Source organism: Humulus lupulus, chromosome 1 (genome assembly GCF_963169125.1).
Source record: "Humulus lupulus chromosome 1, drHumLupu1.1, whole genome shotgun sequence".
Lineage (NCBI taxonomy): Eukaryota > Viridiplantae > Streptophyta > Magnoliopsida > Rosales > Cannabaceae > Humulus > Humulus lupulus.
Window position 1 is genome coordinate 124,979,535 of NC_084793.1, and position 72,089 is coordinate 125,051,623.

General features: G+C 37.3%; 1 protein-coding gene across 2 annotated transcripts; it reads right to left on the reverse strand.

The window, feature by feature from the left end:
* Nucleotides 1-45,790: 45,790 nt before the first annotated feature.
* On the reverse strand, nt 45,791-47,368 carry LOC133797563 (probable carboxylesterase 12). Of its 2 annotated transcripts, none has more exons than XM_062235516.1 (2): nt 46,324-47,368; nt 45,791-46,087 (listed from the first exon to the last, which is right to left on the reverse strand). In XM_062235516.1, the coding sequence occupies exon 1, from the start codon at nt 47,297-47,299 to the stop codon at nt 46,325-46,327; it is 975 nt and encodes a 324-aa protein (XP_062091500.1). In that variant the 5' UTR covers nt 47,300-47,368; the 3' UTR covers nt 45,791-46,087; nt 46,324. The 2 variants fall into 2 exon arrangements, with proteins under 2 accessions (XP_062091500.1, XP_062091492.1); XM_062235508.1 differs by having other exon boundaries at nt 45,791-46,040; nt 46,324-47,364.
* Between the last annotated feature and the right edge of the window lie 24,721 nt (nt 47,369-72,089).

Genomic DNA, 72,089 nt, shown 5'->3' on the forward strand with positions numbered 1-72,089 from the left:
TTATGCTATGTTTTCGAAGTGCAAATTCTGGCTAGAGAAAGTTAGTTTTCTGGGGCACATAGTGTCGGGAGATGGAATTTTGGTAGATCACGCAAAGATAGAAGTTGTTAAGTAGTGGAAACCTCTGAAAAATGCTCATAAGGTTAGAAATTTTCTTGGGTTAGGGGGATATTATCGGCGATTTGTGGAAGGATTTTCCAAAATAGCTGCACCAATGACTGCCCTCACCCGCAAAAATATCAAGTATGAATGGAGTGATAAGTGTGAGAAGAGTTTTCAGGAGTTGAAAACAAGATTGATGACTGCCCCATTGCTGACAATCCCTAATGGCATAGAGGGATATACTATTTATAGTGATGCCTTAGGCCAAGGGTTGGGTGCAGTGTTGATGCAGCACAGAAAAGTAATTTCTTATGCTTCTCGATAGCTAAAGAATTATGAGAAGAACTATCCCACTCATGATCTAGAGATGGCAGTAGTGGTTTTTGCATTGAAAATTTGGAGGCACTACCTTTATGGGATACACTGCGACATCTACACTGATCACAAGAGCCTAAAGTATTTCTTCACTCAGAAGGAATTGAATATTTTCCAATGTCGATGGTTGGAGTTGTTCAACGACTACGACTGCGACATTCTGTACCACCCAGGAAAAGCAAACAAGGTAGCAGATCCATTGAATCGACAACCAAGTGCTTATGTGATGATAGTGAAAGAGATTTCGCCGCAGTTATGAGCCGACCTTGCTACCTTGGATTTAGAGATAGTATTCGGTTAATTGGCTAACCTCTCTATCGAGCCTACCATTGTGGAAGCTATTAGAGGCTGGTAGTTAGTCGATCCTTAGGTTCAAGGATTGATGTATGAAGTGAGGAACGAGGGGCGACCAGGATTCCATATCTTCGAAGATGGAGTATTGGGGTTCAAGGGCAGAATATGTGTTCCAGACGATGACGAGATCAAGAAGCAGATCTTTTTCGAGGGACATAATGCTCCTTATGCCATGCATCCGGGTACCACGAAAATGTACCAAGACTTGAAGAAGTACTTTTGGTGGCCTGGGATGAAAAAGGAGACAGCAGAATATGTGGCACACTGCTTGACTTGTCAGCAGACAAAGGCCGAGCATCAACGGCCAGCCGGATTGTTACAGCCCTTAGAAATTCTGGAATGGAAGTGGGAGATGGTCACTATGGAATTTGTCAAAGGTCTACCAACCACTCCCAAGGGGCACGATCCTATTTGGGATATCATAGATAAATTGATTAAGTCTACTCATTTCTTTCCGATCAAGGTAACTTATGGTACACATAAGTTAGCAGATATTTACATTGCAGAAATAGTGAGACTTCATGGTGTACCCAACTCCATCGTATCAGATCACGACGGACGTTTTACCTCAACATTCTGGAATAGAATCCAAATGAGGTTGGGTACTAAACTGAAGTTCAGCACTTCTTTCCACCTGCAAACAGACGGTCGAAGAAAATGAACAATTCAAACCCTGGAAGATATGCTAAGAGCCTGCGTGTTCGACTTTCAAAGGTCATGGCATGAAAAGCTTCCACTAATAGAGTTCGCTTACAATAATAGCTATCATGATTCAATCAAGATGGCTCCGTATGAGGCTTTGTACAGAAGGAAATGTCGATCACCTATTCATTGGCACGAGACCGGTGAAAGAAAGTTTCTTGGATCGGATGAGGTTGATCAGATTACCGAGGACATCCAACAGATAAGGCAATGCTTGCAAACTTCGGTTGATCGACAACGCAAATATGTCGACCAGTACTGGAGTCCCCTGGTGTTTGAGGTTGGCGATAATTTGCTGCTGAAGGTAGCTCTGCTACGGGGGCTATGCGGTTCGGGAAGAAAAGAAACCTTAGCCCAAGGTTCGTTGGAACTTTAGAAATCATAGAGAGGATCAGGGAAGTAGCTTATCGTTTAGCTCTTCCACCCACCCTGTCTAAGGTGCATGACGTGTTTCATGTATCCTTGTTGAGAAAATACATGTGCGATCCCTCACATGTACTCAGCTATGAGCAGCTAAGTATTGATCCTTAACTCGTCTATGAGGAGAAGCTGGTGATGATTCTAGAATGAAAGGAAAAAGTGTTGAGGAACAAGACGGTGCCATTGGTAAAGGTGCAGTGGTGTAACCATGGCATTGAAGAAGCAACCTAGGAAACAGAATACAAGATGAGGGAGTTGTATCCTCATTTGTTTTAAGTTTCGAGGACGAAACCTCTATAAATTGTAGGTATTGTAACGTCCTGCGTTTTGGGTACCTTGAAACGACTCGGGTTAGGATTTTTTTCCCCGAGTTAAGAATATTATTTTAAATAATATTATATTTGTTTGGAATTTATTTCCATGAGTTATTGCTAGCCAAATTATGAATTTCTTGTTTAAAAGTCAAGATAAGACTTTCGGTCTTGGACCGACACAAAAACCCTGATCGAGTAAAAATCTCGAAAAATAAAATGAAAAACTCTGGCAAATATATTTTGGGCATAAAATACATTCATAAAAATTAATGTTTGGTCAAAAATAATAAACCTAAGGGAAAATGGAAATTTTAGGGCATTTTGTGTTAAATGCATAATTTTACCGTATTGGGGAATTTTATTCCATAAATGGGCCTTAGGTTAAATTTTATTGTGTGATTAATTAAATTAAATGTGAGAGACATTTAATTTAATTATTATGTGTTAAGTTTTGTTTTTAAAACTTAATAAGAGTGAAATGGGTTATAGGAAGTCAAATTGGATTTTTCTTCTTAGGAAATATTTATTAACCTTTATAAATATATATAATTACATGCATAAACAGAAAGAGGTGGCTAGCCATGTGAGGTTTTAAATGGTGTGAACAAAATTAATTAAGTTTTAAATCTCATTTTAAATATTAGTGTTAATGGCAAGTGGATAGTAAAACACTCAAGTGTTTTAGGATATTTTATAGTAGTGCAAACCCTTCTAACCCCCCCCCCCCCCCCCCCCCAAATCCGACCCCCTCTCTCTCACAATCAGTTTAATCCTTTTTTAAAACTCTCTCTCAAGTTTTCTCTCCATCTTCAACCTCAAGAACACTAAGAAGGCCTGGAAGCTTAAGCTTTGGTCTAGGAAGGGTTTCCCTAAGGTAAAGTTTCAAAAAACTTGACTTTGTAAAGTTTTTAACCATAGGTCTTTCAATAGCTAACTATCTATGTTGTTGAGGGGAGTTGGTTAAGGTATTTAAATAGTTTTGAAGGACTCAAAGCTAGTTGGAACATCAAAACCTAGAGCAAGAACAACAAGAGGTAAAAGTTTACTTTATATGGTTGTTATTGTATGTTTTTTATTTTAAACATTATTTTGTATATTTAATGCTTAAAGCTTCTTATTGGTGATGTAATAAGGCTATAGTAGTTTCTCTATAATTTTTATGATGCTTGTGTGTTGATTTTTGAAAATAGGGACCAAAATCCCTAAGGTTTTGGTGAGAACCCTAAAACAAAATATATGTTTTGAGCTGTGACTTACAAGGGGTCAAGCATCCACTGTATATTGATTTTGTAAAATTTAATTGTAATGTGATGTTTTTGAGATTGAGTACATAAAATTGAGCTTTTGAAACACTCAAAAATGTTTAAAAATGAGTGAGTTATGCTATTTCAAAGTTTAGGTAAAAAAACTGTTTTTTTGTATTCTTAATTTCGGGACAAAGTTTGGACAGCCACTGTATAAGGAAAATGAACCCTTTTTTCTCTAAAGTTTGGTGGACATATTCTTGGCATAACATAGTATTTCACTGTAAAATTTGGTAACAAAATACTGAACGGTTTGAAAGTTATCAAGTGCCAAAGTTTGGAAAAATTAAGGACTTGAAAATAAGGTCATTTTTACCTCATTGTTTGAAAATAATTTCACCAATCAAAAATGCTCCTTTTGACCTAAGATTTTTCAAAGACCTAAATGGCATACCAAAAATGGAATTGGGAAATTTTGGTAACAATTGGGTAAGAAAATTTCAAGTTATGACCTAACAAAGTTTAAAATATGAAAAATAGGGTTTTCACACTTATTGTAAAAATGAGATTTTGGAACTTAAAGTAAAAAGTAAAATTTTGCTTATTGCAAGATAAAAACATGATAAGTGTAACGCCCTAAACTCCAGTGACCGTTACGGTGTGCCTTATAAACAATGCTAAACTCTCTAATCGAGTCATTTGGCCAAAATCGTGTAACTAAGTATGATTAGTGGTTTAGGGGTTAAAAATTTTGGTTAAGATGTAATGTTTCGTTAGAACGTTTACTGTATACATTGGGATCCCAAAAATATAATTTAAAAGTCTATTACAAGAAAATATTTACAACAGGCCGATCTAAGCGGCAAAACAGGGTTTAACCCTAGTTCCTCTTTCAACCCTCGGCCGTGGCGGTCGAGCAGCCGCATATGTACACATCGTCACCTAAGCTCTCCAGCTCAAGGATGGTCCAGCTTTCTTTTGCCTTTACCTGCACCACATAGCACCCATGAGCCGAAGCCCAGCAAGAAAACTTAATATGCTCATGATCAGTAATAAGATGTCATCAAATCATAAGGCACACGCCTAGCAAAGATAGCCCTATTCAAACAGGCAAATGAGCTCACGTAATGTTGAGTGTAACACATCAACCGATGATCATAATAATCATCCAAGGCTTTTAGCCCCAAATAGAAGAGTGAAAGTTGTAATAGTCACTGAGGTGGGTTCCGTTCCCAATAGCCATGTGACGATAGGGTCACCGGGGCTTTATAAATAAGTGATCATTTCACTAGCTTAAACAAGATAGGTGCTTGATGAACTAGTCACCAATATAACCTATCACATGACCATAGAGTCACAACCGTGGGAATTTCGCTCCCTAGCCATGTGACAAGCCGTCACCTAGGCCTTTGGCCCTGGCTCTAAGTAACTAGCTTAGACTAGACAAGCGCTTATAATTTTCATCGACCTTTGAGTCGGTCCAGCATTAATACCCTAGAGTCATTCAATGTTGATATCGATTAGATCTAATCTTTTATCGGCCCTGCGTTCATGATGCTTATGTCGTTCTTGGCTCTTAGGTCAGTAGTACGCGACCAGTGCCGACCTTGACTAGTCAATGCCATACACAAGTAAGCAATGCCACCAAACATATATCATATGTAAAATATCCAAATACAGGGCATTCAGCATGCTTACTTAACATTTACTAGCACAATTACGATCATGCATAAACACTGAGGCTCAAGCTCTGACAATCTCATATTCAATATTTATAGCATGCCCTAATCACATGTTTCTCATGCATTACATGCATCACATTTAGACATCCAGCATGCATCAAGAATAACAATGCATGTCACATATACACAGAGTGCAGTTTTCTTACCTCTGGTTCGAGCGAGAATTAGAACAAGAACGACCCTTGAGAACGATCGATCCTTTAATCCTTTAGCGGTCACCTAGTCATAACCAAATATAACCTCCATTAATGAGAATCAACAAAGATAGTGTCTTGACCTAAGCCCCATTCTCAGGACCCCGAAACGTACCCACACGGTGAGTAGATTCGATCCCGGGCCTTAAGGATTGAAACCCCGAGCCAAAAACCCTTAAAAACACTCAAAATGGGGTTATGAAGAAATAGGGTAGCGCTACCCTCCTAGCGCCCCAGCGCTCTTCACAGAGCCAAACCGCCCTAACACCCCCTTCAGGTAGCGCTGTAGCACCCCATACTGGGCGCTGTAGCACTACCTCCAGCCAGACACTGCCCAGAAAATTCTTCCTTCGATTCCACCATTTCTAACCCAAACAAAAAACTTCCAAACATCAAATTAAGTCCCAAAAGAACCCAAATACCACCTCCACATGTCCAAGGCACCACAACCCCAAGAACCCTAGCCAAAACTCCAATTAATTCCCAACTTTCCAACTCAAAAACCAACTGAAACTTAACTAAGAAAATAGAGCAAAAACAAGAGTTAAAAACCCACCTTAATCTCAGCAACACACCCTCTTCAATGGTGGAGCATAACCCTAGCTTATCACAGCTTGGTTCCTTGGCTTGGTTCCTCAAGAATAGCTTGAAAATCCAAAGGGAAATGGGGAAGAGAAACCATCAGGAGAGAAGAAGAAAAAAGACTTTGTTTTTGGTAAACTTCTACAGCCTTAATGGTTGATATAAATCCTTAAGGGTGAAAAGACCTAAATGCCCTTAATTCCAAAATAAACCTTAGCAGTCACCAAGGGCAAAATCGTCATTTCACACCTATTTTGTTAATCATAATTAACACCCTCCAATTCTCGCTATTCTCAATATTCTCGCATACCAATAAATCATATCTCATTACCCTTTAATTCCTGGTAATGTTCTAATCATTAAAATCACCCTGAGACTCACCCCGAGTCCCGAACTTAATCTCGTTATGACCAGACCGAACACTTGCATTTCATGATTGTCTCATGCCGAAAGGCTCGAACAAATCCACATATAATGTGGTACCATTCATAAATCACCCACATGCACGAAAATACACAATCACGCCCTCAACGGGCCAAATTACCAAAATGCCCTTATAATTAAAATAAACCCATATGCATGCATTTATTATCATATAATAATATAATTCACATAAACATGCATATAACCATTTAATATCGTAATAAATCAATTATGGCCCTCCCGGCCTCCTACTCAAGGTCCTAAACCTTATTAGGAAATTTGGGACATTACAACTATCCCGACCAACCTTTTGGGAATGTACATATGGACCGACGTTTTAGGAAGCTGTTTTATTTTTGGAAATGTTGTGTTATTTTCCTAAACTAGGCTCACTCTACTCTTTATAAAATATGTTTGTATTAAATGTTAAGTATGGTCATACAACTTTTAAAAATATTTTTTATACGCGTTTTTGAGACGTTTGGTTAAATGAAAACATTTATATTTCCGCATTATCGAGTCTTAAAAATCCAGGTCGTTACAATAATCCTGACCCTTAGCAACGATTTGGCTAGTACTAACTTTGTCTTTTGGTTCATTCTGCAAAACAAACCAATGATTGATTAAATTAGTAACTGATAACAACACTTACTTTACTTTACTTTAAAGCCCTTACAATTTTTTCTACTCCTAGTTCTTTTTCTAAGACATCCAACATAATAGAAGTTTAATTATTAAATTTTCCTAAGTCTAAAAAAATTTGGGTAGCATAACAATTGCTTTTAACATATCCCAAAATTTCAAAACCTGTAAATAACACATAGAATATCCCAACATGATGTGTAAATCTAAAAAGGAAAACAATTCATAAAATCCAAAAAAAAAATGGCATAGTTTCCTTTGTTTTTATAGAATATCCCAATTTCATAATTACCTATAAATTCAATACAAACAAACACAAAAATCAACACACATAATTCTATCCTTATATCACCGCCAACACACAAATTTCTCATAACCTACTTTACTAAATTCAATATGCATGATTTAACTCTAATTTTATAAATAAATGTTGCAATAGTAATAAATAAAATTTAAAGATTACTCATCTCCAATATTACCCTTGAAGTCACCTGAAATCAACATCAATTGGCCACTAAATCAACAACCCTACTAAAAAAAATTAAACAAATAAAAATTAGTTACGTAATTAATCAAACTAGTTACATAATCATCAAACAATAGATCAAGCTAGCTAGTTATAGAAAATAAGATCAAATGTCACTAATAATCCAAACATTCTAAGTTCTAACATTGGCAACAACACTACCTATTGAAGCTATATTTAAAGATTGAAATAACAAGTCATATGCCTTCAAATTAAACACCTCTTTCTTAAAACAATCATATCCCTCAAACCAAGCTCACCACTAAATCAATGACTATTAAAAAGATTAAACAAAAAAAATAGTTACACAATTATCAAACAACATGTCAACTAGTTAAAGAAAACAAAAATAAGTCACTAATAATCTAAGCATTTTATGTTCTCTAAGTTCTAACATTAACAACAACATTATCTAATTAAAATCAAAATAATATAAAAAAAATTAATGCAGACAACTCATTCAACACATTATATATAAAAAGCTACAACAAAAAATATATTATATATAAAAACAAAAAGTCTGATAATAATATAGAAAATTAAAAACAAAATCATACAACCAAATATTGAATGACTCATACCTATTTTGAAGCTCAAGAACATATTTGAACCCTAAAAATCCAATCAAAATCATGTAGAAAACCCCATTTTCAAACTCCAAATAGACTCATTGTCAAAGCCTTTCTTTTTTCCTAAAAAATAAAAATAAATCAATTGTTAGCCATTACTTAAGTTTTTTAGCAAGAAAACTAGTCAAGAATGGTGGGAAAACAAAAAAAAAGGTTAGAAAACCAAACCCTCGTCAGTCGTATGACCAGAAACAACGTTTTTTGCTTCTGGGTTTCTTCTTTAGAGAGAGAAGAGGGAAATGATGTCAAAGTGAAAGGGAATAGGGTTATAAAACCCTTTTACTTCAGTTTATATATAAAAAGCAAAGCGGAAAGTCCACTTTTCACTTCGCTTTTCATATATAAACCAAAGTAAAATAGTTTCACAATAAGTAAGGGTCTTGTGATAACTCTACAAAATAGAGTTATTTTACCACTTTTTATGTGCTAATTATTGCTTAAATCTTGAGTTTTTAATTGATTTATTAAGTTTTTAAGTAATTTTGAATTTATTAGTCTTATTTTGATTTTATATATTTTTATGTGTTTTTATAGTTATTTTGTTGTAAAATGTTGTAGTTAATTATTTGAATTATTGTAGTTGAATTTGAGGTAAAAAAATGTTGTATTATTGAACTTAAATGTAAAATATAAATTAAGTTGTAATTAATATTTTCAAAGAATTAAATTGATTTATTTTATAGTTGAAAATATTGTATTATGATTTATTTTATATTTATTTTGTAGGAAAATTATGGCAATTTTGGACTTTGAAAGTAAGAAAAAGAATGAAGAAAATGTGGCATTTTCAAGAGTTAAAGCTGAAAGAAATGAGGACATTTTGGTATTTCTGAAAAGCTAAAAGCCCAAAATTCAGGCCCATGGCCCAAGCCCATTTCTCCTTTGCCTCCTTCTCCCCAACGTATGATGCTCCTTCAACAATCACATATAATGCTCCCTAGCTCTCTTCCAATTGCTCCAAACCCCACGGTTTCCCTTCAGCATCTCAATTCGGGCCAGCTCAATGCCCCAAGGCCCAAGCCTTCCAGGCCCACTGCCACCTCCAAGCAGCCTGCGCCAGCTGCACTCTAGCAGCCAACGCCAGCCCCATCTCGGCAGCACCAGCAGCTTGCCAGCCAACAAACCCCAAACCAGCATTTTATTTATCTTGAGCCCATAAATTGTCCAAAAGCAATATTGTCCCCTATGACAAAAATACCATTTTTTACCCCACTTTCTACATATTTTATCCCAAAACATCATTATTACACTCTATATTTTACCCCTATTTGCCATATTATAATTAATTAAATTAATTTAATCAATTTAATTAATTTAAATTGATTATTTTAATTATCATTTTTTGGCTATAAATAAGGGAGTTTGGGTGTCCATGGAAGGAGGATGTTACTATACCATAATTTCTACACATTCAAAACCTCTCAATTTTCTTCTTCTTCTTCTTCTTTTTATTATTTTCTATGTATTTTTAGAGGAAATTTTGGAGGTTTCTCCTCCAAATTTTCCTATTTATGTTTGTAATTTTTAGTGTGTATTTGTTATTCTAGTTATGTGTTTCTAATCTTTTTAAGATTATTAAGGTGATGATGAAACATTTTGTAACTAGATAGTGTTTATTTTGTATGTTGATTTCCCATTTTGTGCAACAAAGTTTATGGAATTTTCTTCTTCAAATATCTTCTTTCATCTTAAATATCATGTATTTTGGATTGTTAGCACATATTTACACTTTGTTCTTCATTAGTGCAAAACATAATATTCTTTGTGTAAGATGTGTCATTAAATTGTACACATCCATGCTTAGAACAAAAATATTATGTTTTGCCTTATAAATAATGTTCATTGATTTATTTGTTATTTCATAGATTGATTTACACTAAATGCTTTGAAATTATAATTTTGAAGAGTGAAGAAAAACCCTATCTTTTTAGAAATAAGTTGTGCTTAAAATTATAAATCTATTTAGAAAATGATAGTTTGATTTATTTTAACTATCACTAAAACTTGGGAATCAATGTACTTATAAATATTATTAAACTTATATTTTGTGGATTCTAATCCTTAATAATCTTATTTTACCATCTTCATTTCTATTATTAATTTATGTTATATATATTGTCTTTAATTTCTTTATTATTATATTTTATTTTATTTTTATTGTTACAAATTCTCATCAATCTTTGGAACTAAGTTAGAATTTATTAATTTTGGTTTAAAATAGTTTCTCTTTTCGATTTTAGACAACTCCTTTGGGTTCGATCTCGTGCTTACACGAACACTATTCTATAAATACGATTCGTGTGCTTGCGAGTATAAATTTTTAAAACATACCCGTTTTGGGTCCATCATCTTGTTTGGTACGTATACTTTTCTACTTTGGTTCTTTCATAAAAACTGAAGTGGAAACCCCCCCCCCCCCCCCCCCCCCATGGTGTGCCAACCAAACACGGCCCTTGTCTTATTGCTCTTTTTACTTCATTTTTTTATAAAAGCGAAGTAGTAGCCTATTTTTTTCAAGCACCATTTGTTGGGTTTTATGCCCGTAATAAAACCATATTTCTTATGTAACACGTTATTATTATCAATAAAAGAAGTAGAAATCATTTTGTTTATTCAATTGCATTGTTCGCTTGTTTTATTACATGTTTATTCAATTAATACAAACATTCATAAAATCTTGAACATATGGATAGTTACAATTATAGTAACTAGGTCACAGTAGATTATAGTTGTAATTATATGTTCAAAAGAACAAGTCCTCAATTAGATCAGTGCATTGGATTTTCACTGATTAGGAAATCTACGATATGATCTACTTACACATTAGGAGTATGATGTCTTGTCCAAGGCATTGACCAAGTAGATATGATCAGATCTATTTGGTTACATCAGACTAGGACCGATATTGATTATTGATTGATAAATAAGTATCGTTGTTATCGAATCTAATCAATGTCACAACGTTGACCATAGGTTAAGTCGATATTAATTCTGATTGATAATATTCTGCTAATTATATTATTTAAATCTTTTGACTTGTTCGTTACCAGCTTACCCTACGGTCTAACCCATACTTACATCTTGGAGATTTAGTAATGTAATTGAGTGGGAGTATTATTCATAGATATGAAATCTATAACTTCTGTATAAGAAGTGAAAAGATGATTTCCTTAATTGCTTTGTTCAAAAGGTTAAATGATTGAGATCTCATTTCTGTGATTAAGTTCACGGAAATATCATTTATAAGGAACTTAGTGGGAGTTAAGGATAAAATACTGATGAGGGGTAAAACGGTAATTTTCACCCAGCTTGTTAGTAAGTCATCGATAGAGGATTGACTAACTGTAATGGTTATAACAATGGATAACGTATTTATGGTTTGGAAAATACGTTCTATGAATTCAAGAGTTCAATTCCAAGTCTATAGTGGAGTCACGAGGAATTAATAAAGTAGTTAAATTATTCGTAAATAAATTCATGGTAACTTATTAGAGCTTGATTTCATGGATCCATGGTCCCCGCATCACCTTTGAGTAAATCATCTAGAATGTCTCAATTAATTGATTTAATTATCAATTGGGATTTTTTAAAGTTGACTAGGTAATTTTGGAAAATTTATAGAGATGTGAGATTTAGAAAATAAAAGAGAATCTTTGGGTAAATTTATTAATATTGATAAATTTGTGTTAATATAAATAAATAAAATTAAATCAAGTTTCAAATTATAATTAGTTAATTTGAATAAGGATTTAATTAATTAATTAAAATAAATAAAATGTTTTGAATTTAGGCCCAATTGGGATTTAAAGTCAAATAAAGGTATTAGGCCCAAGTCCATTTGTGGGAGCCCAAGGCTTTTATCTTTTTGTTTATTATTTTAATTAATTCAAAATTTAAATTTAAATTAAAATAAAGCTCATTAAGTTGTCTATGTAAGGAATATGATATCTAGGGTTTTCATAAGTCAGTCTCAGTTAATTCATTAGGTAAGTGAAAACCTAGACACTCTAATCCTTTCTTAGCCACTATCTCTTCTTCTTTTCTAGATCTCTGTCTCATGTGTTGAGAACCAGCTCACACTAGTTCTAGGTTGATCAAAGGCTTGGTGAGGAAGACTATGTTGCTGATCTAGTTCAATGTCTTGATAATACTCTACTACATAAAGGAATCAAGGGTTAGAGAGATTGAAGGAAGGAGTTGTTACAGTTCCGCTACGTATTCGTAAGTTTCTACATCATTGTGTTTATGTTAATTTACGAATCTAATGTTCATATGTATGTCATGTTATTCTATGTTTTTATTATGTGTTTGGAAAAATAATAGGAAGCATGCATCTAGATTTAAATTCAAAGATCGTACAATTGGTATTAGAGCCTAGGTTGCCTAGATCTAGATGTTAAGAATGCATGATTATATATGTTTGTTGACATGTTTAATTTTAAAAGTTTAATTGGATGGTACATTAAATTTGATATGAATGTTTTGAATGTTTATGTGTCATATTGCTAATGTAAGTTGTCATATTTTTTATACATTTTGATATCTTAATTGGTGCTTGATAAAATGCTCATTGAAAAATTACACAATTTTTTTTTTGTTTTTTGGTAGTTGGCAGCCCCAATTAAAAAAAATTAAACTTTTCATATATGTACGGTTTGATTTATATATATATATATATATTATTAAAAAAAACCCGTATATATATATATATTTTTGAAAAAAAAAATCTTAACCTTATATTTATATATATATGTATAATATAAAAGTTTGTTAAGATATTTTTTTTGTTTTTGTTGTGCTAAAGAAATATCTAAGTATCCAATTTTAAAAATTTGAGATATTTTCTTTAATGACAATTAAATTAATTTTATGTTTAATTAATTATGTGGTAAGTTTTCAATTGGGAGAAACTTTATGGTAATTAATTAATTTTGATAACTCAATTAATTGTTTTAGATATTAATTGATTTATTTATTTTAGCAATTAATTTATTTATTTTGGTGATAAATGTAATGATACATAAAGATGTGTAACATGTCATATAGGTTTTCATGTTAGACCTATCCAATTAATAAGAAAATTAACATATCTAGCATCAATATTAAGTTATTTTTTGCATTTGGGCTTTAAATATAAGTATAATGATGGCTCATTTTTTGTTTTGAAAAATGTGAGAAAAATCAAATAAAACTTTCATAAAATGTTAGGTTTTATTTGAGCCCAATTGAACATGTAAAGTTTAAATTCTTCTCTTGTGGGTGGTTCCACTTGTGAAGGCCCATTTGTTTTGCATTACTAGATTGGGCATAATCAATTGAATAACAATTAATAAAACAAAGGTTCAAATTCTTTTCTTTTGGGCTTTGTGTGGAAGTTAAGGAGCCTTAGTAGTGGATCCGACATACTGAACCCAGCTCTCCTCCATGCAAGCTCGAATTGTTAAGGCCCATTTACCTAAGTTGGACTTAATTGTATTAGGTTATTCCTTTTAGTTGGACCTAATAATTGATTATAAACAAATTAATTCTAATTTTTGGATTAATTTTCAATGGGTATTTTTAGAATTAATAGGAAAATTATAAACTATGGTTTATTGATTATTTTAATGATTTGGCAAACCTAAGTTGGTATTTTTCAAAAGAATAAAATACTAAATCAAAAAAAATTAAATAATGAGTTTTTTTAATTTTGAATTCGATCTCCACCGTTGATTTAATGAGGTTAGGGTTTAGTGGGGCCTAATGACGCTTTGATTTCGTCTCCCTACGGAAGGTGTTCACTAGACTCTTAACATGGTTAAATTTCTTAGGATAGATGGTTATAGATGGACCTTCTATAGACTCATCCCTACGGTGACTATAGGAATTAAGTCTATAATAATCAAAATCGTGGGTCAAACTCATAAAGTAAGAAATATTTGTGACTCTCGCCTACCGAGACACATGTGTTTTCGTTACTTTGATCGAATGGATAGGTTATTAATAAAAGTCTAGGACGTTTTATTAATTGAGTTGTTTCTCTATTTGACTAAGTGAATATTTGTGACTCTCGCCTACCGGGACACATAGGTTCATGGCTAGTTGAAAAACCTAAGAAATAGAAAGATAAGCTTTTAGTATTACTTATCTTTAAACATTGTTTATATGTTATGCTATTTTTGAAACTTGTATGAATGAATGTTTGTCGAACAATGTGTTGATTTCTCCTTTATTGATAATTGTAGCTCTATGGCCTCCAACCCCATTATCTCTCTTTTGTCCAAGGAGTTGTTAACTGGTGAGAATTCATGAAATGGAAGTCTAATATCAACATAGTGTTGATCGGCAACAACTCAAAATTCGTGATGACTGAAACTGAACCTGGCTTTCCTAAAGAGAACGCCTCGAAGGAAATGAGGGAGAAGTATGATCGTTGGACTGTTGCCAACAACAAGGCCAAGGCCTACATGCTCGCCAGCATGTCAGAAACGCTAAGGACTAAGATGGAAGATATTGAAACTGCTTACGACATCATGGAGCAACTCCAAGATATGTTTGGGCACAAGTCAGCGCGAGCTAGTTTCGAGGCTACCAAGAAGTATGTGAACTGGATGGCACCTGGGCAACATGTTCGTGATCATTTTATTAAGATGACGAACTACTTCCAAGAAACTGAGTTGCATGGAGCAACAGTAGATGAGAAGACTCAAGTTGGAATCATTCTCAACAGCCTTGCACCTAGTTTCCTTACGTTCACCATGAACTATTCTCTTAACAAGTTGGACTATGGGATGACTCAGTTATTGAATGAGCTCCAGATGTATGAAGGAATAAATGGTGGACCGAGTAAAGGACCTGAGAAGAAGGCTGCTACTACTGGGGGTGCTCAGGGTGAGGCTAACCTAGCCTCTTCCTCGAAAAGCAAGAATAGAAAGGTAAGGAAGGACAAAAAGAAGGCTAAGAAGCAAGCAGCTGGAAAGGCACCGGCAGCTGAAAAGCCTGCTGGAGCAAAGCCAACTAGCAAGAAGGATAAAGGACAATGTTTCCACTGCAAGGAGGAGGGGCATTGGAAGTGTAATTGCCCCGCCCTCAAGGCAACTAGAACCCAAGGTAATTATAATTTATTAGTCTTGGATGCATGTGTGTTTAGAGGATGATTCTTCTGTTTGGATAGTTGATTCAGGATCCACTAATCATGTGTGTATTTCTTTGCAGCTACTTAGCAACTGGAAAACGGTGAAGGAGGGCGAGTTAAAACTTAGAGTTGGAAATGGTGAATTCGTAGAGGTCAAAGCGAAAGGACAAGCCTGTATAAATTTTGGAAATAAATTTATGTTGTTGGATGATGTTTATTTTATTCCAAACTTTAGTAGGAATTTAGTTTCAGTTTCTTTATTACATCAACAACGATTTTCTGTTACTTTCACAAGTTTTAATATATCTATTTTATTTAATGGATGTGAATTGTGTGTTGGATGTATGGAAAATGGCTTGTATATTTTGTGACCTAGTGAATCACTCGCGCTTAACAATGAATTGTTTAAGGTAGCTAATCCTAGGACTGCCAAATGACAGAAGATCGATAATGATCACATGACATACCTTTGGCATCTTCGCCTTGGTCATATTAACTATGATAGGATTAAAAGACTTACAAAGGCTGGGCCTTTGAAGGAACTCACAATGGGTGACTTACCTGTCTGCGAATCTTGTCTGGAAGGTAAAATGACCAAGAGTCCATTCTCTGCAAAAGGAGAAAGGGCCAAAGTAGCCCTAGGGCTCGTTCATACTGACGTCTGTGGACCGATTAATGTTCAGGCAAGAGGTGGTAATAAATATTTCGTCACTTTCATTTACAATTATTCTCGATATTCATGTCTTTACCTAATGCAAAGAAAATCTAAAACTTTTGACAAGTTTAAAGAATTTTTAGCAATGGCCCCAAACTAGTTAGGTAAACTTTAAAGATCTGATAGGGGTGGAGAATATTTGGATAATTAGTTCCAAGATCATCTTACTGAATGTGGGATTCTATCTCAACTCACTACCCGAGGAACACCGCAACAAAATGGTGTTGCTGAGCGTCGGAACCGAACGTTGTTAGAAATGGTGAGGTCAATGATTAGTTATTCAACTCTATCACTGTCTTTCTGGGGGGGTATGCCATTCAGACCGCTAATGACATTTTAAATGTTGTACCATCTAAGGCTATCTCCAAAACGCCTCTAGAACTATGGAATGGACGTGAACCTAGTCTACACCATTATAGAATTTGGGGTGTCCTGCTCATGTCCTGAGGAAAAAGGAAGGAAAGCTATAATCGCGAACTGAGGTTTACTTGTTTATAGGCTATCCTAAAGGTACTCGGGGTGGTCTGTTTTATAGTCCAGTTGACAAGAAAATGTTTGTTTCCACAAACGCTACTTTTCTAGAAAATGACTACATGAAAAACTTCAAACCTCAGAGTAAAATACCGTTGGAAGAAATGCAATCAGCAGGAAATGTTCAACCCATACCAATGCAAATCAACAAGAACGTTGAAGAAGAATAGATAGCTGGTCCAAGTGAGACAGTTACGGTGCCTCGTCGTAGTGGGAGGGTTTCTCAGAACCCGGAACGCTACGAGATGGATGGTGAAACCAATATGGTAGTAACTGACACTCGTGACGATGATCCATTATCCTTTAAACAGACAATGGTTAGTTCTAAAAAGGATTTGTGGCTCGAAGCCATGAACCAGGAAACGGAGTCCATGTACTCCAATTCCGTCTGGGATCTTGTAGAAGCGCGGATAGACTTTAGGCCCATTGGATGCAAGTGGATCTACAAGAAGAAAAAAGGAGCAGATGGAAATGTTGAGACATATAAGGCTCGACTTGTGGCAAAGGGTTATACCCAAAGAGAGGGAGTTGACTATGAGTAAACTTTCTCTCCGGTGGCCATGTTAAAATCCATTCGCATACTTTTATCCATAGCTGCAGCTCTTGATTATGAGATTTGGAAAATGGATGTCAAGACAACATTTCTAAATGGCTTTCTTGATGAGACCATTTATATGGACCAACCAGAAGGATTTGTAGTAGCTGGACAGGAAAAGAAAGTATGCAAGTGATAGACCCAAAACGGGTATGTTTAAAAATTTATAAATTGCAAGCGCACGAATCGTTCATATAGAATAGTGATCGTGTAAGCAAGGATGTCGAACCTAAAGGAGTTATCTAAAAATCGAAAAGGAAACTATTTTAAACCAAAATTAATAAATTCTAACCTAGCTCCAAAGATTGATGAGAATTTGTAACAATAAAAATAAAACAAAAGATAATAATAAAGAAATTAAAGACAATATATATAACATAAGTTAAAAGTAGAAATCAAGATAGTAAAATAAGATTATTAAGGATTAGAATCCACAAAATATAAGTTTAATAATATTTATAAGTACATTGATTCCTAAGTTTTAGTGATAGTTAAAATAAATCAAACTATCATTTTCCAAATAGGTTTATAATTTTAAGCACAAATTATTTCTAAAAAGATAAGATTTTTCTTCACTTTTCAAAATTATAATTTCAAAGCATTTAGTGTAAATCAATCTAATGAAATAACAAATAAATCAATGAACATTATTTATAAGGCAAAACATAATATTTTTGTTCTAAGCATGGATGTGTACAATTTAATGACACATCTTACACAAAGAATATTATGTTTTAGCACTAATGAAGAACAAAGTGTAAATATGTGCTAACAATCCAAAATACATGATATTTAAGATGAAAGAAGATATTTGAAGAAGAAAATTCCATAAACTTTGTTGCACAAAATGGGAAATCAACATACAAAATAAACACTATCTAGTTACATATTGTTTCATCATCACCTTAATAATCTTAAAAAGATTAGAAACTCATAACTAGAATAGAAAATACAAACAAAAAAATTACAAACATAAATAGGAAAATTTGAAGGAGAAACCCCCAAAATTTCCTCTAAAAATACATAGAAAATAACCAAAAAGAAGAAGAAGAAGAAGAAGAGAATAGAGAGGTTTTAAATTGTGTAGAGTTTTTTTGTATGGTAACCTCCTCTCTCAAAATGGACACCCCAAATCCCTTATTTATAGCAAAAAATGATGATTAAAATAATCAATTTAAATTGATTAAATTAATTTAATTAATTATAATATGGCAAATAGGGGTAAAATATAGGGTGTAATAATTATGTTTTGGGGTAAAATGTATAGAAAGTTGGGTAAAAAAATGGCATTTTTGTCATAGGGGACAAATGGTACAAAAGCAATTTTTTGTTGGGCTCAAGGAAAAGAATGGGGAAGTGGCAGCTTTGGGTGGCTGGTGTGGGCAGGCCCATGGTGGGCTGGCTGGAGGATGGTAGGCGTGATGTTTGGAGGGCTGGCTTTGGTGCTGCTGAGTTGTGGCATTTGATGGGGTCTTCGGCTGGGAGGAGGCGTGATGGTTGGGGTATGCTGCTGAAGAGGCTTGCTGCTGGTCACGTGGAGGTGAGCTGGGGCAGATTTGGGCCAGGCGGGCTGCTGGCTACAGGGAGGCGCAGGCCCAACGGGCTGTGGAGGTGATGTTGGGCTTTGGCTGGCAGCTGGGCATTTAGAAAAATGCCACTTTTATTTCTTCTTTTCCTCACTTTTCAAAGCTCAAAAATACCATAAATTCCCTACAAAATAAATATAAAATAAATCATAATACAATATTTTCAACTATAAAATAAATCAATTTAATTCTTTGAAAGTATTAATTATAACTTAATTTATATTTTACATTTAAGTTCAATAATACAACATTTTTTTACCTTAAATTCAAATAATTAACTACAACATTTTACAACAAAATAACTATAAAAACACATCAAAAATATATAAAATCAAAATAAGACTAATAAATTCAAAATTACTTAAAAACTTAATAAATCAATTAAAAACTCAAGATTTAAGCAACAATTAGTACATAAAAAGTGGTAAAATAACTCTATTTTGTAGAGTTATCAACAAGCTCAATGGGTCCATTTATGGTCTTAAACAAGCTTTGCGCTCCTGGAACTTAAGGTTTAATGAAATAATTAAGACCTATGGTTTTGAGCAGAACGTCGATGAACTCTGTGTTTACCAACTGAGGGAACATGATGTGAAAGTGTTCTTGGTACTTTATGTAAATGATATTTTGCTCATTGGCAACAATGTCAAGAAATTATCAGACATAAAGAACTGGCTCGGGACCAAATTTCAGATGAAAGATTTGGGTGAAGCTAGTTACGTTCTCGGTATCCAGATCATTCGGAATAGGAAGAACAAGATGTTGGCGCTATCTCAAGCAGCGTACATAGATAAGGTACTTGAATGTTTCTCTATGAAAAACTTGAAGAAGGGACTGTTGCCATCCCGACATGGAGTTCATCTTTCTAAGAAGCAGTCTCCATAGACTCCTCAAGAGGAAGAAGAGATGAAACAGATTCCCTATCCATCCGCAGTTCTAAAAGGGCAAGTGGGAGTTTGTTGGGTTTTATGCCCTTAATAAAACTATATTTCTTATGTAACACGTTATTATTATCAATAAAAGAAGTAGAAATCGTTTTGTTTATTCAATTGCATTGTTCGCTTGTTTTATTATATGTTTATTCAATTAATACAAACATTCATAAAATCCTGAACATATGGATAGTTACAATTATAGTGACTAGGTCACAGTGGATTATAGTTGTAATTATATGTTCAAAAGAACAAGTCCTCGATTAGATCAGTGCATTGGATTTTCACTGATTAGGAAATCTACGATATGATCTACTTACACATTAGGAGTATGATGTCTTGTCCAAGGCATTGACCAAGTAGATATGATCAGATCTATTTGGTTACATCAGACTAGGACCGATATTGATTATTGATTGATAAATAAGTATCGTTGTTATTGAATCTAATCAATGTCACAACGTTGACCATAGGTTAAGTCGATCTTAATTCTGATTAATAATATTCTGCTAATTATATTATTTAAATCTTTTGACTTGTTCGTTACCAGCTTACCCTACGGTCTAACCCATACTTACATCTTGGAGATTTAGTAATGTAATTGAGTGGGAGTATTATTCATAGATATGAAATCTATAACTTCTGTATGAGAAGTGAAAAGATGATTTCCTTAATTGCTTTGTTCAAAAGGTTAAATGATTGAGATCTCATTTCTGTGATTAAGTTCACGGAAATATCATTTATAAGGAACTTAGTGGGAGTTAAGGATAAAATACTGATGAGGGGTAAAACGGTAATTTTCACTCAGCTTGTTAGTAAGTCATCGATAGAGGATTGACTAACTGTAATGGTTATAACAATGGATAACGTATTTATGGTTTGGAAAATACGTTCTATGAATTCAAGAGTTCAAATCCAAGTCTATAGTGGAGTCATGAGGAATTAATAAAGTAGTTAAATTATTCGTAAATAAATTAATGGTAACTTATTAGAGCTTGATTTCATGGATCCATGGTCCCCGCATCACCTTTGAGTAAATCATCTAGAATGTCTCAATTAATTGATTTAATTATCAATTAGGATTTTTTAAAGTTGACTAGGTAATTTTGGAAAATTTATAGAGATGTGAGATTTAGAAAATAAAAGAGAATCTTTGGGTAAATTTATTAAAATTGATAAATTGGTGTCAATATAAATAAATAAAATTAAATCAAGTTTCAAATTATAATTAGTTCATTTGAATAAGGATTTAATTAATTAATTAAAATAAATAAAATGTTTTGAATTTAGGCCCAATTGGGATTTAAATTCAAATAAAGGTATTGGGTCCAAGTCCATTTGTGGGAGCCCAAGGCTTTTATCTTTTTGTTTATTATTTTAATTAATTCAAAATTTAAATTTAAATTTAAATAAAGCTCATTAAGTTGTCTATATAAGGAATATGATATCTAGGGTTTTCATAAGTCAGTCTCAGTTGATTCATTGGGTAAGTGAAAACCTAGACACTCTAATCCTTTCTTAGCCACTATCTCTTCTTCTTTTCTAGATCTCTGTCTCATTTGTTGAGAACCAACCCACACTAGTTCTAGGTTGATCAAAGGCTTAGTGAGGAAGGCTGTATTGCTGATCTAGTTCAATCTCTTGATAATACTTTGCTACAGAAAGAAATCAAGGGTTAGAGAGATTGAAGGAAGGAGTTGTTCCAGTTTCGCTGCATATTCATAAGTTTCTACATCATTGTGTTTATGTTAATTTACGAATCTAATGCTCATATGTATGTCATGTTATTCTATGTTTCTATTATGTGTTTGAAAAAATAATAGGAAGCATGCATCTAGATTTAAATTCAAAGAACCTACATCATTCCCATAAGCGAAGTAAAAACCTATTTAGAAGCTTTTACTTCGGTTTTTAATTATTGTTTGTTTAAAAAACGAAGTAGAAACCTATATTTCTAGTAGTATATTTAAAATTCCATGATGTCATGTCTTCCTTTGTATTTGAATAGAATGTCATGGATCAATGTATATACCAGAAGGTCAGTGGAAGTAATATTTGTTTTCTTTTTTTATATGTGGGTGATATTCTTCTTGCAACCAATGATAAGGTTTTCTCCATGAAGTTAAATAATTCCTCTTGAAGAACTTTTAGATGAAGGATGTAGGGGATGCATCTTATGTCACTGTCATTAAGATCCATTGAGATAGACATCAAGGTATCTTAGGTCTATCTCAAGAAGTCTACATCAACAAAGTTTAAGAGAGATTTGAAATGAAGGATTGTTCACCAAGTGTTGCTCCTATTGTTAAGGGTGATAAATTAAATTTGAGCCAGTGTCCGAAGAATGATTTTGAAATGGAAGAAATGAAGAAAATCCCCTATGTTCTCGCTGTTGGAAGCTTAATGTATGCCCAGGTGTGCACAAGACCTAACATTGCTTTTGCTGTCGGAATGTTAGGAAGATACCAAAGTAACCTGGGATTAGACCACTAAAGAGCTGTGAAGAAAGTGATGAGGTACCTCCAAGGTACTAAGGATTACAAAATGATGTTTAAACAAATTGACAATTTGGAAGTAGTTGGCTACTCAGATTCAGACTTTGATGGTTGTGTTGACTCACAGAAATCAACCTCTGCTTACGTGTTTATGTTTGTCGATGGAGCTGTCATGGAGGAATACCAAACAGACATGGACTGCTACTTCTACTATGGAGACCGAGTTCATATCCTGTTTTGAGGCTACATCGCATGGTGTATGGCTAAAAAGTTTCATTTCAGGCCTTAGAGTGATTTAGATTCTATTTCTAGGCCATTGAAAATGTTTTGTAACAATTCATCTGCTGTATTCATGGCTAAGAACAACAAAAGTGGTAGTTGAAGCAAGCACATCGACATTAAGTACTTAGCTATTAGAGAACATGTTAAAGATAATAAAGTGGTCATTAAGCACATAAGCACTGAATTGATGATAGTTGATCCTTTGAAGAAATGCTTGCTACCTCATAAGTTCAAGGATCATGTAGTGAACATGGGACTTGGTTCCCTTATGTAGTTTTTATTGTACAACTGAAGTTATTATCAATGAAACTCTTATTTTAATGTTTTGTCATATTTATACGCATCTTAATTTTATTTGAGAAAATTTTATCTTCATAGGACCTAAATAAACATAGAGTTTATTCATTTATTTGCATCGCCACATAAAGTATATTTTTTTAGTAATAAAAACATTGTAATACATGGAAGATAATACTCGTCATAAAAGATGATTTATCGCTTTGATTCATGTGTTTGTTACTTAATAAGAAAAATCGTTGGGCTTAAGTGGTACTTTAGTTTAAATGCAAACCAAGTGAGAGAATGTTAGTATATTATTTAGTTAGTTAGAGTTACCAAAAATCATAATTATGATTAATGTCAATATTGAGATTAATTCAGTTACTCAATTCCATATAAGTTACCCAATATTTCATATCCTATTAATTGTCAAATATTATGACATCAATTGTGAGAGAGACATTGATGGAAGGTCTCACCTATATAAATATAAGGTTCTAGTCTCCATACCTACTACGCTCATTATCATACTCCATCTAAAAAGTTAATGAGAGCTTGGAAGTCATTTACCCTCACTAATACTCTTTTCTTTTCTTTTTGCTGATCTAAAGCTCTTAGATTAAAATTATCAAAAACAATGGTTGGAGGTATACTCTAAGCATTTTAAGATTGTTATGCATTTAGAAATAAATTTCTTATAGAATGGAATTGAATGAACAAAGGTTAAAGATACCTAGTTATACTGTAACCTAAACTCAATGATTCTTGTCATTCTTTAACAAGGTCTGCGGCTGAAAAACATAATTTATATATCACATGACAACACTTTATAAATTTGGTTGGTAGTCATGCAACAGACATTTATTGTAAAATGTTGTTTGTTCATAATATTTATTAGTTGCGTGCGTTACCTAAAAATTTATCGAATAAATTATTTAATTAAATTACTGATTTCAAATAATTATAATGAAATATTTAATTAAATTAAAATATTTTTAATTAGCTATAAAATAAAAATATTTAAACTAATTTAATTTTAATAAGTGAAAATTATATAAAAAAATTATAACAATATTTATACAACTCCATTCTTATACTAACCAAACATAATAATTTATTAGTAATACTAATTCTAATATTCAACTAAATAATTATATTTTTACAGGCACATCAGAATTTAAACATTTATACGATACTAATTTTTTTTATTAGAAAAATACATGCTAGTCGTGAATATGGAACTTCTCCTTCGCTAATCACCCATGACAAAGAAACTCAAGCAATGAAAAATCTCCACAGATGCCGACAATCAAGCTTTGCAAAGTAACAATACCTAAAACCGTATTATGATCTCAATGCAACAACCGAAATAAAGCATTCAATTTTGCAAAATTGAAACAAAAAAATTAGTTAGAAATGAAACCCAAACATTCAGTTTCGCAATAATTGAATCATCAAAATCTTCTAAACAGCTTCAAACTGACCATTTTAAATTTGTAGAACCATTCACATCAAGTGAAAAATTGTTGATAGTCAAATTTATTCATCAAATTTTGTTGATGTCTGGTTGATTCGCATAGTTTAGCAATATTTATTCTTATACTTTTGTTGCTTTCTTGTTATTTTTGAAAATCTAGAAGGAAAAACACTGAATTAAAATTATGAGTAGTATAATGAGAATAGTGAGAATATTTTAAAATTTCAATTTAAAACACTGTTGTTGTATGGTTGTTGGCTTTTTGCGTTGGTGTTGTTGTCAATGATCCTGACATACAAACTGTATAAATACTACAGTTAACATTCTAAGCAAAGAAACATACCTTTAGGGGAATGGAATCGATACCAATTTCGATACAAAGCAATGGATACTAGGATGACAAAAAGACTTATGTTGATTTTGAAGCTAGTTAAGAATTATTACCAAAATATTGCAAATATGAAGACCTTTTCGAGAAACTCTATTAGCATCTATTCCGCAACCCAGAATCAAAGACTATTGAACTATAATATCAAGTGAAAGAATGTTATCTTCTACTATAAGTAGTAAATGATGACAATCTCTTTTTTACAGCTGAAATTCAAAGAAACAGTTTTCACAAGGTGTCCCTTATGTGTTAACACAATGGAAAATAAGACAACATAATCAACCATTCCTTTTTTCCTCTTTAGAGAGTCAACAATGCACCAGAACATGGCACACATAATGAATTAATTCATGAATATGAGAAACAACACAATATTGATCTTGCATAAACACCACAACTATGTCCTAATCCAAAAAAATGTATAGTCAACACAAAATCAACAACAAGCCAACATTGTCGTAGGAATTTGAAGAAGAAGAAGAATAAGAAGAATAAGAAGAAGAATGAATGAATGAATGGAAGAAAGAAAGAGATGGGAGAGAGAGGTGTTGAAAAGAGAGAGAGACTAGATAGTGTATCATCAATATCTTGACACATCCCATCTAAAAAGGAATAAATTGTTGCTTGAACAGTAGGATCACCATTTTTATCATTTGCAACCTTAAAAAAGAAACAAAACAAACTTAAAAATTGAAAGCAACTAAACAATAAGTACAAAACATCTAAAAAGAAAGATATATTTATAATATAAAAATAATATGGATATGGAGAAGATGAATAAAAACTTAAATAGGTATGAGGTATTGGGCAACGTGCAAGAAAATAAAAGAAAAGAAAATGATTAAATGATGTAGGATGAAGAAGTAGGTCGTGTGTCCTTATCACTGGCTAGTTGTTGAACAACTGTCTTTTTTTACAATCTCACATTATTTTATTAAATTACATTCTACACATCATATCTCTTTCTATATAATAAGTGTGTAGATAATGAAATTTTTTTGTTTTAACAGTTTTTTATTTTTTTTAATGTTAACTTTAACGGAATATTCTTATATTTAACAGAATATTTTTATATTTAAGGGTAGTTTGTAAACACTTAAACTTAAATAAAATAAAATAAATAATTAAAAAAAATAAAATAGAATATTTTTTAGATATTTTATAATAGTAATTATTTAAAAATATAAATAATTAAACAAATTAAAATATGATATTTTTGAGATATTTTACAATGATAATTATTTAAAAATAATAAAATTTAATTAAACTTAAACTCACTTATTAGAATAATATCATATTAAACATATAATATAATATACTGTGAATTAGCAACAAATTATTTTTTAGAAAAAACCAGCAAGAAACTTAAATTTACAATCCATATAAAATATTTAATATTACATTAAACATATAATATATAATCTATTGTTGTCACTCCCAAATTCGAAAACTATAACAAACATAAACTTAAACAAAAAATAAATAAATTATTTAATTAAAATAAGATATTTATTTCAAAATTTATATAACATTAATATAAATTTAATAAAATTAATTAATAAATTCTATAAATAAAACTATGCAAATGTGCATATTGTACATTACTTGTAACTAGTAATAATAATAATTGTGTGGTGCTCCAACCTTCAAGTTTCTCAAACATACAAATAATAATAATAATAATAACTTATTATTATTATTATTATTATGGAGGAGAGAAACGTGTGAAATCGAAAAAAGAAACAAATGGAGAGAAAAAGTGTGGTAGAAAAATATGTGGAGAGAGAATGTAAAAAAATAAGAAATAAATAAAAAATTGGAATAGAAATAAAGATAGAGATAAAAACATCTTAGTATTGAACATCAATATCATTGCAACCTCACTACAACATTAAAACAACTAATTAACAAAAAAAAAAAAAATTTGAACAACAATGAACCTAAAACTAAACAGCAATTGTTCAACAACAAATTCATCATCTTCTTCAACTAAAAAAAAAATTCGCCACTACTATCAACAATATCTTAAAAATGTAACACACATAAATATTAAAACAATAAAAAAAAAAATTTAAATCAAACATAATTACATTTCTCATCTTCAAATAAAAAAAAACTTAAAAACATTAATCAAATAAAATGCATCAACAAATGAAAAGTTCTTTATTAAACTTTGATGGTTTTCTAGTATTTTTTGCAACAGGGGAAGGTGATGATGAAGAAGAACCTGTAATGGCCATTAGGTTTGAAAAATGAAATATATAGTGTGAGCTATATAAGTGGACGGTGTAGAACAATTATTGAATTTTATTTTATTTTCATTTTTTTAAAAAAAGAAAAGCGAAAACATGGAAAGTTTTTAACAATAAATGATAAGTGAAGAGTGGAGAAGAAGAATAGTAGAAGAAAAAGTATTTGTGGAAAGAGTGTAAAAAATAATTAAAAAAAAAACTATAATATTAAAAGCTATAAAAACATGATGGAAAAAAATAGATGTGGAGAGAGAGAGGGGGGAGAAAGTGTCAGAAATAAAATAAGAAAAGAGAATTTACTAATTTTGTATCTTGGATCTTACAAAATATTATTTTAGTATCTCTTTTTTAATAATGTTGATATATTATTTTATATTTTAAAAAGATACATATTTTGTATCTGGATACAAATTTGATAAATAAAATTTTATCAATATAACTAGAATGTCATCAGTTATATGATTAAGTAATTAAATTTGAAGTTGGAACTCATATAATTGAGAGCAGTTTGATTAATTAGCAAAATTTTATCAATTAAATTTTAGTTTAAGTTACGAAATATGTACGATTTCAAAATACAGGATATCAAATATGTACGATTTCAAAATACAATGTACTAAATAAGTATTATTATAAACACAGATATCAAAACGATACTTTAGAAAAATACAGGTACCAAATAATAACCTACCGATAAAATAACTATAATAATAAAGCTATAAAAACATAATGATGTAAGGGAAGTTGTATTTGTGTAAATATTAAACTTATACAATAGTACAAAAGTTCATTTCAATCAGTAAAAAAAAACTCTTGTGGCTAGAAAAATAGTAATATATGTGTTAATTTTTTTACTTTGTACAAAAATCTCTTAATATTACTATTCTATTCTAATTCTTATATCAATTAAATTAATTCCAAACACCCATTTGTCCCGGTCTCGATAAACTTCTAGCTCTGCTGCCATATAGCTTGTCACATAACTAAACACTCTCCAAAACTTATCACATTATAATAAGAATAACTTAGAGAAAAGAATACCCGTCAATGAAGCAAAAGTAATTGAAGTAAAGAAGTTTAGTTTGTGCTTGTGAACTCATGATGTGAGGCAGGACATGATAATATGACCATATTCACTTGTATAAAATGGGAAATTTTATGTTTTATGCATGATAATACACATTAATTTTAAAATATGAGCATAAATCCATAAATCAGATTCAAATCAATATAGCATGCTCATACAACAATCCAGGAACGCATTTTATTTAGAGCATTGAATTGAATACATATAAATGAAACATACCTGACATTGAGTCTCCAATGTTCATCTTTGAATCTCTCACGATCTACACAAAACAATATTAGAAAAACAATACAAGAGATATCTTATGGAGAGCAACCCTTACCAAACCATATGACACTGTCAATTTTCTCAACAACATATATGTTCAATATATATGTCTCATATGCCTTCTTACCCTAAGGGGTATATTGGGCCTATTGGGCTTATATTATCAGATATGGTAGACTATGATTTAATGGGTCAGCCTATAGTCTTTAGGGTGCTACTATGTGCCTCAATTGCAATTAGATTAATATTAACCATCCCATTATGGTCTTTAACTATTCGTAGGCACTCTATAAAATGATTGTGATAATGGAATTATGTTTGTAATTATATTAGTCCATATAAAATTCTAACATTCTCCCACTTTGACAATATAATCAAACCACCATAATATTGTCCATCACAAAAGACAGTCTAATAAATCATATATAATATCATATCGATAGGATACATATATTATTTATGATTCGGTCTTGAAGACATTAAAAAACAATAACAATCATTAAACCAAACATGCATGTGGTACATTAATCTGAGACTATGCGCATTCATCTCCTTTTGTACCTGTCACTTCGGTGAACAATAGTATATACTTATATAAACATATATACGTAACAGCAACAATAAGAAGTGACTTCAATTATCATTATGCATGTTCCTAACAAAACACAAGCTATAAGCAATCCATACAAAATACTAGCATGTTTGATACATAATAACAAAACTCCCACTGAGCTCAACAAGCTAGGCTCCTAACAATCCCATTCGAGCAACATGCTCCAGAAATACACATATGGGTAAGCCTTTCGTTAGTGGGTTTGCCAACATGCTAGTGGTAGGCGTATACTCAATAGAAATGAGGGACTCAGCGACTTTCTCTTTAACAAAATAGTACTTTATATCAATATGCTTTGAGCGAGAAGTACTCCTAGTGCTCTTAGAGAAAGCTACTGCTGCGGAGTTGTCACAATACAATTTCAGCGGCCTCGAAATAGAGTCTACAACATTCAAAGCTGAAATGAAATTTCGCAGCCATATTGCTTGACAAGTAGCCTCATAACACGCCATATATTCTGCCTCCATCGTAGAAGAAGTTGTGAGTGTCTGCTTGACACTTTTCCATGAAACAGCTCCTCCGGCCATCATATAAATGTAGCCTGAAGTGGACTTTTTATCATCCACGCATCCTGCATAATCAGCATCACTGAACCCAACTATATCAAGAGTGTCAGCTCGCCGATAAGTCAACATATGATCCTTTGTACCCTGAAGATACCTCATGACTATCTTAACCGCTTTCCAATGGCTAAGACCAGGATCACTCAGGTATCTACCCAACACGCCAACAACAAAAGCAATATCAGGGCGTGTGCATACTTGAGCATACATCAAGCTACCAACCAATGACGCATAAGGAATGACTTTCATTTCATCTCTCTCTTTATCATTTTGTGGACATTGGGCCTTTGAGAACTTATCACCCTTCACTATCGGTGCCTTCCCAGGAGAACATGCATGCATATTGAATCTTTTCAAGATCCGATCAATGTAAGTCTTCTGAGACAAACGAAGAATACCATTAGCCCTATCCCGAAGAATCTGAATCCCAAGCACATAGGAAGCCTCACCAAGATCCTTCATATCAAAATGGCTAAACAAAAGTTGTTTTGTCTCAGACAACAGATCAGAATTATTAGATGCAAGCAGGATGTCGTCAACATACAATACTAGAAAAATGAAACTGCTCCCACTGACCTTCATGTATATACATTGATCTACAACATTCTCCTTGAAGCCATTTGCAGTGACAATCATATCGAACTTGAGATACCACTGCCTTGATGCTTGTTTAAGCCCATAGATAGACTTTTTGAGCTTGCAAACCATGTGTTCTTTGCCAGACTTCTCAAAACCAATAGGTTGAGTCATGTAAACATCTTCAAATAAATCTCCATTCAAGAAGGCAGTCCTCACATCCATTTGATTGAGTTCTAGATCAAAATGAGCAACTATAGCCATAATGATTCGCAACGAATCTTTGGTGGAAACAGGTGAAAAGGTTTCTTTGAAATCAATACCTTCTCTCTGGCTATAGCCCTTAGCCACAAGCCTAGCCTTATACCTTTCCACTTGCCCATTCGAGTCACGTTTGATCTTATACACCCATTTGCATCCAATGGGTCTGCAACCTTTGGGTAATTCAACCAACTCCCAAACTTCATTTTGTGACATAGAATTCAACTCATCTTTCATTGCATCCATCCACAACACAAATTGATGACTATTCATAGCTTCTTGATAGGTAACTGGCTAAAAAGTGTTTCCGACATCAAACTCATGTTCTTGTAAATAGACAAGGTAGTCATTAGGAATAGCAGACCTGCGGGTTCTCTGTGATCTTCTCACCATAGCTTCATCATCCCCAATATCAAGATTTTCACCTTGGTCTTGATTTTGAGGTTCATCATGAGTTTCTACCGGAATCTGTTCAATCACAGGGTCATCAACAGGAGCGGAAGCGGAAGCAACAGGTACAGGGACATAAACACGTTCTTCCCTTAATACAATTTCTCTTGACCCTTGACTTGAACCAAATTCTTCTTCAAAATAGACAGCTCTATCTGATTCTATCACTCTGGTGGTGTGAGAAGGACAATAGAACCTGGAACCCCTCGATCCAATAGTGTAACCTACAAAATAGCCACTAATAGTTTTCGGATCAAGTTTCTTAGATTGTGGGTTATAGGGCCTTACTTCAGCTTTACATCCCCAAACATGAAAATGACGCAAACTCGGTTTCTTACCCGACCACAACTCATATGGTGTCTTTGGGACAGACTTACTAGGTACTTGATTCAAGATATAAGCAGCAGTTCTTAATGCCTCACCCCATAAAAATTCTGGCAAGCTAGAATGAATCAACATACAGCGCACCATGTCAAGAAGTGTGCGATTTCTCCTTTCAGCGATTCCATTCTGTTGGGGCGTCCCTGGCATTGTATATCTTGCATCAATACCACATTCCTGCAAGTATTTGGCAAAAGGCCCGGGGTTCCTTCCAGTTTCATCATAACGTCCATAATACTCTCCACCTCTATCAGAGTTGACAGTTTTAATCTTCTTTCCCTTTTGAAGCTCAACATTCGTCTTGAAAATCTTAAAAGCATCCAAAGATTCACATTTTTCACGAATGAGCTCAACATGACCATACCGGGAAAAATCATCAATAAAGGTGATAAAGTATCTATAACCACCCATAGCAGGTGGAACAAAAGGCCCACAAATATCAGTATGAATAGTGTCCAATACATCTGTGCACCTGTCTGACTTGCTCTTTCTAACCTTGGTAGTCAACTTTCCTTTTATACAATCAACACAGGCAGTGAAATCAGAGAAATCAAGATCCTGAAGTACACCATCCTTCACCAATCTCTCCATTCTATCTCTAGAAATATGGCCTAAACGTTTATGCCAAAGCATAGAAGATTTCAAATCTGATCTTGCACGTTTTGACCCAACAATAGCATTAAGAGAAGAAGAACAAGAAGAAGTAGAAGTAACAGGAAAAACATCATGTAAATCAAGCTTATATAAGTTTCCACATAAAGTTCCATTTCCAACCAACATAGAGTCACGATACAAAGTCAGTTTTCCAGTTCCAAAATGAAGACTATAACCTAGTCTATCCAAAATAGATACAGAAATCAAATTCCTCCTAATAGAGGGTAAATAAGCAACATCATGCAACTCCAAAAAATGCCCAGTATTTAGCTGCAGTCTAACAGTCCCAAAAAATTCAACTCTGACTTTAGTATCGTCTCCCATGTATACATGCTCCTCCAACCTACTCGGTCTTCTTCGGTTTGTCACTGCCTGCAAGGAATTAGTAACATGAATTGTAGCTCCAGTATCTAACCACCAAGTGTTTGAGGGCACATCAATAATATTGGACTCTAAACAAACCATCACAAGACAATTACCTTTCTTCTCTAAGTGAGCTTTGAGCTTTCGACAATCAGCTTTCTTATGCCCAAAGCATTGACAAAAGTTGCACTTCCCTTTGAAAAACTCATTCTTATGACCAGTTGAAGATGAGCTAGCTTTCCCATTTCCTTTAGGATGGTTGGCTTTCTTCTTAGGATGCTTTTGGTCACAAGAGTTGTTGGAAGTGAACTTTCTCTTGTGAGGATTGTTTGGGTTCGTCACCATGGAGATACTTCTTGCCCTACCTTTTCTCATGTCCTCCTCTTCCTTGGCAAGAATAGCAGACATCTCCCCAACAGTCCATTGCTCCTTCCGAGCATTATAGCTTGATCTGATTGAATCAAACTGAGATGGAATGTTCTCCATCACTAACCACACCATGTAATCCTCACCAAGGTCCATATCCATGGCCTTAAGTTTATGATAGTGGCCCATGAGCTTGTCAATGTGAGCCCTAATGTCACCTGAACCATCGAAAACAGTGTGATGCAGCATGTTCAAGTGTTCATTCTTCTCATTCTTTGAGAATTTCTTATACTTTTTGTAACGCCCTACTTCCTTAGAGCCGTTACTAAGTGAGTTTTTAAGACAAAACAGTGTGCAATGGACTCACTAACCGAGGTTTTGAAACAAAAGTGTGACTAATTAAAAGTTAAGGCTGTAATCTTTGAAAATGCGTCATTTCATTAAAACTTCTATTATTAAACATTTGGGATCCCAAAATAAGGATTGAAAACTATTTACATCTTGAAATAAGTTTACAGTTGATAAATCATAAAATCATAGATTATTACAGCCATTTTCAAATAAACCCCCAACCAAAGCAGTCGGGCAGGCCAAACATGTACGCGCCGCTTCACGCTCTCCGTACTCATGGTTGGTTGATTCAGTCATTGCCCTTACCTGCAACACAGAGCACCCGTGAGCCGAAGCCCAGCAAGAAAACTCATGCAGAACATAACATATGCAATGTATACAGTTATCATAATAGATAATCCACAAATAAACAAGTCAATCATTAGACTAAGCAAACACAGCCAAGCCGCCCCAGAGCCTTACCGAAGCCTGGGGTATCGGTTCTCACCGCGAGGATAACTCATGTATCCCTTGGGTCCCACCCTGAATATAGCATAACACATGTATCCACCGGGCCCCGCCCTGACTATAGCATCCCATGTGCTAGGTGTTACTTTCGGCCCACGGCCGCCCCGGCTTACGCCGTACTCGGCCCACGGCCGCCCCGGCCTACGCCGTAATCGGCCCTTGCCGCTCATTTCATCATAATCACACATATAGTACATTCGAACTAATCATTCACACACATCATGATTCATTTAAGGTTTAAACACTTGCACATAATACAATCTGGGGCCATGCCCTACAATCACACAGTGGGGCCATGCCCTATTCTCGGGTGTTATAGTTTTCTTACCTGAATTCCGAGCCTCCTGATGCACTAAAGCCGCGAGCACGGTCCTCTAGCACGAGCCTCACCAACAACCTAGTCACAACACACAAGAAACATCCCTCAATACTAATCAACCCAAAACCACTTCCCGGGACCAATCCCGCACTCTCGGGACCTCTAAAACCTTAAAACAACACCCCGGAGACATCCTCCGAACCCCCAGAGCAAAGGCCTAAAATTGCCGAAAATGTCAACCTTAAATTTGCCTTGTGCCGCGGCACCCATCAGACAGGGGCTCCCTTGCCGTGGCACGAAAAACCTGTGTCGCGGCACGCCATCGCAGACCCAGAATTCTGGGTTTTCTCCTGCGTTTTCTCCGAGCTAAAACCTTCCCAAATCATACCAAACCAATACCCAAACCCCAAAACCAATTTCAAGCTTCATATGAACAACTTAACAACCTATAGGCACTAGATACAAGACCAAAACATCAACACACTCAAGAATCCACCCCTTGATTCCTAATTTCAGTATCTCAAACCAAAAACTCAAACACACTAACTCAAGCTCTAGATTTCACAATTCAAAACAGAAATCAAACTTAAATGCTCATAAAATCCATACCTCAAGTGGAGAATCCACCCAACAAGCTCCCTTGATTCACCTCCTAAGCTCCCACTTCAGCCCATTTTCCTCTTCTTCTTCTTCTCTTCCTTGCCCTAACTCTCCTCCTCTTCATTTTAGCAAAGCCAACATATATCCCAAATGCCCAAACCGTGACCCACTAAAAACCCAGCTGAGAATTGCCTATAACCCTTGCCAAATGACCATTTTACCCTTTCCTACTAATCCTCCTTAGCTAAACCTCAAAGGACACTTAAGTCTTTTCATTTCTACCACTTTTTACCTTAAAACTTGTTACCCACAGCAGTAACTAATGGTTACCCAGGTTACTAAATCTCCAATAACCATTACCCGCTAAATCTCAACTTAGCCATAAAATTCCCGAGATACCCCTAGGCTCCTCCCGAGCCGGGTATAGAAATCCCGTTGTGACTCTTAAGTTAACTAGCTCTCTAGGACCGTCTCGGCACATGCATCACAATAATACAACCACACCCACGTGGTACAATTCACAGAATACAATTATCACATATCAGTACAGTTATGCCCAACATGGCCAAATTACAATTACGCCCTTCTAACACGATCTGGGCCTACATGCATACTAGTAAACATAGCCATGCATCTCAGTTAAACAAATAGCCAAATAACATGCTTTAAATCATAACCATGCATTTAACTCATAAAATCACACATAAATCCCAACCTGCCCTCCTGGCACACTAATCAAGGCCCTTAAGCCTTATTAGCGAAATTGGGTCGTTACAACTATCCCTTCCTCATAAAAATTTCGTCCTCGAAATTTTTCCAAACACATCAGTCAGCAAACCCGCAACTCTGTCCCTGAATCCCAAGGTCCAGCGCCTTTACTTTAGTTTCCAACAACTCTCTTCTAGGCGCAACAATCTTGCCCCACAAGATCTTGTCTAACGGCCATACACTCGATAGCCTCTCGTTTACACCGCAACCCTGCTGAAGCCTCAGGGTCTGCCTAGATTACAATGACCAATTCATTGTCTTATTCCTGATTCCATAGATACTCAAACGTCATCACCTTTACAAGGTGGGATCAGCTTGTAGGCTCCGCTGGCCTAACACTTAGTACCACTTCGAAATTTTATGCTGAATCAAGAGTCCGAACTCTCCCTTCTTTCTCTGGACACCTTACAGATCCTCGTCTGTTATTATGCAGAGATACAATTCTTTCCTTCCGGAGCTTTATTTCCTCATAATTTAACAATTCACAAGCTCTTTATTCTTTCAGATAGGCAGACACTCCTACCTTAAGAATTCCAACAGCCTCTCTGGCTTCCTCTCTGAGCCATTGCCAAATAGTAGTATCCACTATCCTTCACCTTTTACCATGTCCTAGGTCGCGTTACATTAACAAGACACCAGCAACTGCCACCACGGCTAATTCCTCAGGGATTACACTTCCCTTAATACCTCAAGTATTCGCATACTCAGCGCTCAATCCCTTAAGATATCTGATAAACTTTCAGACTGGCATTTTACTTGCAATCAACTGATAGTTCCAGGTTCCCACTCTGTTCTTTTCGTCCTCTAGGCCCATTCCAAAATTTAAACTACTAAAGGGTCTCAATTCGATATCATCGACGCTCCATCCTGAAACCAGTTCACTCGACCCAATCAACATTAACTCAAACAACCGAGTTAAAACTCTTCGTGTCCAAATACCTTACTTAAGGTCTAATGTGGTCTATCCCCATGATACACTACCACATTACCTAAACGCTGTCACCCGCTCAGCCCTCCCGGTACAACGTACCCTAGGAGGTGGAATGATGTCCATTCAGAATCCTCATTCAAAACCATATCCTGCCTGGATCCTTCACTCGATCCTGGTATCCTACTGTAACACCGTGACAGGGTCCTTCCCTGTTTCAACTCAAGCCAACACTTCGGATTCCATAGCTCAATGACCCTCACCAGCTAATCAAACCTACTAACGTTACGCCAATCTCAGTCATTGCCTTATATCCTCCATCACAATCTATGGCGTTATTCCCTGACTGATACTCGCCTCACAGCTAGGAGCTCCGCCTCTAATTATATCTCCCCTCGATCAATCGAGGATTTCAAGCACTGGTCGTCCGTCTGCTACTTTTCACCGCATCTGGGTCTCAACGTTATCTTTCTTACTAACACCCAATACTCAAGTACCTTATGCCATGCACAACTGCCGACTTAACACTCCAAGTGTATCAACCAGGTTCATACCTTCGTCTCCCGCAAGGTTCAATCCATCCTCGTGCCAGATGCGCCTGGGCGTGCACAATCCATGACGCACTCCCACCAGTCCATACCCTTACCATAGATCAAGTCTTTTATGCCATCACTCTTTACTTAGCCAAAACACACGCAAATTCCATCATCGTCCGTAACCAATCAAGTCTTACCTTGTCTTCTGAATTCTTTCTGATGTGACATCACTCAGTCCGTCTAACCTTAAGTTTTACTGTTCTCCTCGCCTCTGATGTAGTTGTCTCCGGAGGTGCTTGTGCAATAGATGTCGCGCTTACCAGTCCTGCTATGCTTTCTGTTCTTCAAACGTTCTTCATTAGCTTCTTTGCGGCTTCAGATCAAATCTCCTCATGCCTGTCCTTTCTCCTTGTAGCTCTAATCTGAGTATTCCTGACGACGCTCAAACTAACAATCCGTAGAACCTTACCTAAGATTCCGCCTTCTGGGTACAAACGTCTGTCGCATAGTCACTTGCTCACCATTTCCGTCTGGGAGTAATCCACATGTACTGCTCGTGAACTTGAAGGGAACTTGCCTGAACCATTCTTGTATTCTCTACTTAAAGAACTTGCCTGTGCTGCCGTAGCTTGAACCAAATCTAGAATCTTTGCTACCAACTCCTCACACTTTACTCAGTTCAAAACGAAATTCCTGAAATGTCTCTTTCCTTGGTTTCCAACTGGTAATAAACAGGTCATAGATCAATTCTTAGGGACATCGTCCCACCTTGTATCCAACCTTTGTACTTTCCGTCCTAACCCTGCGATGCTAACAGTCCCCGCAGTACAACACTCTGGCTACTCCAGGGCCAAATTCCTTCGATTGCTTCAATAGACTTTTCTGTCGGCCAAAACCGTCTTTTACAACATTCCTTATACCAACCCTATCTGTAGTCTGACCTTGAAGTATTACCTAAATCTTTCTGTGCATAACCATATAGCTTTCCCACTGGTCAGCTCTGTCTCCTTCACGTACTCCAGATGATATCCTCAACAATCCTTCTGCCAGAGTTTCTAATTCCTTCTCAATAAGTATTACTGTTCTCAGCCTCTCAAATGGCACCATTGAGGCAACCTCTCTATGTCCATCACCCTCTCGGAGCATTCATAACACCGAGCCCCTTCCAGTTTGTTACATAACCCAAGCATAAACCATTCTGTTAAATACTCATCCTCGAGGAATCATCCTCAAACTACGAAGGTAGCAAGGCGTTCAAGTTCTCCGTTCCCTCACCACGGGAATTCCATTCTATCATACCGAGTCATTCCAGTTAGACGCCATGCCCTCGCCTGACCTCCTCTCAGGTGGCATCCTCTCCCTCACGCATACCAATAACCTCCCTGGTTCCTATCACCATCTTGATAACTAGCTTCTCACTCAGGTTTCTTTCCAAACTCAAATTAGGTGCCCAAGCACTGTCTGGGGTCCTTCTACCTCAAAATTGAGAATCCGACCTCGCTGCATTCTATCAACACAAGTACCATCTTATCAATCAGACTTTTCCCCCTTTCTGGCAAACCAGAAGCCATAGAACTAACCGGGGTTCCTTTAACTCGATTATCACGAATCTAACTTTACTAATTCCATCAAAGGAAGCATCGCCATAGCGACTCTAGCACTCATGCTCTAGACATCAACCACCAGTTCCTCGAACCACATGGCCCTCTCCGCCAACCACATGCAGACGATAAGACCTCACATCAGAGCGGCCCAAATGCCCTGGACTATCCCAGAGTTCCATCCTTAAATGGGTCACCGCCAATTCCAGCTACATCCATCTGTATAACTTTCCGAAATGAATTACCCAAATCACCAAACCCATCGATCTACGCTGTTGTTACCCCCAACAGTCCAAACCAAACTTATAAGTCCACCAGTCTCCACAGTTCAAATCATGTCTTAAAAATCTCTTCTAACCATTTATCATCTAAGTTCTTTCCAACCCATTAAGCCAGTACCTCAGCCCGAGTGCCACTTCCAGGCATCTCTCTGCCTCAATATTTAAAACAACCCTCTAATCAGGATCTCTCATCCTCATAACCAAGGGTGGAATTAACTCTGCTCACCTATTGATAAATTCCTTGTCAACTCGAACTCTCCTGAAAACCCGAGGATAACACCCTTTAAACCTCTCATAGAATACCTTTATCTGTCCATACTTCACAGTAGACCAACACTGGTAACCTTACTATTAAAACATCGAAACCAGCTATTTCCCCAGAGAAATCCGCTGTTCACCTATCCCATCTCAACTAACAAACTCCGCAGCCTACTCACACACTAGTGACTCCTTTGCTGCTACTTTCAGGGATAACTGGAGATCTCAACTCCGACTTATATCTAAAAACCCCTTTCAACACAATATCAGGTCCCCAAACCCTTCTAGGAACCAACAACTCGAGTTCATCTGTCAAAACCGACCAAACTCCTGAACTCAGAGGTTCATACCCTGAACCAACTCACATCTAAATCCAAATATCCACATGCATAATGCACACACAAGCATATACTAGGTCAAAACCACATTATAAACATTTAGCTACCAGATTCAATCATCACTAAGTATATCCATACTCATCATGCTTCATACAAGCCAATATACAGATATAACATATGAATTTAATCCGGAAAATTAACCACATAAACTCAATATGCGAACCATTATGCCAATATTCATCCATATGCATAATAGTATTATTCAGCATGCATCAATCTCAACATGCAATAATCAAGGGCCAGGCCCTATCAGTGTCTCATGCATATGTCATTTCATTCCTCATGCTCCATATAAATGAGCAGGCAAACAGGGCATTCAAACAGATATTTAGACATGTCAATCAATCATACCAACCAACCCTGAGTCGAGCTTGTCACTGACAACGAGCGTAAATGTTCGGTCGATCTCCAGAACCAATAAACCTTGGCTCGCTCTGATACCAAGTTGTAACGCCCTACTTCCTTAGAGCCGTTACTAAGTGAGTTTTTAAGACAAAACAGTGTGCAATGGACTCGCTAACCGAGGTTTTGAAACAAAAGTGTGACTAATTAAAAGTTAAGGCTGTAATCTTTGAAAATGCGTCATTTCATTAAAACTTCTATTATTAAACATTTGGGATCCCAAAATAAGGTTTGAAAACTATTTACATCTTGAAATAAGTTTACAGTTGATAAATCATAAAATCATAGATTATTACAGCCATTTTCAAATAAACCCCCAACCAAAGCAGTCGGGCAGGCCAAACATGTACGCGCCGCTTCACGCTCTCCGTACTCATGGTTGGTTGATTCAGTCATTGCCCTTACCTGCAACACAGAGCACCCGTGAGCCGAAGCCCAGCAAGAAAACTCATGCAGAACATAACATATGCAATGTATACAGTTATCATAATAGATAATCCACAAATAAACAAGTCAATCATTAGACTAAGCAAACACAGCCAAGCCGCCCCAGAGCCTTACCGAAGCCTGGGGTATCGGTTCTCACCGCGAGGATAACTCATGTATCCCTTGGGTCCCACCCTGAATATAGCATAACACATGTATCCACCGGGCCCCGCCCTGACTATAGCATCCCATGTGCTAGGTGTTACTTTCGGCCCACGGCCGCCCCGGCTTACGCTGTACTCGGCCCACGGCCGCCCCGGCCTACGCCGTAATCGGCCCTTGCCGCTCATTTCATCATAATCACACATATAGTACATTCGAACTAATCATTCACACACATCATGATTCATTTAAGGTTTAAACACTTGCACATAATACAATCTGGGGCCATGCCCTACAATCACACAGTGGGGCCATGCCCTATTCTCGGGTGTTATAGTTTTCTTACCTGAATTCCGAGCCTCCTGATGCACTAAAGCCGCGAGCACGGTCCTCTAGCACGAGCCTCACCAACAACCTAGTCACAACACACAAGAAACATCCCTCAATACTAATCAACCCAAAACCACTTCCCGGGACCAATCCCGCACTCTCGGGACCTCTAAAACCTTAAAACAACACCCCGGAGACATCCTCCGAACCCCCAGAGCAAAGGCCTAAAATTGCCGAAAATGTCAACCTTAAATTTGCCTTGTGCCGCGGCACCACTTTCTTGTGCCGCGGCACCCATCAGACAGGGGCTCCCTTGCCGTGGCACGAAAAACCTGTGTCGCGGCACGCCATCGCAGACCCAGAATTCTGGGTTTTCTCCTGCGTTTTCTCCGAGCTAAAACCTTCCCAAATCATACCAAACCAATACCCAAACCCCAAAACCAATTTCAAGCTTCATATGAACAACTTAACAACCTATAGGCACTAGATACAAGACCAAAACATCAACACACTCAAGAATCCACCCCTTGATTCCTAATTTCAGTATCTCAAACCAAAAACTCAAACACACTAACTCAAGCTCTAGATTTCACAATTCAAAACAGAAATCAAACTTAAATGCTCATAAAATCCATACCTCAAGTGGAGAATCCACCCAACAAGCTCCCTTGATTCACCTCCTAAGCTCCCACTTCAGCCCATTTTCCTCTTCTTCTTCTTCTCTTCCTTGCCCTAACTCTCCTCCTCTTCATTTTAGCAAAGCCAACATATATCCCAAATGCCCAAACCGTGACCCACTAAAAACCCAGCTGAGAATTGCCTATAACCCTTGCCAAATGACCATTTTACCCTTTCCTACTAATCCTCCTTAGCTAAACCTCAAAGGACACTTAAGTCTTTTCATTTCTACCACTTTTTACCTTAAAACTTGTTACCCACAGCAGTAACTAATGGTTACCCAGGTTACTAAATCTCCAATAACCATTACCCGCTAAATCTCAACTTAGCCATAAAATTCCCGAGATACCCCTAGGCTCCTCCCGAGCCGGGTATAGAAATCCCGTTGTGACTCTTAAGTTAACTAGCTCTCTAGGACCGTCTCGGCACATGCATCACAATAATACAACCACACCCACGTGGTACAATTCACAGAATACAATTATCACATATCAGTACAGTTATGCCCAACATGGCCAAATTACAATTACGCCCTTCTAACACGATCTGGGCCTACATGCATACTAGTAAACATAGCCATGCATCTCAGTTAAACAAATAGCCAAATAACATGCTTTAAATCATAACCATGCATTTAACTCATAAAATCACACATAAATCCCAACCTGCCCTCCTGGCACACTAATCAAGGCCCTTAAGCCTTATTAGCGAAATTGGATCGTTACACTTTTCCTTAATGGTAGCAAGAAAATCCTTTGCATTTTCAGACTTGGGAATACTATCACGAATGGATTCATCCATGTGATATCTCATAAGCATCAAGCAACAACGATTGGAGTGTTCCCAGTCCTCGTAAGATTTCTTATCCTTCTCAGTAGCATCATCAGCAGGCTTAGATGGTGCATCAATTCTCAAGGCCAAGTCCACTTTCATGAAGGTCAAGTTCATCGTGATATTTTCAATCCACTGCTTGTGGTTGGTTGCATTCAGCGTCAAGACGGCAGGAGATCTAGGAATGTTTACAGCTGAATGAGAAATAAGAGCAATAACTATTAAATACATGTTATGATAAACCATGTCATTTGTGCTCTTTTCTCATCAATATATGATCGCAAAATAACAAATGATCATTATGTATGCTAGAGTTCTTAGACAAACACACAAAATAGAACTCATACACAGGTAAGAACAATCTATTAAAAATTATAATCAAATACATTAATTTACTATCGAAAGGATAGATAAATTGTGATTCATAATATTTAATAAATTTTCTTCACCATATTAAGCATCCTTAGCAAGCAATTATTATCGATAGGATAAGTAATTACTTGTATGGATCTTAATGCAAATTTGGAGGATGATACAAAATTTAAATAAATTAATATTTAAATGTTCCTCATTACCAAACAATTTCCATGCTTATTCTTACGACAGGCAAGAAAATAAACAATAATTGTTGACAATATATAATAAGATTCATGCCACAAAAGATTAAATACAAATACAATTATGAATAAAATTCATGGATTAATCTTGTGCATAAACATATATAAAATAGGGTATTAAAAGTTGAGTGAATTTTTTTTTTTTTTTAATAAAACAGTCTCAGAAAACGACGTGTCGTTTTCAAAAAATGACTGTCGTTTTTCAATATATAACGACCCCCCTTTCGTCAAAACGACGTGTCGTTTTTCATATAAAAAACGACCCCCATACGTCAAAAACGACGTGTCGTTTTGGGAAAGAAAACAGCCCCTTTTTGAAGAAACAACACGTCGTTTTTGTCTGACAGAGACAAAACGACATGTCGTTTTCTTCGTCCCTGACCTTGATTTTTCAGCATACGGGTCGCCTCGACCCGGTTTAGTCCGTGGGTCCGACCCGACTGAAAAAGGTGGTTCCGGCCACTGTTTTGGCCACCGTTTTGAGGGGTTTTCCTCCATTCATCGTCACCCATCACCCCATCTCTTCCTATAACTCATTTATTCCCAAAAAAAGATGAAAAAATCCATAAATCTGAAATGGGTTTCTCCATTGTTAAACTTAAAAAAAAAAGCTTGATATTTTCATAAATAAAATGCCAAAAAACAAGTTGAAAACCAGTATTCATTATCAAATCTAATTTCCCCATTAACATATAATGATTTCGAAATTTATTGTGAAAAAATTAGATTTTGAAAAATTGGGTATATATCAAAATTTCAAGCCCTAAAATCAAATAACCTGGCTCATGATACCAATTGTTAAATATAAAACAATACTATGAGCATAAATCCATAAATCAGATTCAAATCAATATAGCATGCTCATACAATAATCCAGGAACGCATTTTATTTAGAGCATTGAATTGAATACATATAGATGAAACATACCTGAGATTGAGTCTCCAATGTTCATCCTTGAATCTCTCACGATCTACACAAAACAATATTAGAAAAAAAATACAAGAGGGATCTTATGAAGAGCAACCCTTACCAAACCATATGCCACTATCAATTTTCCCAACAACATATATGTTCAATATATATGTCTCATATGTCTTCTTACCCTAAGGGGTATATTGGGCCTATTGGGCTTATATTATCAGATATGGTGGACTATGATTTAATGGGTCAACCTATAGTCTTTAGGGTGCTACCATGTGCCTCAATTGCAATTAGATTAATATTAACCATCCCATTATGGTCTTTAACTATTCGTAGGCACTCTATAAAATGATTGTGATAATGGAATTATGTTTTTAATTATATTAGTCCATATAAAATTCTAACATTCCAAACACCCATTTGTCCCGGTCTCGATAAACTTCTAGCTCTGCTTCCATATAGCTTGTCACATAACTAAACACTCTCCAAAACTTATCACATTATAATAAGAATAACTTAGAGAAAAGAATACCCGTCAATGAAGCAAAAGTAATTGAAGTAAAGAAGTTTAGTTTGTGCTTGTGAACTCATGATGTGAGGCAGGACATGATGATATGACCATATTCACTTGTATAAAATGGGAAATTTCATGTTTTATGCATGATAATACACATTAATTTTAAAATATGACAAAATTATATTGCATCACAAAATAGGTTTTTTTGAAAATTTTTAACTATAGTATCCCTCTTATCAACTCTTCTCTCTCTACCATGGTAGCACCACCACCACTACCTCACAATTGAAGCTCTCTCTCTCTTTACCCATAACCATCCCTTTAGATTGAAGCACCATTAAAGCACCCACTCCAATTAACACTACCATTGAAGAACTAGTCAAAATTGTGTGCTCTATATCCAAAATCTAAGGTTTTATGAATGTAAACTTGTAGATCTCGAAAAAATATCAAAACTAAAAAAAATCACCTGAAACGAACATTTGAGTAAAAATATATGCATCTCCAATGCTTTCATCAAATTTCAGCACAAAGCATTGCATTTGCGATGCAAATGCATGGTTTTTGACCAAAAATCAAGATTTCGTTAACGAATCGCAAATGCATCGTTTTTTGCCCAAAATTAAGATTTCATGAATGCATTGCATTTGCATCACAAATGCATCGTTTTTTTTTTGTGCCAAAAAACATAATTTTATGAATGCATCGCATTTGCATCACAATAATACATTTGTGATGCATTCATAAAAACTTGATTTTTGGCAACAAAAAAAAAATGATGCATTTGCAATGCAATTGCGTTGCATGCAATCTTGATTTTTGGCCAAAAACAATGCATTTGTGATGCAAATGCAATTCGTATGCGATGCTCTGCGCTCAAATTTGACGAAAACTTTGGAGATGCATAACTTTTCACTCAAATGTCTATTGCATGTGATTTTTTTTTTTCTAGTTTTGGTATTTTTTTTTTCGAGATCTACAAGTTTATCCCATGAAACCTTAGATTTTGGATATAGAACACACAATTTCGACGACTCCTTCAATTGGTACTTTAATGGTGGTGTTAATGGGGGTGGGTGCTTCAATGATACTTCAATCCAAAGGGATGGTCGTGAATAGAGATCCGAATGAGAAATGATAAAGAGAGAATATTTTTGAGTGAGAAAAATAGCTTCAACTATGGGGTAGTGGTGGTGGTGCTGTCATTGTAGAGAGGGAGAGCATGAGAGACATGTTAAGAGAGAGAAGAGTAATGAGAGGGGCACTATATTAAAAGAAAATTAAAAAAAACTTATTTTTGTGATGCCACAATTTTAAGGCTAGGTAACCATTTGGTACTCTGTGTTTTTGCAAAGTATCATTTTGGTATCCTGTGTTTACAATAATGCTCATTTGGTATCATGTATTTTGAAATCGTACATATTTTGTACCCTAAATTCAAATTTAATTAATAAAATTTTACAAATTTAATCAAAATTCTCTCAATTATATGAGTTCCAAATTTATATTTAATTACTTAATTACATATAAGTGATGACAGTTTGTCGTATTAAAAAAATTTTATCTATCAAATCTAAGTCTAGGGTACCAAATATGTATGATTTTAAAATACAAAATATCATATGAGCATTATTGAAAAGAGATAGTACCAAAATGATAATTTGCAAAAGTTCAGGTACCAAATGAGTAAATTCCTTAATTTTAATTTTAGTGTACATTATCATTCTTAAAGCATGAAATTTTCCTTTAAAATTGGCCTCTATTTCCGAGTCATGATGCATTGCTAAATCATGTGTGGGATTGTGTTTCCGATACATGTAAGACAACACTCATACGAAATTAACCTAAGCAAAGACTAGCATATCTAGTAACTAACTGAGAATAAAATAATTTCAGCACGACATTATTACAAACAAGTTACAACTACACCGTCTCATCATTGTTCGAACAGGAAAGAAAATCAATACAAGTTCACTTTATTTTTTATTTATTATTTTCAAAACGGAAGACTAGATAATATATATATATAGCTGATCAACTTTATCTTCACTGGTTCCATTACCTGTCTCTGTTTCTCCATGCTCTCCCTTCAATAGTTTCACATTTGCCCATTAACAACATTGTGAAAGCGCCTATAGAAAATTACATAACAGTTGTCACGTACTAGCCAGATTCATGCCTGTTATGTATAGCTAATATTGTTCATTATTGGAACAATATAATACTAAAGAAACAATTTATAGTATAGCTACACTACATCATTTTGTATTATCTACTTGAAGTAGATATTTTAGTTCTATACTACAAGATACAAAGCTATTTATTTTATAATAAGCAAATTAAGTAGAGATTAACTTGATTATGGCGTCTTTTTAATAGTTTGAATTCATGTATAACACAACGTGGATCATGTACCTTATTGATTGATAAAATTGCAGATTTGAGTCATAAAGACGCCAGCGTTATGAGAATTGGGATTGAACAAATGGAAGACGTGACCTTCACCTTTGGCCTCTATGACCTCAACAGACCCTCCCCACCCACTCTTCTTCAACACTTGGCTATAAAACCACCCGCGATCCTTTAACCCATCTTTTTCCGCCACACAAACCAGCACTCTTCCGCAACCCAACTTCCCCACATTAGGATCCATATTCGGGTTTATAAACGGGTCATCCGATCCATTCTCCGATGACGGGTATACAAACTTCCATAAAACTCCCGCATGCGCTTCATCCCCGGCAGCGGCTCCGTTGTTAGCCTCGGCTCCGATGGGCTCTTTCCCCCAGAAATACGGATGAACTAAAACGATCCCTTTCAGATTAGCCCCAGCAGGAAGTCCCTGAAGGCCCGCTCGCAGAGCCATGTGGTGGACGATGTTAGCGCCAGCGCTGTCACCAGCAAGAAAAATTCGCCCGAAATCAACACGAGAATTGAGCCACTCGTTTGGGCCGTTTCCGTCGGAATGGTTTAGGGCCCATTTGAAAACGGCCCATGAATCCTCGTAGGCGGCCGGAAGCGGGTGCTCGGGGGCTAATCGGTAATCGACGGAGACAATGAAGATGCTTCCTTGAGATGATAAGGAGTTGAGGTAGTTGTGGTAAACAGGAGAGGCGGCGGATTCGACGCAGAAGCCACCACCGTGGAAGTAAACGAGGAGAGGGACTCTTCGGGTCAGGTCGGTGGTTACGTCGGGTTTAGCAGGGAGGTAAAGCCGAGCAGATACACCGGCTTCGGAAGAGATTGCGACATCGTTTGAGTGAACGCCGGTTCTGGGGTCAAGGGAAGGGGGGACGGTGGCTGTCCCGGTGAGGCGCTCCAGTCGGCCGTCTTTGTAGACTTTGAGGAGAGGAGAAAAATCGTGGGCTATTTCGTTTTCCATGCTTGCCATTTGATGATAGGACTGACTGATACAGCACAGTAACTTAATAGAAATGTGCGTTTCGTTGTTTGAAAATAAAATACATTATACAATTGAAGCCACTGAAACGTTTTCAACTTACCATAATAAAAAAATAAAATCATAACATTAGTATGAGCACAGAAATTGGCGCTGGTTAGGTGATAATTATTACAACAGCGCCAATTTCACTTTCACTGTCTTCATATGTGTCATATTTTAAATAAAGTTTATTTTTACAAAAAGTAGGCAACCAATTACAAAAGTAGACAATGAATTAATAAATTTCTACCTAATAGCTTTATTCTGTCATAAAATGGTTTTTTTTATTTTTTTACATTGGGTGAATGGTAGGGTATCGGTATGTCATTTGCATATCTAACATTGTTTTAATTGGGCATATATGATATAACCATATTATTATTGTACATATTTACTTAAGGAAAATTCTAAGGTAAGTACATTGGTTTTGTCCTTATCGGTTGGGGCACTATTATTTTTTTGGTGTGTACATAATTTACAATTTTTTTTTTTATATGATAATGTACATTGTAGTTATAGTAGTCATTTTATTATTTTTTTAAAAAATGTTGAATAATTTACTGTACCAAAACCAAAATTCAAAAAGTCAGTTGGATGCATATATTTTTTATTCATATGTAAAATAAAAAATTTGAACCCTAATATTGTTGCCGTAAATTATTCAGAATATCCTGAAAATTAGTGGGATGCGTGCTAAAACTATTGTTGATGCAGTTTTTTGTCAAAAAAAAGAGCAATTAAGCTAAAAAGATTGTTCAAGAAAAATAAAAATGAACAGAGAAGATTTTACATGGTTCAACAATTAAATTTACCTAGTCCACAAGGCACTTTTATTGATATGATCTGTGTTTAAAGCTAAAATCAATTTAACAGGTTCCAGCACAATGTTTGTGCGAGAAAAATAAAAGACTACTATCCAGGTATTTATAGACCTAGTTTCAGATACTCTTCCCCATGATTATAGGGTTAGTTACATAACACTACAACAATATAAGGGTTTTATGATTTTATTTGGGAGACATTAAAAGTCTACAATGTCTTCCATGGGGGGGAGACATCGTAGGTGGAGACATTGTAAGCGCACATCTCATGTCTCTCAATGAGAGAGGTGAGAGACATCCCACGTCTCCCAGTGAGAGAAGTTGAAAGGTGTCCAAAAACGTGGACTTTCAACCTCTCCCACCTCTCACAGTGGAAGACATTAAAAAGTCTCTTATTTAAACAAAATTAATTTATAATTAATATTTTTTTAATTTGATTTAATAATTAAATTTTAATTTAAATTGATTTAATAATTAATTAAATTGAAATTAATTTAATAATTAATTAAATTGAAATCATTTTAATATTAATTTAAATTGATTTAATAATTAATTAAATTGAAATTGACATAATTAATAAAATGAAAATACAAATCTTCATTAATGAAATTTAAATTGTTTTGCAAGAAAAAAATATTTGTTAGACATATGCAAAATTAACAAATATTGCACTGTATATGAAGAAAACAGTAAAAAGTAAGAAAACCTAACAACGAGGTCGGTAACTTTGGATTATCGGTAACACATATGTCGCTCATTCTTGTCGCAACTCATCAATTTGTGCATATGTATATGTCGTACTTGTTAGTTGCAAAAATATAAAGTAAAATATATTAATTAATTATTTGATTACATTTATATATATGATTTCAAAAATAATTTGTAAATTTTAATTAATTATACCGTTCTCAAGTAATGTCCTGGACTCGCATGTTCAATCAAATCCTTCAACATCCTCATTATGTAGTATCCACATGTCACATTGTCCGCTTTGTGTGGACACTAATTATTTAAAAGTATGAGTAATTCATTATTAAATTGACACTTAGTAAAAAATGCATACATATTATTCTACTTCATGATTATAAAAGTTCAAAAATTTAAGTTGCAATTACTTACCTGGGGTTGCTTAATGCGTAGAGTATCAGGGATCTCGACATCAGGAAGATTCATAGAGAGAAAAAGATTGAAAGTGCTTACGATCACTGATACAATCTCCTCACGGTTATTCAGATCTGAGTTCACCGGATCACAACAATAAACATGATATGCATATGGTGCCAAAATAAGCAATGTCCAATGTTCACTGCATAAGAAAAACAAAAAAAAAAATTATAACTCAAATGTTAATCAAAGAAAGTATTGATATGAGTTGGACAAATGACAAAGTTTTAAACTTACCCATGGTTTCCAAGGGACAAGCATAACTTGTTATTTAGATTTTACGTCATTACATCGTCTGAACAGATTTTGAACATGGTATTCGAATGAACTTCCTTGAGTGGCTACAATAGGATTGACAAATAAAAATTTAATTTGACGACCCTGTTGTACCACATATCTATAAATGAACCTAATGCAAAAATACAAAAATTGTTATCTAAATGAATAAATCAAATTAGAAACTTAAATGAACGAACTTTGTGAGATATATACCTCATGTAGATGATGACAACTGTTTGTCAAATCTTCTCCTTTCGAGCAAAATGAAGTATGTCATCCTTAAATATGTAATAATGTAATGTATCCTGATCAAAAACTTCATACTATATGCTTGGACTGACACACTCACCATCAACCCACTGAGATACGATATTGTGTAATCGTTTCAATGGAGTGTGGGGTTGTGTTGGAGGAATTTGTGGTCATCTTCTTTCTTGTGGCTGTTGTGTTGACGAAGCTTTTGGTCGTTGTGATCTGGTCCTACTTGTAGAGGGAGCCTGTATACAATAATATCAAAAATTAAAAAAAAACAAAGTGCAAACAAATTAATATGCAATAGTAAAGATATTTATATAAAAATATGGCATCAGCTCATGTTATATATCTTCAAATATAATGACCAAATCTTTAGGCCACTCTATTGGCGTCCCAATGGCTTGAGCAACTATGTACATATCCAAATCAGGATATGCAAAAGGGAGAGGAGTCGTTGGCTTAAGAACGCTAGTAATCATAACTTGGTAGTTGTTGCCTGCCTCTCTTTCAATGAGTTTACCTGATGTAACAACGTTTAAAACTGAACCAATGACTAATTGGCATGTTGGGCCCTGTGCAAGAAACAAGTTATATACAAATGAGCTTGTTGAAATAGTAAATAAATATATTTAGTTTTGGAATATTCAAGAAATTTTAATTACCTCTTGCAAAAGCGGTCGTAGTGCAATAATTTGATCTTCTGCTTGAGGCACTAGTGTGTCAAGAGTATAGTAGGACGCATGCGCTGGTGACACTAGTGGGTCAGGCACATTGTAGGATGGTGGGGCTGGTGGGACTCCAATGTTGGATCCCGACCCTCTCTATTGGGCCATGAATTTTCTCAAGAGTTCATCTTGTTGTTTAAGGCACTCTTTTAGACATTGTGCTTGTTGACGATGTTCTTCTTCTTGTGTCTGAAGTCTTTCTTTAAACTCATTTCTAATGGTGTCATTCGACGAAGGGGCTTTCGATTTATTTTTCATTAAGGTAGGTGTTGGAGTATTTCAGTATACTGTGCAGGACACACTGTGCCCTTTAGCCCTAACACGTCCTCGGGGCTTAGGAGTGCCCAACGCCCCCGTCAACACATCATCAGGGCCATCAGGTGCATATTTACCCTCAGCTTGGAGTTGTCGGTAATGATCCCATGAAACAATATTCATAGAAATTTATATATAGAAGCTAATAATTTGATATACCAACATTATTGAAAATGAACATCTACAATATTTTTTTGAATCTCAGAGGCCTCTCCAACTAGCTCTCATTTTGCATTCTGACGACCCATGCTCCACAAGTCTACCCTATCAACTTCAGTCAGGCTTTTACTACTATGTTGCAGTAACATCTCTTCAAAACGCACATAGCCTCCTCTAGAGAGGTTGTGGTTGTATATATTCAATGCTCGATAAGTCTACATCTCTTTTCTCTTTTTACGCCACTCGGGAATTAATCATGAGTTCACAAACTTTAACCATTCATCTAGCTTTATGACATTCTCAGATCCAAATTTAATAGCTGGCGGGAACTCATTTGGGAATTTTTTTTTCAAAGCGTCATACACGTTAACACTTGTGAGATTAGTCTTCCAATTTTGAAAGTACTTTCCTGCATCCATCAATATCTGCTTCTTTTGTTTAGGGTCCAAATCAAAAGTTTTCTGCAAGTTCGAAAGTAATAAGAATCATATTATCACAAAATATATATATTTTAAAAACATTAAATGAAATATAATTAATAAAATCATACCTTCATTATATCTCATATTTTATTTTTATCCACCATACTAACATCGTTCCAACTATGAGTGTTGATGGACACAGTGGCTCGAACAATATCTCCAAGTTGTGACGAAACATTACTTCTAGTCTCACCAACTATTTGACCATACTTGTTATATTCAACATGTGTAAGATGTCATTCACTCATTTTTTTGGTGTTTTTAGATATCCAGGTGCGTCTCTCACATTTTTATGTTCATTTTCCACTGGCTGAGAATGAGGGAGAGGCTCCCCCTCATCAGTACTACCACCAAAAGGATCACCCTCCATCTATGAATCATAAATATCATTATTATAACCATTTTGGACACTCATAATCATAAAAAAAGTTATATAAACATTTGAATTGAAGATGAAACCAAAAGATGAAACTTTATTTCACATATCATAAACATATCAAACCAATTAAATGTTACCTCAAGACCCATTATCATCAACCCATAATCCTTCACCATTTTCACGGAAACAAATACTATCATAATCAATTTCATCATTATCTTCTATTGTGGTGAATGTAACAAGTTCTTCTTCGAGAGGTATATCATGTAAATCACCATCTTTAATGTTTCATTCTCTTGTTTGCATTGGAAGAACAATTGACCACTGGTTTTCTGAAGGATCATTCATATAAAATACTTGTTTGGCTTGTGAAGCTAATATAAATAGGTCAGATTTGTGCCCAATTCATTTTAGATTAACTAATATGAAACCAAAATCTTCATATATTATGCCACTGTCACTTTTCACCCAATCACAAAAGAAAATAGGTACTCGAGTTATGATATAATCTAACTCCCGAATTTCATTAACTACTCCATAAAAAGTCAGATTACATTCAACTGGATTTTTGTCTTTGGCACTAGAGACTTGCACAATTTTAGCAACAAGTCTAACACCACTGTTTTGTGTGTTTCTGTTGTTATCGCGCTCCCTATTGTTAAATAGAGTACCATTAATCATGTATGATGAAAACTTGATGACATTAACAGAAGGTTCTCGAGAAATTCACTTAACGATGTCTAAAACCTGATTTGATGTGTTTTTTTAATTCTGACACAAACTATTAAATCAACATAGCAAAAACAAATTACTAAAAAAAACCAACCATGTCATCTTTTAATTACCAATAAATGACAACCTTCCATAATCAACACAGTTTAACTTTTGTTCTATCCAACTACTAAAATTTCGATAATGTTCGTCTTGTAACCATTTTGGGTTCCTTGACTTGGATGGAAATTTGGTCTTTATCCAGTTAAAATGTTCCCTTCAATTATACATATGTTGTTAGACAATTGAATATACAAAATTACACAACTTAAAGTTAATGTATTATATGAATATAACTCACTCGATATAAGGCTGAATTTCATTTATATTCTGCAACACAACACGATGCACTTCATCTAGTATATCTCGACTTACTGTGCATACAATGCTACCACGAAGACTCTGAATCTCAACATTTTCAACATCATTTAACCCAATTCTCTGTACACCAGTCATGTATTCATAACAAAATTCAACTATCTCTTCTGTAATATAGCAATTCGATGATGCATCCTTCTGGCCGAATTCTATTCCTAACATACCCCTTAAGAATCTTCATATATTGCTCAAATGGATACATCCATCTTAAATAAACAAGACCACAATATCTTAGTTCTCTAACTAAGTGAACTGTCAGATGGATCATTATATCAAAAAATGCCGGTGGGAAATATTTCTCCAACTCACACAATACCTCAGCAATTTCATCTCTTAACTTGGGTAACTTAAGCGGATCAATCACCTTACAACATAATGACTTGAAAAAAAAGCATAACTTTGTGATTACATCTCAAACTTTCCTAGGAATCACAATTGAATGGCCACTAGTAGTAAATGTTGCATTAGAATATGACAATTGTGAGAGTTCATACCAGACAGAATACAACTTTTCATGTCTAATGACCTTATATTTGAGGAATATCTGTCTGGAACTTTTTATATTAAACAAACATTTGAAAATTTCCATTCTTTCCTCTTTAGTAAGAGTGTAAGTAGCAGGAGGTAAATATGTTCGTCTCTTATCTGGTTTTGGAGTTAATTCATCCCTTATACCCATTGCAACTAATTATTTTCTAACCTTAATTTCATCCTTAGTTTTCCTAGGAATATTCAACAAAGTGCCAATCAAACTATCACATACATTTTTCTCTATGTGTATAACATCTAAATTATGGTGTATGAGTAAGAAAGGCCAATATTCAAGTTCAAATAAAATAGATTTCTTTTTATAACACCCTTTCGGCTCCTCCACAGCATTAACCTTACGACTACATTTCATCTTTGTAGGTGTATGAACTTTAGGCTTCCATAACTTGAACCCAATTTTATACATCTTCTCAAGTACTTGGATCCCATTCAAAGGCTCAGGAGCCTCCTCAAACTCTTCTTTACCATTGAATGCCTTCTTCCAAGTCCGAAGTTTATGCGTATTAGGCAAGAACTTCCTATGTCCCATATAACATATTTTCCGAGAGTGTTTCAAGTATTTAGAACATGTGTTTTTCTTCACAATTGGGGCAATCCTTATATCCTTTCACACTAAATCCAGATAAATTTCCATAAGCAGGAAAGTTATTAATTGTCCACAATAAGACCGCTCTAAGATTAAATTATTCCTGCCTATACACATCATAAACCTTAACCCATTCATCCCACAAAGTTCTCAAGTCATCTATAAGAGGATCTAGATAGATGCCAATGTCATTACCAGGTTGTTTAGGTAATGATATCAACAAGGTCAACATCGTAAAATTTCTCTTCATACACAACCATGGGGATAGATTGTAACATCCAAAAAAAATGCTAATAAGGTTTAGTACCTGGATTAGCGTGTCGAGATGGCATAATTGGATATATATATGTGTGTGTGTGTGTGTGATTAATTGATTAAATGCGTTACTACGTGGCGTGCATAATGTATATGATAATATGAATATAACTGCATGTTTATGAGTATTAAATATGCATGTAGGCCCATTCTTGTTAATAAGGACATATTTGTAATTTTGGCCTGTTGAGGGCATAAATGTGATTATATGTGTTAAATGATTGGAACCACATTATTATGTGGATATATTTGCAGCATCGGCTCGAGGCGATCCTGGTGGGTGGACTAGCGGAATAGTCACAACAGTGTTTACTACCCAGCTCGGGGTGAGCTTAGGGTTATTTTGGGAATTTAACATATATTTGGGATTTATCGATTAGTGGGTAAGTATTTGGTAATTTTTTGGGCATGTCAGGAATAATTGGGAATTTGTAGGATGACTCGAGGAATTAGCGGGAATCGAGGCTATGACCATTTTGCCCTCATGGGAAATAAAGGGCCTGAGTTATCATTAGTGCATTTTGGTCTTTAGGCTAAAGGATATAGTTGGAATAAACTTCAGGAATAAGTTAGAATATATTAGAAGTCTCTGCTTTCTCTCTCACGTTCTCACTCTCTCTCTAAGGCTTGGGATTTTGAAGGGAAAACTTGGAATTAGGGTTGTAAGTAGTGGATTCAGCTGGGAATTGAAGCTAGGATTGGTTAAGGTGCAGCTGAGGGTCAAAATTATCATCAAGGTAAGGTTTAAGCTTTGATTATTTGGTGGAATTCTGCTGTTAGTTTAGGTGTTCTTAAGCTTTTATGTTTCAAAGGGGTTTTGTTGAATTTTGGGTTCCTAGGAGGAGTTTGGTTAGAATTTTGGGTGGTTATGTTGCTTTGAGTAGACTATTGAGGTGTAGAGGCTCAATTTTGGAATTTGGTGCATGTTATGTTGGATTCTTATGGGTTAGGCTGAGGGAAAACGTAGGAAAAACGTGTAGGTTTCTGGGTTTTTGGGCTCGAGCTGCGACCCGTGTGTACGAAGAGGCTGGGAGCCTCTGAAATTTTGGCCAGGTGTCATGGCGCCGGTAGAGGCGCATCGCGGTTCTAGGGGCAGGCCGTGACTCTAATTGACAGAAATATCCAAGTTAATTTTTTAGGCTCAGGAACTCAAACCTAACTTCTCGAGAAGGATCCTACTACCCGGTTTAGTAGAATTTGAAGTCCCGGGGGCTAGTATAATATTCTGAGGCGATTAATTGGTTTAGATTTTGATGGTTATCCATTATTGCACTGTGACTAGGTTATACTGCTAAGGCTCGGGGTTGAGGCTCGTGCTCGGGACCACTCTACATCCTTCGCTCGGGACTCAAGGTAAGAAAATTGCACCCGAGTTGTGAATGGGACTGAGATTCCCTATAAATGAATATATGTGGGACCATAAATGTATTTGGGATTGGAGATATCTGTATAGGCATGTTTGTTTGTGCTACTTTCGATTGCGTGTTTTGCAATCTGTTTATCTGTTATATTTGATGTGAAAGTTTGGCCTAAGGGAGCCGAGGCTAATGTTAAGCTTGCGGAACATAGCTCTGCCTAAGCGAACCGGGATCAGCTAAATAACTAGAGGGCTCAACCTAAGGGTGCCAACGCCTAACTAATTGTTTTAAGATTGAATTATATGTTTGGATTAAATTTTTTACTGGTCCCTAGTTTATTGCTTGTATATAGTTGTTGATTGAACTAGTTGATCTAATCTTGCTATGCACATTCTATTGTTGTCTATGCTTGTTGAATTTAGTTTGGTCAAACTCTTTTAACTCTAACCTGTCAGTTGACTTTAGGAACATGTTTATGTCCAAATGGCTTGACTAGCAAGTCTTGAACTATTTAAAATACACAGTGTAACGGTCTTGGTTACCTAGGGTGTTATAACTTGGTATTAGAGCAGTCTAGGTTTAAGGGTTCCTGAAGGCTGGCTGGGCATGTACACTCGTCGCTAAAGACAAGCTCGACTCAGGGTTCGGTAACCATATATGTGATTACATATTTGAGTGTTTAAATGAAATATAAATGCTTTATTTGCATGTTTATTTGGGAGCATTAGATATACTGATAGGGCTTGGCCATTGAATGTTATGTGAATATGATAAGGTGTGCTTATTAGCATTGCCACTGCATGTGAATAATTGTTTAAATGCATGCTTGCATTATAATTGTGTGTTGTTGGTTGAGTTTCAGCGTTAGACCATGGGGTGATTATAAACTTGTTATCATTACCTGATTAGCCGAGTCGTTGATTGCAGATAAACTTGGAGAGTTATGCCTCCAAGGCGATCAATTCGACTAGCCGGCATCGGGGTCGAGGCTAGAGATGATGAGCAGGGCTAGAACCCTCCGCCAATTCCTGAGAACTTGTAGCAATTGCTTACTGACATGCAAGCTAGACTCCAGAGTCAAGAGGAAGAGATTTTCCTTTTGAGGCAGTAGGCTTCGCCAGGGAGTGCTGCACCTAACTTGCCACCTGTTCTGGCACCAGTTGTACGGCCGCCTGAGATTGGGAACAAGTGGGGAGTTGCTTTATGAAAGATTTAGGAAGCGGCATCCTCCAAATTTTGAGGGAGGACCAGATCCACTTAAGGTTGAACAGTGGATGAGTTCGATTACCTCCATCCTAGACTTCATGAGGGTGGAAGGTAACGATAGGGTAGCCTGTGCCACCTATATGATTCGTGATGATGCCTGTATCTGGTGGGAGGTAGCATCATAGACTCGAGATGTTTCTACTATGAGTTGGGATGAGTTTAGAGACTTGTTTAACTAGAAATATTACAACATTGTCGTCAGGGTGGAAAAGGTGAATGAGTTCATTGGGTTGGTACAGGGAAACATGACAGTTACTAAGTATGCCCTGAAGTTTGATAGGCTAGAAAATTTTGCACCTAATCTAGTGCCTACAGATGTAGCCAGGCAGGACAGGTTTGTTTGAGGGCTTAATGCTATGATAGCCCGAGATGTCCAGATCACATCAGTACCTGGGGAGACAACTTATGCCAAGGCGGTTGAGAAGGCCCTCACTGCTAAGGAGGTAGAGAAAAAGATATGGGGGGAGAGCGCTGCAAGACGGGATGTTCGCAGGGCAGTGCCTCCACTTACAAGGTCTGGTAGGGGAGGAGGCCCTAGTGATCAGAAGAGGAAGATGTTAGGAAAAACTTATACATGATCTTTATTTATTTTTATGTAGATGTAATATTAAAAAAATTAATATGAGATAACCTAGAACATGTTTCTAAAATTGATTTCAAAGAGAAACAATGATAAGAATACTTACAGTATATGCAGCGGAGTGAAAGAGTCCTTCCTTCAGTTTCTCTAACTCTTGTATCCTTTCTGTCGTAGAGTATTATCAAGAAACTAAACCGTTCTTCTAATGTCTTCATAGTCTTCCAATGTATCCTTAGAATCACCTAGACTAGAGTGTGCAATTCTCAACACATGAGATAGATAAAGAGAGAAGAAGAGAAAATAACAAAGAGGCTTAGAAAAGGACTTGTGTTTAGAGAGAATCTAAAACTATCAGAAAACCAGTGATTAAACTTATCTGTCGTCTCAGAAATCTGAACTTGTGTTTTGACTTCTCTCTAAGCACTCCTTTTATAGACTAAATTAGGTCATTTAATTTAATTAAAAAAAATCAATAAAATAATAGCGAATTTGAAGCCCTAGGTCGAAATTATCATGGGCTTTAGGCCCGTGAAATTTCCCATTTGATTATGAGCCCATTGGACTTAACATCAAGGCCTGTATTATTTTCTATTGATTTAATTAATTAAATAATTATTTAAATCCTTTATCAAATTAATTATTTATAATTTGAACATTGATTTAAACTTATTTATTAATTTAGATACCAATTTATCTTAATTAATAAATATGCCATAATTTATCTTTTCTTCTAAAAAATACATAACTTTGTGAAACTATCCAAAATTGACCTGGTCAACTTTGATAATTCTAATTGATAATTAAATCAATTAATTGAGACTATCTAGATGATTTTATCCAAGGTACAATGGGGACCACAGGCCTATGAAATCAAGCTCCAATAAGTTATCGTAAATCTAACAAATAAATTTACTAACTTATTAATTCCTCGTGACTCCACTATAGACTCGGAATTGTAATCTTGTATTCATAGAATGCTCTATAACAAATATAGATACGCTATTAATTATCCATCGTTACAACCATAATTTTCACTCAATCCTCTATAGATGGTCTACAATGAGATAGGACCAAAATACCGTTTTACCCCTCATTATATTTTATCCTTAAAACACTTAGTTCATTGTAAATGATATTTCAGTAAACTAATTTAATTACTGAAATGAGATCTCTATCATTTAACACCTTGAACCAAACTAAAAGGAAACCATCGTTTCACTTCTTCATCAGAAGCTATAGATGTTCATATCTATGATTAACACTCTCACTCAATTATACTACCGAGTTCCCAAGATGTAAGTATGGGCTAGTCCATAGGGTAAGCTGGTAACGAACAAGTCAAAGAACTCAAATAATACAACCAGTTAGAATACTAACCACTCAGAATTGAGATTGAATTGACTTATGGTCAACTATATGATATGACTAGAATAGATAATAACGGTATGTTTACTTATCTTATCAACTGTCAATATCGGTCCAGTCCGATGTAACAAATACATCCGATCTTATCTACTTTGATAATGTTCTGGAAAGAACATAACACTGTAAGGTGTAAGTAGATCATATCGTAGATTGGCAAGTCAGTGTAAATCCTGTGCACTGACTAATCTTAGGACTAACTTATTTTGAACATATTATCATATTTATATTCCACTGTAATTACGTCACTATAAATACGATTAGCTATATGCTCGGGATTTAATAGAAGTTTATATTAAACAAATAATCATGAAAATAAAAAATGTGAGCAAAGTGATTGACCAAGTCAAAAAATGATTTCTTATTCTTTTATTGATAATAAAATGAGATTACAAAGAATTTGAGTTTTAATTAGGGCATAAAACCCCAACAGAAGACCCCTGACACCTCAAACATTGCTGGTCCTGATAGGAGGGGTTGGGATGTCCAGGGTGGTTGTCAGGGAGGCGGTGAGACATGGAGAAGCTACCTGGAGTGTGATAGATGCAGGAAGTGCCATCTAGGCGAATGTCGGGCAAAGGTTTGTTACTTGTGCGGGGTGGTTGGACACCTCAAGAAAGATTGCCCGACTTTGAAGAAAGAGGACCCAGGGAAGGCGGACAACTTGACTCCAGCTCCAGTGTTCACCTTGACACAGGCAGAGGCTGAGGCTAGTCCCTTGATAGTGACAGGTCAGATTTCTAGTGTTGGCTCTTCATATATTGTATTAATTAAATCTGGTGCTGCACATTCATTTGTTTCTAGCAAAGTGATTGATAGACTGTGTAGGCCTAGTGAGTATTATGTTGCGAGGTTTGGGACTATACTTCCTACAAGGGAACTGGTAGTTTCTAAGAGATTTATTAAAGCACTACCAGTGATGGTGGACATTAGTTAATTATTAGTAGACTTGATTGAGTTGGGTGTGGAGGATTTCGATATGATCTTGGGGATGGATTGGTTAGTCAGATATGAGGCAACTATAGACTGTAGGAAAAAGATGGTGACTTTTGAGCTTGAGGGGGATGACACCCTTTGTTTTTGTGGGTACTGTGCATGGACCTCGCATTCCCATGATATCAGCGTTGATGGCTAGAGACCTATTACAAGGAGGTTGTATAGGTTTTCTAACCAGTGTGGTGGATACCACTAGAGTCATGCCGATGGGGCCAGGAGAGACTAGATTGGTGTGTGAGTTCTTGGATGTGTTTCTTGAGGACTTACTGGGATTGCCACTACACAGGGAGATTCAGTTCTTCAATGAGTTAGCGCTGGGTACAGAACCAGTGTTGAGGGCACCATACAGGATGGCTCCGGTAGAGCTAAAAGAGTTGAAGATACAATTACAGGAGCTACTAGATTTGGGATTTATCAGACCTAGCTTTTCGCCATGGGGTGCTCTAGTTTTGTTTGTGAAGAAGAAGGATGGGACCCTAAGGATGTGTATAGACTACATGGAGTTGAACAAGTACCCACTACCGAGGATTGACATACTATTCAATTAGTTGCAGGGTAAGACGGTATTCTCGAAGATTACTCTTCGATCTGGTTATCACCAAATGAGGATCAAGGATGAGGATATTTCGAAGGTGGCCTTTCGCACGAGGTATGGGATTATGAGTTCTTGGTCATGTTGTTTGGATTGACCAATGCCCCAGCAACTTTTATGGATATGATGAACAAGGTGTTCAAGGATTTCTTAGATCAATTTGTGATTGTCTTCATCGATGACATCCTAGTTTACTCTCATTTAGAGGCAGAGCCTGAGCAACATCTTCGATTGGTATTGTAGAGATTGAGGGAGCATCGGTTGTACGCTAAATTTAAGAAGTGTGAGTTCTGGCTACTAGAGGTAATATTTCTTGGATATATTGTCAATGGAGATGGGATTAAGGTGGATCAGGCCAAGGTAGAAGCCGTTAGGGATTGGCCAAGTCAAGGGAACACCTCGGAGGTCAGGAGTTTCCCTGGATTAGCTGGATATTACAGACAGTTCATGGAAAGGTTTTCGAAGATTGCCACATCATTGACTGAGTTGACATGGAAGAATCTGAACTTCACATGGTCAGACAAATGTGAGGGTAGTTTCCAGGAATTGAAGCGACGATTGATTACCGCCCCGATGCTGAGTCTTCCTTTAGACGGGGACAAGTTTGTAGTGTACTGCAATGCATTGAGATTGGGATCGGATATGTGTTGATGCAGAGTGGGAAGGTTATTGCCTATGCATCACGAAAGCTGAAGGAATATAAGCAGCAGTACCCTACCCATTATTTGGAACCAACAACATTGGTATTCACACTAAAGGTACGGTGACATTATTTGTATGGAGAGAAGTTCGAGATATACACCGATCATAAGAGTTTGAAGTATTTCTTTACTCAGAAGGACCTAAATATGAGACAGAGGCCTTGGCTGGAGTTGGTGAAGGACTATGTGTAACGCCCTAGGTAACCAACACCATTACACTGTGTATTTTAAAATAGTGCAAGACTTGCTAATCAAGTCGTTTGAACAAAAATGTGATCCTAAGGTCAACTATCAGGTTAGGGTTAAAATATTTTGATCATAAACGATTGACTTTCATTAAAACAGATGTTTGATACATGAGATCCCAAAAACAGGGTATAAGTAGTAATTACAACTTCAAAAAAAAGAAAAACGATTACAAGAAAAGCCAGTCTAATGGCAAAATACAATTTAGAGCTCTGTTCCTGTATCTTCCCCTCGGTTGTGGGGACGAGCAGCTGACTATGTACACTCCGCCCCTAGAGCTGTCTAACTCATGGTTGATCCAATTTTCCTTTGCCTTTACCTGCACCACGAAGCACCCGTGAGCCAAGGCTCAGCAAGAAAACTATAAACAGTAGACACATATAGCAGCAGTAGCATTTAACCAACTTTAATCCTACTAGTTCAATTATTTAACAAACATTAAACTAAACAATGGTAAACATATATCCCCAAGTACATATCTTAACTAGTTACACAAATGTTCAGGGTTGACACTCTTAGGCCAAGCCCTCTGTTTATCTAGCTGACCCTAGCTTGCTTAGGCCGAGCTGCGTTTAGTACGCTTATCATCAGCCCCGACAACCTTAGGTCATTCATTCTCATATTACATAACAACCGTACAATCACATAGTACACATATTCAATTATTAGGAACCTCAGTCCCGTTCATAACCACAAGGGTGCAGTTTTCTTACCTCGAATCCTGAGTGAAGAATAAAGAGCGGCCCCAAGCACGATCCACAGTCTTGAGCCTTAGCGATTATCCTAGTCACAATGACAATGGGTAACTATCAATTCCTAATCCAAATAAATGTTTAGGAAACAAAAACTAGCCTATGGGACCTCAAATTCTACTAAACTGAGTAGTAGAATTCATCCCGAGTGCTTAGGTTTGACTCCTCGAGCCTCCCCGAGCCTAAAAACTACCACATGCCAAAGTTGTCTAGGTGGGCTGCGACCTGGCCCTGAGGGTCATGGCGCGCCTCAAGTCAGAGGCACGACCTCATGCATCTAGGGGAGGTGGGCCACAACTTGCCCCCTAGGATCGTGGCGCGCCCTAAAGTCAGCAAGCCCCCATGGCCTTCTGGGGCACGCGGGCAGCAACACCCATGAGCTGGGTCGCGGCGTGCCCCCACGGACCCAGAAATCCCGGGGTTTCTCCAACGTTTTCCCAGCTCAAATCTCTGAGTTTCCTCCTGTCTTTCTTCAGCTTCAAAATACAAGGAGAGGGAGAGTAAGAGTACATGAGTGAGAGGGAGAGAGGATTTCTAAATGCTTCAAGAAGGTTCTGATAGTTTCCTAAGACCCAGCTGGTCAAAACAACCTAGTCAAAAGACTAAAATACCCCTCTAAAATCTTAGTCTCCTTTAATTGTTCCAAGGGTAAAATGGTCTTTCTCCCAATTCCCGCTAACTCCTCAAGTGTACCTACCATTTACCAATTTTTCTTGTCGCATCCAATTAATTACCAAATACTTATTCATTACTCAATAAATCCCAAAATATTCTCTAAATTCCCAAAATACCCCTAGGCTCCCCTCGAGTCGAGTATTAAACCCCGTTGTGACTATTTCGCTAATCTACTCACTAGGACTGTCTCAAGCCATATACTGCAAATATATCCACATAATAATGTGGTCTCAACCATTTATCACATATACTCACATGTATGCCCTTAATGGGCCAAAACTACAAATATGCCCTTATAAATAGTAAAGGGCTCACATGCATATCTAATACTCATAAACATGCATATAATATATTCACATAATCACATTATTCATGCAGGCCATAGAGTCACGCATTTAACCAATTAAACACACACATGTATCCAATTATGCCTTCCTTGCACGCTAATCAAGGCACTAAACCCTATTAGCAATTTTGGGTTGTTACAACTATCCCCTCTTACTGAGAATTTCATCCTCGAAATTTACCTGAATAACTCAGGATACTGATCCTGCATAGCTGACTCAAGCTCCTAGGTTGCTTCCTCGACCTTGTTATTCCTCCATAATACTTTGACTAGAGGAATCGTCTTGTTCCTTAGAAATTTATCTTTCTTGTCTAGGACCTGAGCCGGTCGCTCCTCATACGACAAATCTGTGTGTAACTCCAAATCCTCATATCTCAACACACAAGTCATATCTGAGATGTACTTTTGAAGCATAGAGATGTGGAATACATCGTGAACCCCTGATAATGATGGCGGCAAAGCCAATCTATCAGCCACCTGCCCGATCCTCTCCAGGATCTCAAAAGGTCCTATGAATCTAGGGCTCAACTTGCCCTTTTTCCCAAACCTCCTCACCCCTCACAGTGGTGACACTCGCAGAAACACGTGGTCCCCTACTTGGAACTCCACGTTCCTATGCTTAAGATCAGCGTAGCTTTTCTGTCTGATTTGTGAAGCGAGCATTCAAGCTCAGATCTTCTCAATAGCTTTGTTAGTCTTTTGAACCATCTCCAGTCCCAAATACTTCCTCTCACCCATCTCATCCCAATGAATGGGAAATCTACATCTCCTTCCATACAACATCTTATATGGAGCTACTCCAATCGTTGATTGATAACTTTTGTTGTATGAAAACTCAATCAATGGAAGGTACTTACTCCAAGACCCCTCAAAGTCCAACACACACGCTCTAAGCATGTCTTCCAATTCCTGAATTGTCCTCTCAGACTGTCCGTTTGTTTGAGGATGAAAGGCTGTATTGAACTTCAACTGAGTCCCTATAGCCTTCGGCAAACCACCCCAAAACTTGGAGGTAAATATGGGATCTCAATATGATACTATAGATTTGGGAACCCCATGGAGACGTACAATCTCCTTCATGTACAACTCCGCGTGCTGATCCACAGTATAGGTCGTCCTCAATGGTAAAAAGTGAGCTGACTTGGTGTATCTGTCTACTATCACCCACACCGAGTCATGTAGCCCCACTATTCTAGGTAAACTTCCCACAAAATCCATAGTAATGTCTTCCAACTTCCAATTGGGAATACCCAAAGGCTGTAACAACCTTGCAGGTCGCTGATGCTCAACCTTCACCTACTGATAGGTTAAACACTTGGCCACGTACTCCACTACATTCTTCTTCATCCTAGGCTAGCAATATAAGGTCCGTAGATCCTGATACATCTTCGTGGTGCCTGGATGGAGTGAGTATGATTTAGTATGAGATTCATCAAGTATGTCTCATCTAATACCCTCATCTATTGGAACACAAATCCATCCCTTACACTATAGTAAACCTGTCTCTGAAATATAATAATCCTTAGCTACCCCAGCTAGGACATTCCGTCTAACCTCCTACAACTGTGCATCATCCATCTGACACTTTCTTATCCTCTCTAAAAGGGTCGATTATAAGTAATATTTTCCAGCCGAACCACAACCAACTCTATCCTTGCTCTGGATATCTCTTCTGCCAACTCCTTTGATATCTGTTTAGATCTAAATAACTGTCTCGGGCCCCTCCGGCTCAACGCTTCTGCCACTACATTGGCTTTCCCTGGGTGGTAAAGGATATCACAATCATAGTCCTTCACCAACTCCAACCAACGTCTCTGTCTCATGTTCAAGTTCTTTTGGGTGAAGAAATACTTTAAACTCTTATGATAGGTGTATATCTCGCACTTCTCTCCATACAAGTAATGTCACCAAACTTTTAGTGCGAATACCACCGCTACCAACTCTAGATCATGGGTAGGGTACAACTTCTCGTATTCCTTCAACTGTCATGACGCATAGGCAATAAACTTCTCATTCTGCATCAACACGCATCCCAACCCCAACCTTAATGCATCACAGTACACTACAAACTTTCCTCCCTCCAAAGGAAGACTCAACACAGGAGCGATAATTAGCCGTCGCTTCAGTTCCTGGATACTATTCTCACACTTGTCTGACCAGATGAACTTTAGATTCTTCTATGTCAATTGTGTCATCGGTGCGGCAATCTTCGGAAACTCTTCCATGAACTGTCTGTAATATCCCGCTAACCAAAGGATGCTCCTAACCTTCGAGGCGTTCCTTGGCCTCGACCAATCTCTAACTACCTCAACCTTGGTCGGATCTACCTTAATCCCATCTCCACCAAAAATATGTCCAAGGAATGTCACTTCTGATAACTAGAACTTGCACTTCTTAAACTTAGCATACAAACGATGCTCTCTCAATCTCTGTAATACCTGTCGAAGATGTTGATCATGCTCGGCCTCTGAACTGGAGTAAACCAAGATGTCGTCAATGAAGACAATCACAAACTGATCAAAGAAGTCCTTGAACACCCTGTTCATCAGATCCATAAATGTTGCTGGGGCATTGGTCAAACCAAACGACATGACCAAGAACTCAAAATTCCTATACCTTGTTCAGAAGGCCGTCTTCAGAATATCCTCGTCCTTGATCCTCAGCTGTTGATAACCAGATTGAAGATCAATCTTCGAGAATACCGTCTTTCCCTGCAGTTGATCGAACAGGTCATCGATCCTTGGTAAGGGGTATTTGTTCTTGATGGTCAACTTGTTCAACTCCCTGTAGTCTATACTTATTCTCAAAGTCCCATCTTTCTTCTTCACAAATAGAACCAAAGCACCCCATGGCAAGAAGCTAGGTCTAATGAATCCCAAGTCTAGAAGCTTTTGCAACTGTATCTTCAACTCTTTCAGTTCTGCTGGAGCTATCCTGTTGACGGTGAAATCTCATCAACGAAATTAGATCGGAAAACTCAAAGGTAAGTCAGGTGATGTTTATATAAGAACTAAGAATAAACTTTAAGGAAAAGTAAACACAGATAAACAATGGAGCAAGCCTTGGTATATTTCTCAATAGCCTCTGCATACAATGAATTTTCCAACCCCCTTCTCTGTGGAAGTGGGGTTCATTTTATAGTAGGCTCTAATGGCCCTGGGTACATGGTGGTCCAGGGGACCAGATGGTACACAAGTACACTAACAGGAGAGTGGTTCCAGGGGTAGTGGTGTCGGCTCTGGTACAAGGTCAGAGATCATGGGAGCACCTCACCTCCTGTACCTGGTCATGCCTCCACTACCTGCCTGGTACGGGTGTCAGAGGAGTGGCTGGTGAGGACAACAGATGGTACTTTGTTCGTACCTCCACCACTTATCTGACGTGGGTACTATGTCCGTACTCTAACTCCTTTCAGTTCGTCAGTGGACTCCGTACCTCATGAGATCAATGCCATGTGACCCTCATTTGCAAGGCATAGGTGCGAGGTGGTAATAACCCATGCACTGGCCGTGCCTTGAAAGGCTCCTAGTGGCGAAGGGCCTAGCTATACTTGTCTCCTTGCGGCATGGATCTAGACTAGTGACGTGATGGTGCAACGACCTCCCGAGAAGATGGTGGCCTACGGGCCTCGCTGGGGGCGCGCGGCTGATGGCCTCGCTGGGGGCACGCGCATGGAGGGCCTCGCTGGTGGTACGTGCCTGATGGCCTCGCTAGGGGGTGCGCGCGCATGAGGGCCTCGCTGGGGGCGCGCGGCTGATGGCCTCGTTGGGGGCGCACGCATGAGGGCCTCGCTGGTGGCACGTGCCTGATGGCCTTGCTAGGGGGCGCGCGTGCAGGAGGGCCTCGCTGGGGGCGCGCGCATGAGGGCCTCGCTGGTGGCGCGTGCCTGATGGCCTCGCCAGGGGGTGCATGCCTGATGGCCCGAGGACCCAATGAGAGTGTAGGCGTATGGGGGTCTAAGTGCATTCTTTGGGTCTTTTATAAGCATGGAATATTGAGCATCCACGGGTGTATGTCCCGGGTGTCTTTGGCAGCGTTTACGCGTATGAGTGCATCTTGACCCATGAGCATGTCAGCCTTGCGCGGGCACGTCGGACCTCACTATGTGAGGGCCTTGTGCACCTATCCTCTTGCAGTACTCATTGTGGCCCCTTAGTTTAGCAGGGCCAAACCTTGTGGCTCATAATGTGTTGTTTCTCAAGAGATTATCTCCTGTATTCAACAAGGCCTACAGGCTCGAGCCCAATAGCATGAATAAGTGACCTTTATCCCTATGTTCCAACCAGGGACTAAAGAGTTTTTATTTGGTGGATTTTTGGCATCCACACTTGCCCCCCAGTCTATAGGGAGGCCTTTAGGCGTTCTTGTAGACTCTTCTCTTCCTTTTTATTATCCCTTTTTTTTTTGGTATTCATCATGCTCGAGGTTCTTTGGAACCCACGCGAAAGGGGGTTCGATAGGTCTCTCTTTGGTGCACCTTGGTTGCACCTATAAGGATATATTGACCCCTTGGGTTCTAGTTATCCTTTTATATATTTTCGCGCGCGCTTATTATTTGTTGCGAGAAGCGTCCTTCTTGTTATTAGGCATAGTACTATTTTTGCAAGCGTCTTCTTTGAGACCCTTTTTGCAAGCGTCTTCTTTGAGACCCTTTTTGGAAGCGTCTACTTTGAGACCCTTTTTGCTAGCGTCTACTTTGGAGACCCTTTTTGCAAGCGTCTACTTATGAGACCCTTTTTGCAAGCGTCTACTTTGGAGACCCTTTTTACGGGCGTCTACTTATGAGACCCTTTTTGCAAGCGTCTACTTTGGAGACCCTTTTTGCAAGCGTCTACTTATGAGACCCTTTTTGCAAGCGTCTACTTTGGAGACCCTTTTCTCAAGCGTATGCTTTTGAGGTGATCTCCCCTCAGGTGGGGAATTTCATGGCTAGATGGTCTTCGTTCGATCTCCAACTTGGTCAGCGACCCCTCTAGCATGACGCCCCCCTTCTATATGGAATCCCCAGACATATTGGTAGTATGGCCACTGGAGGAAGGTTCGCTTTCTTCGACATGGAAGTTCTTATGGCCCTCTTCCACACGTATGTACCTCTGTGCTCTCTCTCGAAGTCGTCCAAATCTGAAACTTCTCTTTTGAGCATGTTACTCCATAACTTGCTTCCTAGACGAACCCCGGCTGTAATAGCCATCTTGAACTCCGCTTTGGTTAAATCTCCCACCTTTGTTGCTTCTATACTGAACCTATGGATGTAGTCCTTCAAACTTTCATTCTCGCCTTGTTTGACGTTAGCAAGGCTGGTAGTTGGCATGACGTAGTCACACGTTGCATGGTGTTGCTGAAGAAATTCATCAGAGAATTGTTGCCATGACTTGATTGTTCCTGGCCTTAACCTCCTGAACCACTTGTACGCCACTCCTTTAAGAGTAACGACGAAGCAATGACATTTTGCTCTGCTGTTGAACCCCCTTAACCTCATCAAGTTATTGAAGGAGTCTAAGTGATATTTTGGGTCTGTAGTACCCTCGTACGGAGTCATGCGAGGCTCGCTGAAGCCAGTGGGCATTTGTTCAGCCTGAATCTCCCTTGTGAAGGGTGAATCACGGTCGAATTCTCCGTCATCCATGTGCCCCCCAAGTGTAGTGGTGATCTTGCCTCGAGGGCTTCGCATTTTGGTGTCTAGTTCCCTCCTCTTTTTGCATAAGGAATTTTGCGGGTTCTCGGGCTGATCCCTTGCCTTGGTTGTGTCCCTTAGTGGAACCGCGGGGGGTACGTCTCTTACTTCTGACCTCTCCCCATGTAGCTCTTTTCTTAGGCCAGGGGGTGCCCCTTTTGAGGGGACTTCGGCCTCGTTCTTATGACCATCATCTTCTCTCTGCCTATGCTCCTGGGGACATTTCGTTGGCCTATGTCCCCCATGGTACTTTGCCTGGGGGGTTTTACTGGCGGAAAGTTGGGTTCCCCATCGTCTATGGGGACAGTGTTTTCCCCTTTTTCATGCTCCTTCCCTTTACGCTTTGGGAGGGGTATGCTTGACTTCCCTTGCCGTAGGTTGTTTAAAACCTTCTGCATGTTCTCTATCATGGTTTCTAGCCTCCTAGTCTTTTTATGCAACTCGTGAATCTCATCCTTGTAGAAGCGCGTCCTTGAGCTGGAACTTACGGAGCGTACCCCGGGACCCTTGCTTGGCCGGTGCGTCGAGGGACCGGGGTCCTGGTGGCCTGAGCGCGGGGTCAACCGGGGCCGGTTAAGTGGATACACTAGTGGCTCTGAATGACCTCCGTCGGGCTGGGTAGCTGGGGACGATGCTTCCCTCTCCTCCTCTGGGGGAAGAGGTTTTTCCGGTCCACCTCCATGCCCGGGCAGAGGGGGGTCTTTCTTCGAAGCCCTCCGCTCTACTTCGTGTCGGCGAACCTCAACCTCTTGTATTTGCCGTAGGCGTTTTGAACGTCTTAGCATCTTTCTTTGTTGGAAATGATGGAAGAACACTGGCTTGATGCTTGTTCTTCCCACAGACGGCGCCAAACTGTTGACGGTGAAATCTCGTCAACGAAATTAGATCGGAAAACTCAAAGGTAAGTCAGGTGATGTTTATATAAGAACTAAGAATAAACTTTAAGGAAAAGTAAACACAGATAAACAATGGAGCAAGCCTTGGTATATTTCTCAATAGCCTCTGCATACAATGAATTTTCCAACCCCCTTCTCTGTGGAAGTGGGGTTCATTTTATAGTAGGCTCTAATGGCCCTGGGTACATGGTGGTCCAGGGGACCAGATGGTACACAAGTACACTAACATGAGAGTGGTTCCAGGGGTAGTGGTGTCGGCTCTAGTACAAGGTCAGAGATCATGGGAGCACCTCACCTCCTGTACCTGGTCATGCCTCCACCACCTGCCTGGTACGAGTGTCAGAGGAGTGGCTGGTGAGGACAACAGATGGTACTTTGTTCGTACCTCCACCACTTATCTGACGTGGGTACTATGTCCGTACTCTAACTCCTTTCAGTTCGTCAGTGGACTCTGTACCTCATGAGATCAATGCCATGTGACCCTCATTTGCAAGGCATAGGTGCGAGGTGGTAATGACCCATGCACTGGCCGTGCCTTGAAAGGCTCCTAGTGGCGAAGGACCTAGCTATACTTGTCTCCTTGCGGCATGGATCCAGACTAGTGACGTGATGGTGCAACGACCTCCCGACAAGATGGTGGCCTACGGGCCTCGCTGGGGGCGCGTGGCTGATGGCCTCGTTGGGGGCACGCTCATGAGGGCCTCACTGGGGGAGCGCGGCTGATGGCCTCGCTGGGGGAGTGCGCATGGAGGGCCTCGCTAGTGGCGCGTGCCTGATGGCCTCGCTAGGGGGTGCGCGCGCATGAGGGCCTCGCTGGGGGCGCGCGGCTAATGGCCTTGCTGGGGGCGCGTGCATGAGGGCCTCGCTGGTGGCGCGTGCCTGATGGCCTCGCTAGGGGGCGCGCGCGCAGGAGGGCCTCGCTAGGGGCGCGCGCATGAGGGCCTCGCTGGTGGCGCGTGCCTGATGGCCTCGCCAGGGGGTGCATGCCTGATGGCCCGAGGACCCAATGAGAGTGTAGGCGTATGGGGGTCTAAGTGCGTTCTTTGGGTCTTTTATAAGCGTGGAATATTGAGCATCCACGGGTGTATGTCCCGGGTGTCTTTGGCAGCATTTACGCGTATGAGTGCATCTTGACCCGTGAGCATGTCAGCCTTGCGCGGGCACGTCGGACCTCACTATGTGAGGGCCTTGTGCACCTATCCTCTTGCAGTACTCATTGTGGCCCCTTAGCTTAGCAGGGCCAAACCTTGTGGCTCATAATGTGTTGTTTCTCAGGAGATGATCTCTTGTATTCAACAAGGCCTACAGGCTCGAGCCCAATAGCATGAATAAGTGACCTTTATCCCTATGTTCCAACCAGGGACTAAAGAGTTTTTATTTGGTGGATTTTTGGCATCCACATTTCCTATATGGTGTCCTTGACACTGGTTCTATAATCAGTGCCAACTCGATGACGAACTGAATCTCCCGGTGCGGCGGCAGTTTTGGTAAATCCTCAGGAAACACATCCAAAAACTCGCATACCAATTTGGTCTCTCCTGGCCCCACCGGTGTAACTCTGGTGGTATCCACCATACTAGCTAGAAAACCTATACAACTTCCTTGTAATCTATAGTAGCCCTTTGGTTGTAAATGATTATATCATGGGAATGCGGGGTCCATGCACAACACCCATGAAAACAATTGGATCCTCACCCTCAGGCTCAAAGGTCACCATCTTCTTCCTGCAATCTATAGTAGCCCCATATCTGACTAGCCAATCCCTCCCCTAAATCGTATCAAAATCATCCATACTTAGCTTGATCAAATCTACTGATACTTCCCTACTATCTACTATCACTGGTAGTGCTCTAATCCATCTCCTAGAAACTACCAGTTCCCTTGTAGGCAGTATAGTCCCAAACCCCGCAGTTTAATACTCACTAGGTCTACACAATCTATCAATTACCTTACTAGAAACAAACAAATGTGTAGCACCAGAGTCAATCAATACAGTATATGAAGAGCCAGCGCTAGAAAGCTGACCTGTCACTACTAAGGGACTAGCCTCGGCCTCT

Coding starts and splice junctions, on each gene's coding strand:
- LOC133797563 (XM_062235516.1), bottom strand. CDS start 47,299: ATGGCAAGCATGGAAAACGAAATAGCCCACGATTTTTCTCCTCTCCTC.